Here is a 72,089-nt window from a genome sequence, read left to right as displayed (position 1 = left end):
AGAGGATTAGCATGATCCATAAAAGAAAGAGAAACCTAATTCTCCCATTATATAAAAGTTATTTGACTTCAGAACTGAACCTGGATATCTTTATGGAGAAATTCAGGTGCCATTATCCAAGAAGACTTGAGTTCTAGTTTCATGAATTGGCTTTACGGTACACTGCACTTTCATGTTAAGATCGATACTTTTATGTTTCTGAATCTGAATTTGTTGAATGATTGAATATTTGTTATACTGAACAATCACGTCTTATTTTTTCTTATTTCATAAAAAGTAAATAAAAAAGGCTTCTGACGGAGACTGAGGACATGAGCTTCTGAAGGCTGGCAAAACTGCCCCTCTTCTCTTGCAGTCAGTCTGCCCCATACCCTGTGTTGATGTTCTAGCTATGGGACTATGATTGGATCAGAAGCACTGAGTAGCTGAGTCCCCACTCATTGGATTACTAGCATGAGCATCAGCAGTACTCAAACTTCAACGCAGCCCCCGACAGATGAGCTAGCTCAATGTTAAAGAGCACCATTTAACTTGAGCTAGAGAGCTGTGTTTGAGAATGGGAGTCAGGTTAGGGGCAACGCTCAGGTTATACCTTGATTTAACACTGCAGTGAAGACAAGCTCTCAGAAGCAGCCAAGGAATAAATGGCCATGAAGACTGAGCTACGCTCTCATAAAATGTTTACTTGCAGTTATTTAGCCACTAGATGTCTGTGTACTGTACACAATTCCCTGGTAAACAAGAAACAAAGCCTGTGGAAACTGTTCGTCTGTTGTTGTAGATCAGGGGTCGGCAACCTTTCAGAAGTGGTGTGCCGAGTCTTCATTTATTCACTCTAATTTAAGGTTTCACATGCCAGTAATACATTTTAACGTTTTTAGAAGGTCACTTTCTATAAGTCTATAATATATAACTAAACTATTGATGTATGTAAAGTAAATAAGGTTTTTGAAATGTTTAGGAAGCTTCATTGAAAATTAAATTAAAATGCAGAGCCCCCCGGACCGGTGGCCAGGACCCGGGCAGTGTGAGTGCCACTGAAAATCAGCTTGTGTGCCGCCTTCGGCACATGTGCCATAGGTTGCCTACCCCTGTTGTAGATGTTTTCTTTAATTTAATAAAGACCTCCTTCTTAAGGAGGACTATGATTCCATGCAGGCATAATACATCCCTAGAAGTCTTCTTGCCTGATCAATAGCATGATGGTTATGGCACTCACTTGGGATGTGGGAGAATAGCAGACCACGGTCTTCAACCTGGGTTTCCCACATCCCGGATGAGTGCCCCTACCACTGGGCTGCTCCGGGGTGTCTGTTATGCTCACATTTTGACCAGAAATTCCATCCTAGACCATGAAAAAAATTTCCTGATTAAAGTTTGGTCTAAACTAGTATGTTCCCGTGAAAAATTTCAGTTTCAACAAATAGACATTTTCCAATGAAATACTGATTTGTCAAACATTCCTGACCAGCACTACCCAAAACTCCAAGAGGAACCCAGGTTGAATCAGCAAGATCTCCTCATTTGGCTTCCATTGAAGGGCAGCTCCTCTCCCTCCAAAGTGAACCATAATGTAAACTCCACTATTAGGCACATGCTATTTCAAGCCAGACTGGAAGCAAGAAGCATCAGAAGTCCTGCATTAAAAAGCATATTACAATGAGATTTGTATCTAATCAGCAAAATGGGATTGGAAAACACCCAACCTGTCAAGGTGTTCATCCAATGTGAACCTCGCCTCCAAACTTTGAGGTTCTCCCACCACTATTTATAAACCCCCTGATAACTGGAAGTGTTCACAATGAGGCTAATACTAAACATGTGAAGATGTAAATAATGATAGAAAGTTTCCAATGCGGAGAAGGCACATTATTGATAGACGGAACGAGTAAGGAGTTTACAGTTATGTAATAAGTTACCTCAAATCCACCCAGAATAGATGCAGGGGGTGTCTGAATATGGATTACATTGATTAGTGCTGGATGTACAGTGGTGTTTCACTGACACCAACCTCTGTCAGAATGCATTCTTGACAGTATCATAGAATCATAGAATATCAGGGTTGGAAGCGATCTCAGGAGGTCATCTAGTCCAACCCCCTGCTCAAAGCAGGACCAATCCCAACTAAATCATCCCAGCCAGGGCTTTGTCAAGCCGGGCCTTAAAAACCTCTAAGGATGGAGATTCCACCACCTCCCTAGGTAACCCATTCCAGTGCTTCACCACCCTCCTAGTGAAATAGTGTTTCCTAATATCCAACCTAGACCTCCCCCACTGCAACTTGAGACCATTGCTTCTTGTTCTGTCATCTGCCACCACTGAGAACAGCCTAGCTCCATCCTCTTTGGAACCCCAATTCAGATAGTTGAAGGCTGCTATCAAATCCCCCCTCACTCTTCTCTTCTGCAGACTAAATAAGCCCACTTCCCACAGCCTCTCCTCATAAGTCATGTGCCCCAACCGCCTAATCATTTTTGTTGTGCTCCGCTTGACTCTCTCCAATTTGTCCACATCCTTTCTATAGCGGGGGGCCCAAAACTGGATGCAAGACTCCAGATGTGGCCTCACCAGTGCCGAATAGAGGGGAATAATCACTTCCCTCGATCTCCTGGCAGTGCTCCTACTAATGCAGCCCAATATGCCATTAGCCTTCTTTTTGCAACAAGGGCACACTGTTGACTCCTATCCAGTTTCTTGTCCACTGTAATCCCCAGGTCCTTTTCTGCAGAACTGCCGCTTAGCCAGTCGGTCCCCAGCCTGTAGCGGTGCATGGGATTCTTCTGTCCTAAGTGAAGGATTCTGTACTTGTTCTTGTTGAACCTCATCAGATTTATTTTGGCCCAATCCTCCAATTTGGCTAGGTCACTCTCGACCCTATCCCTGCCCTCCAACGTATCTACCTCTCCTCCCATCTTAGTGTCATCCGTGAACTTGCTGAGGGTGCAATCCATCCCATCATCCAGATCATTAATGAAGATGTTGAACAAAATCAGCCCCAGGACTGACCCCTGGGGCACTCCGCTTGATACCGGCTGCCAACTAGACATTGAGCCGTTGATCACTACCTGTTGAGCCCGATGATCTAGTCAGCTTTCTATCCACCTTATAGTCCATTCATCCAATCCATACTTTTTTAACTTGCTGGCAAGAATACTATGGGAGATGCTTTGCTAAAGTCAAGATATATCACATCCACCGCTTTCCTGATATCCGCAGAGCCAGTTATCTCATCATAGAAGGCAATTAGGTTAGTCAGGCATGACTTGCCCTTGGTGAATCCATGTTGACTGTTCCTGATCACCTTCCTCTCCTCCAAGTGCTTCAAAATGGATTCCTTGAGGACCTGCTCCATGATTCTTCCAGGGACTGAGGTAAGGCTATAGTTCCCCGGATTCTCCTTCTTCCCTTTTTTAAAGATGGACACTCTTTATTTGCCTTTTTCCAATCATCCGGGACCTCCACTGATTGCCATGAATTTTCAAAGATAATGGCTAATGGCTCTGCAATCACATCAGCCAACTCCCTCAGCACCCCTGGATGCATTGCATCCGGCCCCATGGACTTGTGCATGTCCAGCTTTTCTAAATAGTCCTTAACCTGTTCTTTCCTCACTGAGGGCTGCTCACCTCCTCCCTGTACTGTGCTGCCCAGTGCAGCAGTCTGGGAGCTGACCTTGTCTGTGAAGACCGAGGCAAAAAAAGCACTGAGTACTTCAGCTTTTTCCACATCATCTGTCACTAGGCTGTCTCCCCCATTCAGTAAGGGTCCCACTCTTTCCCTGACCTTCTTGTTGCTAACATACCTGAAGAAACTCTTCTTGTTACCCTTCACATCCTTTGCTATCTGCAATTCCAATTGTGCTTTGGCCTTCCTGATTACACCCCTGCATGCTCGAGCAATATTTTTATACTCCTCCCTAGTCATCTGTCCAAGTTTCCACTTCTTGTAATCTTCCTTTGTGTTTAAGCTCACCGAAGATTTCTCTGTTAAGCCAAGCTGGTCGCCTGCCATATTTGCTATTCTTTCTGCACATAGGGATGATTTGTTCCTGCACCCTCAATAAGGATTCTTTAAAATACAGCCCACTCTCCTGGACTCCTTTCCCCCTCATATTAGCCTCCCAGGGGATCCTGCCTATCAGTTCCTTGAGGGAGTCAAAGTCTGCTTTTCTGAAGTCCAGGGTCCATATTATGCTGCTCTCCTTTCTTCCTTTTGTCAGTATCCTGAACTTGACCATCTCATGGTCTGGATGTGTATCTGTATCTGGACGTGAAACACTCCTAATGAAAGCAAGGAAGTTGAGATCAACACCGCTGACTGCTTAATAATGATATTCAGCTAAATAAATGAAATTCATTTCTCTTGTCACATTTACTAACAGCACTGATGAACAGACATTTAGGGACTTGATCTTCCACAGTTATTTGGAAAGCTCATGTAATGGGCCAGAAAACCATCTATCGTTAAATACGAGATATATGTCAAGATTCCTAATGTTTACTCCTCAGTAACCACCTTACATATTTATGACTTCATGCAGAGGATGCTTCTTTGTTTTCCTCTTCCCTCTTTTAGTAAACATGAATGCCTAGTCTCCTTCAAGCGATTTTCATACCCTTAAAGACATGACCTCCTGTTTGCCTTAAACATATTCTCCTGCTATATTACACACAGAGGGGACTCTTTTAAAAGGCAATTTTATATCTAAACCCATATAAGATGAACAAGATTGGGTCTGTTTTAGGTACACTGACGAGATGGACAGAAATGGCCTGAACATTTTCTTCAAAAGTTGTATTGGAATCAAACCTTTAAGGTTCCAGAAATTCAGTAAGTCATTTTGAAAAACATTTAGTGTTCTTCAGCCTCTGTGTTTCCTGATTTTTGGCAGGGAGAGAAGATAGAAATTCCCATGGTATTGTTGACCTGGTTGAAGACAGAAAGTATTTGGCTGGAAAATCCTAATTTTGGGGAGATAATATGGCACAGCATGATAGTTATTGGATTACCTAACATAGCTCTTGTTGGTTCAAATCCAGCCCAGCCCATTAGTGACTGGGAAGTACTATTAGGCTGTTCAGTGCCCTGTGTGCAGGCGTTTGGGAACCACATTCTCTCCTGGTGGGTAGTAGTGCAAATCCATTGACCCCAATGGAGCTATACCAATTTACACCAGAAAAAGATTTGGTCCTGCAGTTGTGGTTTTCCTCTATGGAAGAATCCTAGAGAACTTAATAGGGATGATGTCAATAGAGTTTTATAAAAAATATATTAAATTCTAGGCACTTCTATGCAATCTTATTAGAGAATGATCTCCTTTTCCATATTGTTGTTTGCAGTGTTGTTGTAGTTGTGTTGGTCGCAAGATATTAGAAAAACAAGGTGGGTGAGAGTGACATTCCCCAGGGTGCAATCTGAACTACTGGACTTCTGTGTCCCATTAGCTCCCCAACTTGGGATGCTTTTTATACAGCTTTGCTGAAGAACAGCAGCCCCTCCAGGCACTGCTCACTCAGAGCCACCAGCAAGCAAAGTTACTCCCAGCGGAATTCAGGAATGCTATGCCCAGCCATCCATGAATTATATACAGGGTGACACCTGCATATCCCTCAGCCCCAGCCTTGCTCCTCAGAAATGTGTGTCTTATACTGTTCAGGACCTTTCTGGACAGTATAAGCTCACAGAGAGTCTGTCCTTCCAACAATGGGTAACGAATATGCACCAGACGTGTTGACCGAAGTAGAGATTCCCAAGCACTTCAACCAAAACACACTGGTTTAGATAAAACAAGTTTATTAACTAAAGAAAGATAGATTTAAATGAATACAAATATAGATGCGCCTGAGTCAGGACTGGTTACAAAAGAAATAAAAGGGTAAAAAGGGAAGCTAATTCCTAAACTTTACCAATGCTAATAGGCTTAAAAGCAAAAGGTTTGTCTCACCATGAGCTGCAAGACATTTCAAAGGGTGCGTCCCTTTCCAGCCTGGGACCACTCCCCCACTTTGTTCAGTTATTTGAGAGTCATTGTCATGAGCAGAGAGATGGAAGGAGGATGGGGTGGCTAGGGATATTTCCCCCCCTTTTTTATGCCCCCAACAAATTTCTTGTTTACAAGCACCCCCCTTGCTCCCCACGGGAGAATGTCTGATTAAGCCAGCAATGGCTTTTTAGCACTTTTCTGACATGCTAGGGTGTCTGTCTCTGAGACATTGGTTTGTAGGCATTACCCAGAACTACACCATGTTTCAGTAACGATCCTATAGCAAAACCTGAGAATTTTACATGCAGTGTTGTCACACACATTTCAAAAAGCGTGCTAAGGTGCTATCAGTAACACCCTGATCACTCCAGGCTGCAGGCCCAGCTGAGGGCACCTTGTGAGCACCTGGGTGACAATCACTGGGTTAACAAGGTAATTGGGGGAGATTATAAGGACAGGAAACAGGAAGCAAAGATAGCTCAGGAGGAAGCTATAGAAGAATTCAGACGGAAGCTCAGAGGGTGAGCCTAGGCCTGGGAGCAAGGACTACAGGGAAGCCTGTCCTTGCTATAAGCCTGTGCTGTCTGCTATTGTGATATAAGAGGGAAATAAATACACACCTTGCTGAAGAATAAACAGCCTAGAGTGTCTTCATGACTGTGGAACCACCTGAACTGGCCAGGCAGTGATGGAAACATCCTGTGACAACAGGATGATAATATTTAGAAGATTATGAGTTTTCAAAGGATACTTCAAGGCATAATTTGTACAAAATATATCATAACCTTACAAAAGTGAGGAACAGGAGGTACAGGGTGTCAAAGTGAGGTAATATCTGTTTGTGAAAGAGACAAGCTTTTGAGCTACACAAAACTTCTTGAAGCTTGTCTCTTTCACCACAGAAGTTGGTCCAGTAAAAGAGATTACCTCACCCACCCTGTCTCTCATAGACTTTAAGGCCAGAAGGGACATCATGATTATCTATTCTAATCTGACCTCCTGCACATCGCAGGCCACAGAATCTCACCCACCCTCTCCCATAATAGACCAATAACCTCTGGCTGAGTTACTGAAGTCCTCAAATCGTGATTTAAAGACTTCAAGTTACAGAAAATCTACCATTTACTCTGGTTTGAGCCACCAAGTTACCTGTGACCCATGATGCAGAGTAACCTCCCCCCTCAGCAAGGTCTCTGCCAATCTGACCTGAGGGAAAATTCCTTCCTGACACCACAAATATGGTCATCAGTGAAACCCTGAGCATGTTGGCAAGACCAACCAGCCAGACACCTGGGAAAGAATTCTCTGTAGTAACTCAGAACCCTCCCTGTCTACTGTCCTATCTTTGGCTATTGGGGATTTTTGCTACTAGCAGTTGCAGATGGGCCACACACCATCATACCATCCCCTCCATAAACTTATCAAGCTCAGTCTACCACCCCCCCAGAGCTCCTCTTGGAAAGCTGCTCCAGAACTTCACTGCTCTGATAATTAGAAACCTTCATCTAATTTCAAGGCTAAAGTTGTTGATAGCCAGTTTATATCCATTTGTTCCTGTGTCAATATTGGTGCTTAACTTAAATAACTCCTCTCCCTCCCTGGTATTTATCTCTCTGATGTATTTATAGAGGGCAATCCTATCTCCCCTTGGCCTTCTTTTGGTTAGGCTAAACTAGCAAAGCTCCTTCTGTCTCCTCTAATAAGGTAGGTTTTCCATTCCTTGGGTCATCCTACTAGCCTGTCTCTGCACCTGTTCCAGTTTGAATTCATCTTTCTTAAACATTGGAAACCAGAATTGCACACAATATTTAAGATGAGGAACTCCACTAGTAACCTCCCTCCAGTCTGACAGTTCACCTCTCAGCATGAACTGTTGTAGCCTGCCCTTTAACGAGTTCCTTATCTACCTTTCAATTAAGAACATAAGAATGGCCATACTGGGTCAGACCAAGGGTTCATCTAGCCCAGTATCTTGCCTTCCAACAGTGGCCAATGCCAGGTGCCCCAGAGGGAATGAACAGCACAGGTAATCAAGTGATCCACCCCCTGTCGCCCATTCCCAGCTTCTGGCAAACAGAGACTAGGGACACCATCCTTGTCCATCCTGGCTAATAGCCACTGAATTTATCTAGTTCTTTTTTGAACCCTGTTATAGTCTTGGCCTTCACAACATCCTCTGGCATATTAATCCCCATCTTCTCTAATTTAACTAATAATTTCCCATGTGGAACTATATCAAATGCCTTACTGAAATCCTGGTACATTAGATCGACTGCATTTCCTTTGTCTAAAAAAAAGACCAGTTATTTTCTCAAAAGAAAGAGATCAGGTTGGTCTGGCATGAGTTACCTTTTATAAAACTATGTTGTATTTTATCCAAATTACTGTTTACCACAATGTCCTTAACTATTTTCTCTTTCAAAATTTGTTCCAAGATCTTGCATACAACTGAGGTCAAACTAACAGGCTTGTAGTTTTCTGGATCACTTTTTTCTCTTTTCTTAAAAATAGGTACTATATTAATAATTCTCCAATCATAGGGTACAATAAAAATCGTTGCTATTGGGCTTGCAAATTCATGTGCCAGTTCCTTTAATATTCTTGGATGAAGATTATACAGCCCCCCGATTTGGTCCCATTAAGCTGATTGCGTTTGGTAATTTCTACTTCCATATCCTCGTTTCCTTAGCCACCCTGCCACTAGCCCAAAGCTCCTCATTACCCTTATTAAAAACTGAGGCAAAGTATTCATTTAGGTGTTGGGCCATGCCTAGATAATCTTTAATGTCTACCCCATCCTCAGTGGTCCTGTTTCTTCTTTCCTAGTTTTCTTTTTATTTATATGTCTAGTACTTTTAATTACTAGTGCTTTTAATTTATTTTGCAAAGTCCAACTCTGCTTGGCTTTTGGCAGTTCTCACTTTCCCCCTACACTTTCTGGCCTTCAAGACGTAGTTTTCCTTGCTGATCCTTTCCATCTTCCATTCTTTGTCAGCTTTCTGCTTTTTCTTAATAACTTGTTTGAGATGCTTGTTCATCCAGTTTGGCCTGCAACCCTTCCCTATAGATTTCCCCCCCTTGCTTGGGATGCAGGCTTCAGATACTTTAAGTCAAAGTTGCAGTACTTACCAATACTAAATCTAAAATGACATCTCCTCTTGTTGGTTTGGTGACCATTTGGTGATGATCAAATAAACATCAGAAAGAGAAAGCCGGAGCATTGCCAATCATTGCTGATAAGAGTCAGCAGAGAGAACTGGGTTCTTTAGTGATGAAGGTTGTAAATCCCAAGAATAGAAGCCAGCTAGAATAAGTGGAGGCTAGGTGCTTAGTCAAAATTGTTCCCTTTCTAGTAGTCAGAGCACTCCAAAAGGATTTCACTGCTTTCTTTCAAGCCTATCCATCTGTCTGGGAATGGAAGGGAGACCAGTGTCACATTTTTGGTTCATCATTTCATCCTGGAGATGGACAAAGGTCAATTTGCCATGCTGATTGTTACTATTTATTCAGCAGCTTCTAATTCAGATGACTATGAAGTGATCTAGACTCCTCTGCAGGACATGAAAAGACGGGATTAAAGACACGTCGGGGTGTATGGGCAATTGAACACACTCCCCAATTGAAATGAAGAGAGGAACACGAACTTCTCCAGCTTGTGCTCTCCAGCAACATAGGAAGATTTCTTCTGGGCATTCTGAGGAGATAACAGACAAAACTAATAGCTGACCTGTATGCTTTGAGATTCTTACCTTGCTGAACCTGATTGAGAACTGCATGTTAAAAGGGAAAAAAAACAAAAACCAAAAGCTAATTGCTAGATGACATTTCACTGGAACATGATGTAATTTTAATATGGGTCTAAACTGTGATGCTGAAGTTATGATAAAACTCTCCAAATGTGGATGTGTTTGAATTTGGGGTTCCAGTTTGGACCATTAAACAGAAAAGCAGTAGCTATTTAGTTCAGAATTTCTAATTTTGTGTTAGTTCTCTGGGTTCAGCTCTTGGGTTCCACTCTGGGTGTGCATGTAGTCAGATGATGTGTTTTAAATGCAACAGTCTCAGGTTGTGTTGCAACCATGTGGTAATAGAATCATGATACACAAGTTATTCCTATCCGTAAGTGACAACGCTAATGGAAGTTAGAAATATTTTATTATAAAGTCAAGGGTCACCTCTCCTCTCAGGCTAAGTGGGATTAAATTACATTTGTTTATCAATATCCAAATATTCACAATGTATTCACCTTATGCATGCACTTATGCAATCCTCCTTTAGGTTTGTTGATTAGGTCGTTAGCTACACAACAGTTATCCACAGAGACATGAGATTTCACATGGAACAGCAGCTCAAATTGCTGCCCATGCCCTCGCATTTAACTTTATACAATCCATTTTCTCCCCTCTTTCTTTCAGGATTCTTTCTCACAATTTCTCTTCAAACAGCTTCAGCTACTTCTTTCCGTTTCTAAGTTCTAAAGCTCCCATCGGGCATGCATCTCGCAAAGACCATTTTCACATTTAAAATCTCCCTTATTCATTTTTTCAGCAATGGTTTGGTACATTGACTTATTCTACTCCCATGAGTGTATTAAAAACAATAGCCACAAATAAAATTGAATTTCAGTTTTTATGGAATTAAAAATGATTCATATCAAAGATATTGAACTAATTTTTGAGTTCACTTCAAATACGTGGTTTGCTGTACTGCAGGAAAACCATATTTAAGTCTGTAGAAATACATGAATAAATCAGTAGGAAGAAAGTGACCAGTAGAGGAAGTGTTTTTGCCCCCATGAGAGAGAAGTCAAGTGTTCAGACAACAGTCTGCAATGCACTGTCAAGAAGAGGGACTGGATCACATAATAGGCCTTTTCCATCTTAGTTTTGTGAACCATCTAAATTTCATCGACTTTCTCTAAGAAAATTATTTTCCCCATTGTACCTTAATGTGAAAAACGCACATGTTCAGAATAATATGTTTAGCGTCACTTTTCTTTTTATTTTATTTTAGAAGCTATCGATGAGTGCAGGGCTGACGAGAGAAAGTAATATGAAGTGCTAATGGATACTGTACAAATGTCTCCAGTTAGCACATCCCGCTTTAGGCTTGCAATACTCCTACTTGGTATCTAAGTGGCTCTCTTCAACCAAACTGTGTGATGGTTTGCTAACAGATGGGAGAAGGACACCAAATTAAAATAATTCATTTGGGATTAGGACTGGTACAAATTTTTTAAATTAAAAATTTTTGTATTGGAAAATGGAGTTTCATCAAAATCAAAGCATTCTCTGGGAAACAGATTTTCAACAAACAAGAACAAAATGTTTTGACCAAAAATGTCAAGAGAGGATTGTAGAAACATAAGAATTGCCATATTGGAATGGACCTGCAGTCCATCTTGCCTAGTATCCCCTCTCAGTCAGTGGCCAGCAGAAAATGATTCAGAGGAATGTGCAAGACCACCACAGTAGACAGATGTCGGATTATGTGCTACTCACCCCATTAGTTGAAGCATGAGGTTTTAATCCTTTCCACCACTCCTTGTTTGCATTAGATATAGCAACTGATATTCTTGTTAACCATATAAATATCCTATTCATTTGTTAATCCTAAATTCTTAGCCTCAGTGACATCCTATGAATGCACAGTCTAATTATGCATTGAGTGAAAAAGTATCTCCTTTTATCCATTTGGAATTCACCACCTTTCAGTTTAATTGAAAGTCTCCTTGTGCTTATGTTGTGACCCAAAGAACAGAAACTGATGATCTAGTTTCTCTGCCATTCATTATTTTATACACTTGTTATCTCTTATTCTTCTTTCTAAGGTAAAGAAATCCCACTCTTTTCCAGTTTCTTTTGTGAGAGTTTTTCCATGCCCCTGGTCATTTTCATTGCTCATCTATGATCCTCTTCTAATTCTGCAGCATGCTTTTTGAGATGAGGTGACCAGTAATCTAGGTTAGAGTGTACCATTCATTTGTACAATGGCATTATAACGTTTTCCATATTATACTCCATCCATTCCTTATTCATTGTTACATCTTTTGCCTTCTGGCAGCATTGAGCAGAAGTATTGTAATGAATAAATAAAGCTTTTTTTAGTCTAGATTTCTAATCAGCAGGAAGTTATATTAAGGAGAGTACACAATAAAAAAAGAATGACTTCTATCTCAAGGTTCATATTGCCTTGAAGACACACAGAGACACCTTTCTATAGAAACATTCTTATTAGCTCAGAGTCAGATTATGCCACTCATTCATGTTTTGAGTAGTGTGCACATTCACTAACCATGAGTTAATTATGCTCGGCATGAGAAGTGATTGCAGAGGTAGAAGGATGACTTCAAAAACTGGAGTAATAGAAATGGGATGAAATTTAATAGTGCAAAGTCATGCACCTAAAGGACTATAACAACAATAATTGTTGCTATAAACTGGGAACATGTCACTTGGAAGCAACAGAGGAGGAGGAAGACCTGGGTGTATTGGCTGATCATAGGATGACTATCAGCTGCCAACATGATGCGGCTGTGAAAAAGGCTAATGGGATCCTACTATGTATCAGGTGAGGTACTTCCAGTAGAGAGATTGGAAAGTGTTATTTCTATTATACAAGGCACTTGTGAGACCTCATCTGGAATATGGTCTGCAAGTCTGATCTCCCATGTTTAACAAAGGTTAATTCAAACTGGAACAGAGAAGGTCTAGTACAGGGGTAGGCAACCTATGGCACATGTGCTGGAGATGGGATACTAGAGCAGGAGGGCGCTGAGTTACTATAGAGAATTCTTTCCCAGGTGTTTTGCTGGTGGGTTTTGCCCACATGCTCAGGATCTAACTGATCGCCATAGCTGGGGTCAGGAAGGAGTTTCCTCCCCAGTTCAGATTAGAAGAGACTCTGGGATTTTTTCACCTTCCTTTGAAGCACGGGGCACAAGCCACTTACTGGTTTGAACTACTAGGGTAAATGGTGGATTCTCTGTAACTTGAAGACTTTAAATCAAGATTTGAGGACTTCAGTAAATCAGCCAAAGGTTAGGGATCTATTACAGGTGAGGTGGTAGGTGAGGTTCTGTGGCCTGCAATGTGCAGGAGGTCAAACTAAATTATCCTGATGGTTCCTTCTGGCCTTAAAGTCTATGAGCATGTGATAGGATTGCAGAACCTGGCTCTTGCTGGTTAGCTTTCAAGGATGAACTGGCTTTCAGTCAAATGGAAGATGCTATTTTATCACAGTTCAGTTTCAAGTTTGTTCTCTCCTCCCTGACCAAGAATTTTATCTTTCCCTTGATCTCATCAATATCATGAAATGTCCATGGCATGGAGTGAGGGCAAACTACATTAAACTGCATTTGCTGCTTACCGGCCCACCCCTATTTAATGTCTTTATTTTTTAATTCAATTCATTTGCATTGATCCTAATTTTTTTGACCTCTATATTTTTTATATTTGCAAATATGATAATTCTCTGTTTTCTTTGTCCTCATGTAAATAATTGTGTGTCCATGACTGCTGCCTACATAGCCACAGTTCTGGTTTGGGTGGTATGGAGGTACAGCATTCCCCATTCAGGAGGCCTCTGGCTTATTTTGGGTACAATGTCTGTTGGAACTCCAGGGCATGCAAGAAGAGCGTGGCAGTTGTGTGACCCTTTAAGGGTGAACAGTATCTACCGTCTTCTCTATCCAGCCATTAGAGCGGTCTGTGTGGATGAAAGTTGGGTCATGGCCTCACTTTTTTCTTCTCCCCTTTGGAGAGGCTATCTCCAATAGGGACACTAGACCTGATATGCTGTTATGCCCTAGGGTTTTGGATCAAGCCTGTAGAATGGAAGCACAAAGTGCGCTCAGTGCTGACAGACGGAGTACAAGATAAGGGCTCTTTCTGTCCTGTTCCCCATTGAGAATCATCTCATGGGCAAGGAACAGCCAGGCATAAAATGATCAATAATTCCAAAATCACAGTCTCTGCACAGTTGGAGGCTGTAACCATGAACAATCCCATTGCATTACGTTTTCTTTTTAGTTTCTTAAATTCAGCTGTTCTGCAGTGACTGTGATGTGGCACATGACTGTTACATATCAGGGCATCATTTTCTATAGGGTACAATTAGCAAATAGAAGACATTATATTAATGTCTTATTCCTTTGACTGGAAGGTACTTTTACTACCCAATGAACCAAGGTCAACTCAGATTTCAAATTTCTACTACTCACAAGTGCCAAAATGCAGAAAAGTGTAAAATCTCTGTTGATTATTCACTCAGTAATAAAAGGAATGTGAATCAAGTACTCTGGACTAAATTCTGCCTTAACCTATGTATGCAGGATTCACATTCAATGAGAATGCCCAGAGTCCACCTAAAGAAGAATTTTGGCCCTTAAATTGTAAATATTCATTCACCTTTCTATTCATAGGTGAAAAGCAGGTGTTATTCTGTTCCCACAAAGGAGTATAACCGCTTTGGCCTAAAATCCCTCCTGCAGCACATGGCAGTTTGGTACCAATAGTATCTTCTAAGAGTGTTTAATTCATACAAGAACCCATTGTCTTCACATCAGTCAGACCCCTACAAAGTTACAAGAAATAAATAAGACCCAGTTTAATTTGTAAAGTTAATCTATTGGTTGAGTTAGACTTTGGTTTGGTTAATCAGTTTGAAACTGAATCAGATTGAGCTGAGCCCCAAAGTTTAAGAAGTCCTAGTCTACACACATTTTCGGTACCAGTATAACTATTTCAGTTAGAGAATGTAATTGTCTACAAAAATAGTTAGATCAGTACAGCACCCAGCAAGGACACAGTTATACTGATATTATGCTGCTTTATCCCCAAAATTTATGGGAATAAACTATACTGGTACATGCACCTTCATACCAGTACAACTGCATACCTACAAAGAGGGAGCTGGCTAACTATCCCAGGATACAACGTGTGTTTAGACAAGGTGCAGAGCAACTCCCATGAGGACAAGAGCATCTTCGTCTCATTTAGGGCCTGAACCTATACCTATTCAAGTCAATGGCAAAGCTCCCATTGACTTCAGTGCCACAGGATCAGATTCATGGGCCCAAATTCAGCTAAGCACAGAAATTTAACTGTAAGCATATGAGTTGTTCAATGGGGCTAAAATTATGCACACACTTAAGCAGTGCTCCCCTGAATTAGGGTGACAGACCTCTGTAGCAGCTGAAGCTTTTAAACTCCTGCCAAAATGCTAATTCAGAGAGGAGGTTCCTCCACCAAGAACATCCTCTGTTCAGTCCAGTAAAGTTAGAACTTATGGTAGCAACTGTCTAGTAGAACATGACCACTGTGATAGAATGCAGAGCAGTGATTTCTCTAGTAACAGAACCACAGACCTTTCAGGGACCGAGAGTGAAAACCAGCCTCATTGACGTCTGCGGTGAAGCTCCCGTAGATGTCAAGAGGGCTGGGATTTCACCCTTAGATCATAAATAAATAACACCTGAACTGCACCCAATGTGACGCATAGAGTAAATAAATTATATTCTTTGAGACGTTTGACCCCAATGGATGGAAGAATCTGCACTCCTCAGGCTGCATAGGACAGAGATGTATGCACTTGCAAAAGTTTAGAATAGGGCTTTTGAGTGCATTGTAACTAGCACAAGTTGGGTTATGGAGGATACAGCTTTTGCTTACAAGTACTATACTTCCCAGCAGTCATTAACCAAGGCCCAGTATGTAAAGTGCCAAATAGAGCCGAATGAAAAATGAATTTTTTGGTTCAGTGGCCAAACAGAAACATCTGGAAAAAAATCCATTCGGGTTGACACAAAATGAAATTATTTTTGGATTTATTGGTATGCTTTCAGGTTTTTTTAATCCTTTTTTTGTTTTAAGGAGTGTTTTGAAAGAGGTAATGGGGTAGCTTTGCTGATATTTATGGTGAGAGCCTCGCATGCATGAGAGGCAGCATGAAAGAAAGCATAAACAGGCACTTGTTTGTAAATTTAACAAGTGGGTGACAGAAGTTGGCATCACTGGCTGATCAAAAGCAGGTGTCAGCATCTTACTAGTGAATGAGAGATAATAGACAGGTTGTAGATAAGTCCTGAGGGGCCAAGTGAAGACAAGTAGCTTATGCAATGGAGAAGGGGGAGAGAGTTGAGGGATTCTTCAGTGAATGAACTACAGGTCTGTCTCATCTTACGCGGGGGTTCCATTCCGCGGTTAGCGCGTAAAGCAAAAACCGCGTATAGTCAAAATTACATTGAGTGTAATGGCGGGCGGAATCGCCCGCACTACAGGAACAGTATTTAATTGTTATTTTTCTCTTTTTTGTTTTGTTTTTGCCGACCGCGTAAGATGCGACAGACCTGTATTCACCCCCCAAAAAACAATCACCCAACTCTAGTGTAGAGGGAGAAGGCAGCCAAGGACAGAGTCCTGTCGTGTGTCCCCCTCCCCCCACTCCTGCCCCCCACTTACCCCATCTCTACAGCGTGGGGGTGGGGGTTGGGAACACACGACAGGGCTCAGGACGGAGGGAGTGTGCTGGCAGCAGGGGCTGTCTCAACTTGCTGATCTACTTAAAAAGGCAATTACTTAGAGTGGGGTCAGCCTACTTAAAGGGGCAATGTGCATCTCTCTCTCACACATGGTGTGTGTCTCTGTTTCTGTCTGCCATGCTGTCTCCCCTCCCTCCATTTGTCCTGCCTTGTAGAGTGTGAGGCTACATTAACAACAATGTGTTTACCCTTGAGTGCTCAGCCAAGTGCTAGTTCATCATTTAGCACTAAGACATTCCCTGGGAAATATCCCACCCTCTTCCACCTCTGACTTCACCATCTCAACCAAGCTTCACAATCGTCATTGCTGTGTACAGTATTAAATTGTTTGTTTAAAACTTATACTGTATATATATATATACACACACACACACACATAAAAATATAGTCTTTTGTCTGGTGAAAAAAAAATTTCCCTGGAACCTAACCCCCCCATTTACATTAATTCTTATGCAGAAATTGGATTCGCTTAACATTGCTTCGCTTAAAGTCGCATTTTTCAGGAACATAACTACAGCATTAAGTGAGGAGTTACTGTACCTAGGTGCTCACATGCTTCTATTATTCTGCCAATAGAACTTCCCAAACAATTATGAATTTATTCTCATTATATCTTTCTGACATGGAGTATTATTGTTTCTATTTTACAAAATAAGAAACAGCTCCAAAAAGAGGAGGCTAAAGTTAAACTCCTACATCCATATTTAATAATCTAAATGAATAGCCTAATTTTCAAAAGTAATATCAAGGTTAATGGGAGCTGTTGAGTTCTCAGCACTTGTGAGGAAACAAACAAACAGACAAACCATTCAACCCTAGGTGCATCAATATAGATTTAGAAGCTAAATTTTAGGCTTCTATTTTTGAAAACCTTAGCCAGAAAGTAAGTGACTTGCCCTATGGTCACACAGAAAAGTCTGTAGCAGAGCCAGTCTAGCTCCTTAACTAAAAAAATCATCTTTCTTCGTACATATAGATGCAAGTCACACAGGATCAAATTGTGTCTTTTAAGCTATGGCACATCAGGAGGCTATGGCACATGCAGAAGGAATTCCCTTGGAGGAATTCTGACTTGGAAAGTGTCCTTCATGGGGCTCATAGGGAACTGTGATTCAACTGGTGTTCCTTGTACACCCTCCCACCAGCATGCCTGTGAGCTATAGACTCCATGTGGTGGAGTGCCAAGGATATCACTGCCCTTCATCCCAGCCCTTTCCAAGCAGTTAGCACTGCTGAGAGCACTAGAAGGGAACACTTCCCATCCCATGCTCCAGGACTGAACCCTGCCCCTAATTTGTAGATAAAGACTCATTGTGCCTTTCAGAGCTTGGGGATCATTGTAGGGATGGTTAAGATCAAGTCCACAGTGTTTCCCATGATATGAACAGGCATTTAAGGGGTATACAGAAAAATACCCTCTTCTGAACAAACAAAAGAAACAAAGCTCATTTTGTGCAAAGTAAAACATGCTACAGTTTTGCTTTGAATTATTTAATTGTTTCCTACAGAAAGGAAAGACATTTTTAATAGAATCGTAGGACTGAAAGGGACCTTGAGAGGTCATCTAGTCCAGTCCCTTGCACTCATGGCAGGACTAAGTATTATCTAGACCATCCCTGACAGGGGTTTGTCTAACCTGCTCTTAAATGGTAGGATAAATGGTAGATGTAACACATTTTACCTGGTGCATTTGTATGAAGAATCTTAGTTGGGTCCAGAGTGGAAAGTGTTTTCTCCCCCTGCCCATCCCTTGCCATTTGAGCAGAAATGGTGTCATTTTGCTTTTGTCCAGACTTTCAAATTCTCAGAAAACAACCTCAAATTTCATTTTTTGAGAAAATTAGGGGCTGCCCAAGCAACAAACACAGAGAGCCAAGTTTTACTCTGAGATGGGACTCCCAGGCAAAGGCATCGAAACCCCATGTGGACACCCAGCAGAGAATTTGGCCCGCAACATTTTGTCTGACTTCTGATCACCACAAGCCAGTTCCTCAGCTGGTGTGGACTGACATGGGCCCATCAACTTTAATGTAGGCATGCTAATTTACACTAGCTGAGTGTCTGACCCCTGTGACTGTTTTGTGGACAGAACACTTTTAACAGAGGGCCCTTGGTTGTAGAACTTGCTTCCACTAGAAATCCAGATGAAACTGAAACTAGATAATTTCAGACCAGGATACAAGAACTTTTAGAGAGCCCTTGCCTAACAGTGAAGCTAGAAAACAACAAATGTCCTGGAAAATAGTCACTGAGGCTTATTTCATTGGGAAAGCAGGTTAACATATAGAGTTTGGGTTTCTTTGGGTGAAATTCACCCTGAAGTGAGAGTTAAGCAGTACACAGACCATCTGCACAAGGGAGAATTTAGCCTTTTGTGATGTACTGGAGCCTAAAAATTCAGTCTCTTGCAGGAATGGAGTTTCTTTTGTACAGGAAATCAATTGTATTTAATGGAATTCACCTGCAGGGCAGGTGATAGGTACATCAGAAATGCCTATATAGACAGACAGATTTAAAGCTGTCATAGAAACTTGAGCTGGGAGACACCTTTTGGCTCATTTATCTACCATCTCGCCTTGCTGGTGCAGGATTGTTCCCTACAGTATATACTCCAGGGCTGCAAGTATATAATCTTCCTGTATCCCGAAGTCATTTATATACGTTAGTGCTAATTTCCAGTCCTGCCTTAAAGGGAGTGAAAACTGAAACTTAAGGTCTGCGGCAGCAGCAGCTTTCAAACAGTGCTCGTCCACAGCCAGGGCCAACGAGGGGGGGGAAGCCGGTACAAATTACTGGGGCCCGGTGGTCCGGAAGGGGGCCCGGGGCCTGGCTTCCCCCCCTCTCGTCGGCCCTGTTTAGTTGGTCCGCCCTTGCTGGGGGGCCCGAAAAATTTTTTTCACCGGGGCCCGAACCCCCTCTCAGCGGCCCTGCCCACAGCTGACTTTGAACTTTTACTTGTTATTAAAAAAAGCAAAATTAGGACTTTTTAAATATTGCTTCAGCTAAGCTTTAAAACCTATAACTGTGCACTGGGACAAAAAAAGGGCCCTTTAATAAAAAAAGAAAAAAAAAGAAAGGGCCACCCACTAATAAAAAGTAACAGCTAAAAGTCTCTGATGCAATAACTTCCTTTAAACACCACAGCCAGAGATTAGTGCTTCATGGGAATTTGGGCATGGTTACTTTGGAAATACAACCCTACCTTACGCTTCCCCAGAGCCTTTGAGGAAGCTTGTGGCAACAGAGGATGGAAAGAAGCAGGGTTACAAGCGAAACAGCATAGTAAATAAAACACAGAATGAGAGCAGGTGAGCCAGTACGACCATCATTATCTTGGCCAACACAACTGGCAGCTGTGCAGGGCAGAGCTTGCACTAGAGACCTGTAGAGATCAAACTAGCGGGCTACCTCTCATAGCTAGGGACTGTTACCAGGGCCGGCTTTGGCTTTTTGGCCGCCCCAAGCAAAAAAATAAATAAATAAACCGCGGCAGCCAGAACGGCAAAGCAAAAAAACCACAAACCTGCGGCGCGGCCGGAGCCAGGGTGCAGGGGGACTCCCTGCGCTGCAGACGTGCCCCCGCTTGCGGGGGGAGGGGGCGGGAGCGGGGGGGGAGAGAAAGAGAAGGGGGGCGGCCAGGGCTTCAGCAGGGCACTGCCACGCGGCCCCTCCCGCCGTGCCCCCTGCCGGGAGGGCTCCGCACCGCTCCGGTCGGCTGGGAGGGAAGGACGCGGGCTGCCCTGCTGGACTTGCTGCAGGGCGCTCCCGTCCTCCACGTCGCTGCCCCCTACAGGGCGGCCGGAGTGGAACAACAAAAAAAAAGCGTCCGTGCCGCCCTAGGATTGGGCGGAATGCCGCCTCCTACAAGCCGCCGCCCCAAGCACCAGCTTGCTCAGCTGGTGCCTGGAGCCGGCCCTGACTGTTACAGATTCTCAGCTCCTGGTCAGGGACTGGATTGGGGAGGCATGACACACTGACCAGTGGACTGCATAAGGAGCTGCTGATTGGGATGGGATCACTATAAAGCTTGTTAACTCCATTTTACAAAGACTGTTTGCAAGCCTAACCAGGCAAAGCATTCTAAGGCTACATTAAAAAACAAACAAACTGCAAAACATAGCATGGTATTTTCCTAGTTGCAATGAGACCAGATGACCCCCATTGGTGTTACATCCCCATTTAATCTCAGTCCAAGCACAAATGAAACAGTCATGGGGTGACTTCGTTTGGCCACAGGACAGAACTAAAACACACCACAGGGCAGTTTTCTTCTGCTAATTTAAGCATCCACCAGCCAAGCCAGGGCAACTTCCTTTGGCAAAAGGTCCAGTCAGAGTAAACAAATAAAAACAGACCATGCCATGTTTCCAGTCTCTGGAGACCAGCATAGTCCTCCCCAGGACAAGAGCGGCCAATAACTTTCCCCAGTCAGGGTATTCAAACTGAGAAGTAGCCACTGGGCAGCCTCCTTTCCTTTCTACAGGGAACTCACTTTTTAACTTTGTCCTCCATTTCCCAGCACTGGCTGCTGCTCTCTTCTCATGGTTTCCCTCCATCAGGCAGCATCCTAATAAGCCACAGCTGCCATCTTTTCCCTCCAATTGTGATTACTCAGGCAGTCTTGCAGCCCAGTGAAAGAATAGAACCATTTCCTAGCCCACACAGGGATAGAGTCACGTACAGCTATACAGGGGTCAGGGTGATAAATATGTATCATCTCTAGCGAACTCCATCCAAGGAGCTCAAAATATTTTTAAAACAACACATTTATTCTTGCAATTATGAAAAGGGTAGATACAATCCATCTGTATTAGGTACTTACATGTCCTCCTGTACCATAGTGTCTGAGGGCCTCACAATCTTTAATGTACTTATCCCCACAACACCCCTGTGAGGTAGGGCAGCACTATTATCCCCATATTACAGCTGGAGAACTGTGTCACAGAGAGGCTAAGGGCCATTTTACAGCTGGGGAACTGTGGCACAGAGACTAAGGGCCAGATTTTCAAAGGCATTTAGGTACCTAAAGATACAGAGAGGTGTGTACTGGGATTTTAAAAAGCACCTAAACAGGTTAGCTGCCTCACTCCTATTGATTTTAAACCTGTTTAGATGCTTTTGAAAAAAATCCCTTTGGACATCTCTCTGTATCCTTGCACACCTTTGAAAATCTGCCCCGGTAACTTGCCTAACCGCTAACCCATCCTACCTCTTGTACACATACACCCTCACTATATTGTTTAATAGGCGCTTTTTTTTTTTTGCCATAGAGGATATACTTGGCTAACCACTCTTAGGCTGTGTCTACACAACACACCACAGTTGGCAGCATGAAGGGAATGTGTAGCTACACACAGCAGTGAAAAGCAAGTGGTGTCCACACTGGAAAGGAAAATGGGCAATGGGCAACAATTGCTCTAACTAATAGCTGAGCATCAGGGAACTTGGGGAAAAAAACTATACAGCCAGTGGAAACATGCTGGTAGACCATACAGAAGAGGTGAGCTTGCAGCCCTTGGTTTGTACTTTGAACCTTAATATTAATGGTGGTTCAAATGATTACAACTGCCGTGGTCTTGGGAATGTGTTGCTGGGGGATACACTTAAAAAAGAAAGCACAGAAAGACAGAATGCAAATGAAATGAAGGCTAATATAAAAAGAAAAACAAAGGCAGTGGAACATAGGCCTGGCTTGACATGAGTCATTAAACATGGGGGAGGCCTAATTTCTTGGAAGACAGGAATAGGGAGGTAAATAAGCTCAAAACAGAATGTCTGTGCTAACTCAGATAGGTAAATGGTCAGCGAGCTCAGAGACAGAATGTCTGAACTGGCTAAAATAAGTGGAGAGAACACGCAGGGAGACATTTACAAAGAACAGGATAACAATGGACAAGATAAGTTGGGAATGTAAAGATAAGGCAAAAAGTAGGTCGAACATGGACAGTGTGTGGACAGCGCCTGCTGTACAGGGTTTGGTTCCTATAAAGTAACCAACGCAATCCCAAAATGTGTGATGCAATGTATAGTAAATGCAATGAGCTGTGTAAATGGATATAACGGATGAGGGTTGCTGCGTAACTTTGGATCTGTGATGTGCCCTGCATCCACCCCCTTTGTTTGAGTCTGATCAACTCAGCGTAGCACTGCTGAATGCCAAATAAAGATATCGAAGTGACGAAGTCTGGAGTCAAACTGAGTTCTTGTGAAGCCAAGTGGAAAGAGGTCTCAGAGGGAATCCTAACAGCAGACATGTTTGTTCTCGGACCACATTTTGTTCACAGTCGACTTGCACCACACAGCAAGTGTCTGTCTCTGAGTCATGGACCAAGAGGTCTAGAGCTTGCTTGATAAATGTATGAGGAGGGCCATCCCGCACAGGGCATAAAATCAAGTACTAATTCCAAGAAAACCCTCCTGGTGATGAAATTACATTTTTGCACATAAGCAAAAGGCTGTTGCACTGCAAATGCAATGAGTGTGAGTCCTGCTACTTCTGGCTGAGGTGATACCAAAGCTGCAAATTTTAGATCAGATTTTGAACTCCCATAAGATCAGATGGGGAGTTGGATAAACGATTATAACTGAACTCATTATACAAACAAAGCTCTCACTGGACAGTCACTTGAAATGGAATTGTACTCTCCATGTTGCATTATGAGGTGGGTTTCATTGTAGCCAAATTATCTGGTGCTAAGACACACTCCAAATGAACCAAGGACTTTTTTTTTTTTTAAGAGTTTGACTTCACTGACACTATTCAGAACAAGCTCACTAATAAGGGAGATCTCGGTTAAGAGCCCATCAGTTTTGGTAAAGCACTCACTCTAAACTCAGTAAAAAAAGAGCAGGTTGTTTCATCAACTTCTTACTGTACAGTTCACCTTGCTGTTCTTTACTAGTCAAGTGCATACTTCTGATTCTTCAGAAAAAATAGTAGACTGATTAAAAAGTATCTTTTGTATTTTATAAGCCACTATGCAGAAACCCCCCAAAACATTTCAATTTTTTTTATGAAAACATTTTTTAAAAATTTAATATAATTTTTTTTCATGTGAATTTTTTATTCCTATTAGGTTTTAACAAAATATCTTTTACTAATGATGGGCCAAATGCTGCCCCACTCTCTGCTGTAGGCCATGAATACACTAGAACCACTGCTGTCCCACTGCAAGAGAGGGCAATCAAAGGATTCTTCCCCGCTTTGCAAAGTGTCTCTTTGCAGCAGCATGAACAAAGTGGTGATGGAGCAGGGGAAGGGCCAGTGGATCCAACAGGCTCAAACCTTCTACATAGGGGCATGCCAGAGAGCTAGTGAAGACTACAGCCCTTGGACCTGTAGTATCAGCATCAGACTGCTCCCTGCCAAGCTCCTGGATTCTTTCCCACAGACTCCGTTTGGGTCCTCTGCACAAAGGCTGTTTATTTTGGAGGAAGCAAAATTTGGTCTAGTGGAATTGCACCTCAAATGCTAATCAAAGAGACTGACGCAATAGAAGCCACTGGGCTAAATGTGAAGAATAATGCTATCAAAATATAGATGTTTCAATTACTGTAGCAACTGGAGGCCCCCAACCAAAATCCAGGTCCCATTGTGGCAAGTGCTGTACAAACATACAGGAAGAGACATTCTCTGCCCTGATGAGTTCATAATCTAAACAGACAAGACAGAAGGTGGGATGGGAATCAGGCACAGAGGTGAAGTGACTGGCCAAAGGTCACACACAGCTGGTCAGTGCCAGGGCTGGAAATAGAATGCAGTCTCCTGACTCCTAGCCTAATGGCCTTCCCATTGGACCACATTACCTCTGAACCACCCTGCCCCCTTCTCAAAATAGAAGTAAATAAAACAATAGAGGGAGTGCAAGGACATGGTGATAATGGGAGCGGTAAATATTGGCCCAACACAGCAAAGGTGCCATCACCTCAACCTAAGTGATGGGATGTGGCATCTGAGTGTTTTAAAAAACAAAACGTTAAACACTCACGACATTTGTCAACCATGACTCTGTTTGAATATTGCATTCCTGTCCGACACTGTCTGTCGCAGAGTGGCTGTTATATGACCCTGTTTGTGCTTGCCAGTGAGTCTACATGATGCTGTATTCTGAACCTGGTAATCATATGGCAGAAAGGGGCACGACATATGGAAGCTCTATGGCTTCAGCATTGAGTTCTTTCCCCCCCCATTTTCTGAATCCTCCTACAACCTTTTTGCTGATATTACCATCAGTTGTCTCCTACTAGGGAACCCTCCGTGAGTTCTCCCAGCATGCGCACTCAATAGTGTTTATGCATGGCTTCTCCCATGTCAGAGCAAAAAAGCAATTAATCTGTTAAAATACAGTCAGCTGAGAAGCAGGTTGGCTATTTTGAGTTTAGTGGATTTTTTCTTTATGCCACACAAGTCAGAACAGGAGTCATGGTTTAATTCTTTCTGGATTACAGTCCAATCAGGACTTGTTTAAACTGCTCCCATGTGGAACCGTAATCCACAAACAAAGAAAAATAGGAGTTAAGCTTACATTTCAAGGGCAAAAAAACCCTACTTTGAAAACTGGACAAACAGAACAGATTTGACTTTTTCCATTCTGTAAAGAAGCCTGCAATATACGGAGTAATGTACAACCTAGAGGAAATCTGTTCAAATTATATTATGAATACGATGCTAATAGAAAATTCACTTTCCATGCCTGCATAGAAATAAACCAGCTGCTTTCGCTAGGAATGGATGTTATTTCATCTTGATTCAGAAACGCCTGCTATTTCCCTCATGGCAGAATTTCAAATATTTAAAAAAAACAAAACAAAAAACCTTTTCCATTTTCTAAAAAGTCAAGATTAAGAGAGCAGCACATCCTCTATTGTTTCTTCTGAAGATTATCCATCCCAGGTTATTATGAATTCATTTATATACAAGTGACTATTCAATACCAGTTTGGACACCTGATGATATTTAATATAACATAAGACATTTGTGTTTTGCGCAAATAGAGAAACCATCTCCATGTGGGCTTGACAAATACCAATCAGCAGGACAGGCAGAAATAAACATATGCTACTCTGTTTGGCAATGTGTCCTTTTTCACTGTTCCTCTTCCAATACTGTGGATAGTAATTCTAAAAGTCACAGGAATCTATAGACTTAAAAAAATTCTCTCTAGCTGTGTCTCATCATAGTTCATATTTCACCATTCAAAGACTCTTCCAGTAGTGTGCACTTCAGTGGCTACTAGATTCAGTAACTGGATAGAAAATTGAATGATGAATTTGACTTTGCTCAGAGAGAACTTATGCAATCTGTTCAAATTTTTTTGTGTCTACTGAACAAGACCAAATATAACAAGCTGTGTAGATGACTGTCTATATGCTGTGCGCATAGCCTAACTGTAGTGTGAAAGAACATCTGAATAAAAGGCTCAGAAATTGGAAACTGAAGAGTGTTTAGTTTAGCTACTCTGTGTAGTAGATTCAAATGGTGGAGTCCTTGTACTAGTGAAGTCCATGGAGTTTTGCCATGGACTTCAATAGGGTTATGATTTCACCCAGAGATTTTAAGACCAGAAGGGACCATTATGATCACCCAGTGTAACCTCCTGCATCATGCAGGCCATAGATTTCATCTGGTAATTCCTTCATCAAATCCATAACTTCTGGTTAAGCTAGAGCATCTGTGATGGGGAAGCTGCCCCACACTGGCAGAAAAGGGGTTAAAAGCAGCCCTACGGAGGCTGTGCCAGAGGCAGCCAATTAGAAAGGTGCTGAGAGGAGCAGCCAATCATGGCCCAGCAGGCTCATATAAGAAGGGCTACAGGGCAGAGCACAGCTGACTGGAGCTTGAAGGGAGAAGACCAGGCTTCTAGCAGGAGGAAGGAACCCCAGTACCTGGGAAAATTCAGTGTTGCAAGCAGGGACTGGGGAAGCTAGAGAGAGCTCCTGGTGGGCTGATAGGGCCTGTAGGCTAAAGCCCTGAGGTAAGAGCAGAAAAGGGTTCTAGAGCCACATGGTTAGTGGCCCTGGGACAAAGGACTGTAATTGCCACTGAAGTAGTGGCTGGGTGGAGATTGCAGGTCCCCCAGAATGGGCAATCGGAGGGCAGTGTTACTGAAGAGGACCCTGCAATACTGGGAGTGGTGGGTCCTGGAATGAAAGTGATGGTGGTGAGGTACCACCAGAGGAAGGCACCCTGGTGAGTAGAACTAATTCCTATGATAGTCGTCAGGAGGCACTAGAGTGGTGAGTCCCACCCCATCACAGCATCTTTTTGAAAAACATCCAATTTTCATTTAAAGACTTCAAGCGATGGAGAATCCATCATGTCCCTAGATAAGTTGTTCCAGTAACTAATTATTCTCAAATGTTTTAAATTTGCACTTTATTTCTAATCTGAATTTATCTACCTTCAGCATCCAACCACTGAATCATGTTATGCCTTTGCCTGGTAGAGTGAAGAGTGTTCTACTATCAAAAATCTCTCCAGACATAGACCATGATTAAGTCTCCTCTTAATAATCTTCTCTTGGACAAATGAAATAGACTGAGCTTCTCTAGCCTCCCACTGTAAAATATGTTGTTGCACACCTACGGGCCTGATTCTCATTTACACAGAACTCCTTTGTATAGCTCTGAAAACATAAATGAATAAGAATAGATATCAGCCCCATTTCTGTTTGTTTAGTCTATTTATAATACTGATGCAAACCTACTGTACAGATTCCCATTGGCCTATGGGAAGCACTTGTTTTATCATTTTATTCAGGAACTCAGTAGAATTCAATGGAATTCATTCCCCAGGGAAAGGAGTCTCCAGCAGTAGATGCACAATATTAAGGCTCCAGAAATGTAGCATCATGTAAGGAATCCGGGCCTTCAGGAGAGCCAGTCTCTGGGCAAACTATGGAGCACAGCTGGCCTGTCGTAGGCTACCTGATTGGCTAGGCTGCCTGAGTCATTGGAAGACACAGCAGACAGGCTCTTAAGACCAGCAGAAGCAGTTCAGTAGGAATGCTTGGGGATTTAAATGTTCAATTACTAAAACAAAGGGAATGATCTTCACTAGAAAAGTTTACAGAACAGTGTAATTGTTGGAGAACAGGCACATGTAGTTAGCAGCTTGATGTTTCTGGGTGAATTGTTTGTTAATTAACTTGGAAGGGCCCTATACAAAGTATTAAAATATAAAGGTAGGATTGATCTGCTTAAAAGTATTGCAAGATCATCTAGGGGAGCAGTTAAGAAACTGCTGATGATGCTATATAGAGCATTAATAAATTCAGTCATAGATTACGGGCGTCAAGCCATTTGTTCTGCATCTGGATTGGATCTCAAAAAATTAGATTCAATTCAAGCTCAAGCACTACAAATTACAGGTGGTGCATTTCTTACAACACCTGTGTGTGTAATGCAGCTAGCTATTGGAGAACTGCCTACTAATTTAAGAATGAAAATGTTAGACCTGGCATTTTGGGCTAAATTTGAGGGAAATAGTGCAGATAAGAGTACTAGACAAATATATGAGGAATGTTGGGAATTAAATGGACTAAATGTAGCCTGACACAATAAACTCCCTCATGCTATTAGGGTTAAAATGTGAGTAAAGGAGTTAAGTAAAAAAGGGAGGACTGGAAGAGATTAAAATCTCTAGTTATGGGACAGTAAATTATACCTGGAAAATCATCTCTCTGGCTCTGGATTTAGAATTTTATAATAAAACAAAGAGAAAGAAAGTCATCCTATATGATGGATAAAGTTTGAGTTAATCTGTGGTAAATGGAGTCACCACTGCCAACTACATACTGACAGTTCTAAAAATGAAAAATCAGGTAGTGTAGGGACAGCCTTTTGCATCCCTAAGACGGGAGTTAAAAAATCTAAAAGAATATCTAATTTTGTAGCCACCAGGACAGCTGAATTGGTGGGACTAATGTTAGTACTAAACTGGATAAAGGATGTATGGCCTACTGTAGCTGTTATCTTTTTGGATTAGCTATCAGGATTATCGGCAGTCAGAAAGTGGAAGCAATCTAAGAAATGACATTGTTTTTGACAACAGAGTTAGTGTGCTCAGGAGTGAACATAATACTAGCATGGATTCTAGCACATGTTGGGATATTTGTTAATGAAATAGCAGATAAGAATGCAAAAAATGCTTTAAAAATGAAGAAACTGATATAAAAATTCCTTTGAGTGGGCAGGAATTAAAAAGTTTAGTTAAAAAAAGGATTAAAAAAGGAATGGCAAGAAATGTGAACCAAGGAAAAAAAAGAAAGTAGATTCAGTGATGCACACCTCAAAATAGAGGAGAATGTGATACTCCAAGGTTCTGTGAGGATCAATGAAGTGCTCATATTTAGAATGTTAACTGGCCATTGATTATAATAACTTGTATTTATTGAGTAGACACACAGATGGGTTGTGTAACCCATGAGAGGTTAAAGAAAAAGTTGATCACCTGCCATGGGAGTGTTTCCAGGAAAGAGAGGCTCTTTATGAAGAGCTCAGTTGCTTTAAAAAGCAACAGAGGGTCCTGTGGCACCTTTAAGACTAACAGAAGTATTGGGAGCATAAGCTTTCGTGGGTAAGAACCTCACTTCTTCAGATGCAAGTAATGGAAATCTCCAGAGGCAGGTATAAATCAGTAGGGAGATAACGAGGTTAGTTCAATCAGGGAGGGTGAGGTGCTCTGCTAGCAGTTGAGGTGTGAACACCAAGGGAGGAGAAACTGCTTCTGTAGTTGGATAGCCATTCACAGTCTTTGTTTAATCCTGATCTGATGGTGTCAAATTTGCAAATGAACTGGAGCTCAGCAGTTTCTCTTTGGAGTCTGGTCCTGAAGTTTTTTTGCTGTAAGATGGCTACCTTTACATCTGCTATTGTGTGGCCAGGGAGGTTGAAGTGTTCTCCTACAGGTTTTTGTATATTGCCATTCCTGATATCTGACTTGTGTCCATTTATCCTCTTGCGTAGTGACTGTCCAGTTTGGCCAATGTACATAGCAGAGGGGCATTGCTGGCATATGATGGCATATATAACATTGGTGGACGTGCAGGTGAATGAGCCGGTGATGTTGTAGCTGATCTGGTTAGGTCCTGTGATGGTGTTGCTGGTGTAGATATGTGGGCAGAGTTGGCATTTCCACCATGATTTCAACAGCTTCCACCCCACCATCAACCTCAGCCTGGACCAATCTACACGGGAGGTCCACTTCCTAGACACCACCGTACAAGTAAGCGATGGCCACGTTAACACCACCCTATACCGAAAACCCACCGACCGCTACGCCTACCTTCATGCCTCCAGCTTCCACCCCAGACACACCACACGATCCATCGTCTACAGCCAAGCACTGAGGTACAATCGCATCTGCTCCAACCCCTCAGACAGAGACCAACACCTACAAGATCTTCACCAAGCATTCTCAAAACTACGATACCCACACAAGGAAATAAAGAAACAAATCAACAGAGCCAGACGTGTACCCAGAAGCCTCCTGCTACAAGACAGGCCCCAAAAAGAAACCAACAGAACTCCACTGGCCATCACCTACAGTCCTCAGCTTAAACCTCTCCAACGCATCATCAGTGATCTACAACCCATCCTGGACAATGATCCCTCACTTTCACAGACCTTGGGAGGCAGGCCAGTCCTCCCCCACAGTCAACCTGCCAACCTTAAGCATATTCTCACCAGCAACCACGCACCGCACCATAACAACTCTAACTCAGGAACCAACCCATGCAACAAACCACGATGCCAACTCTGCCCACATATCTACACCAGCAACACCCAGGCCTGCACCTGCCTTGGACCCAGCCTTGCCTCGCTCTAGGTAACCGGGTCCTGATCCTCGTCTCTGATTCCTGACTTCTGACCCTTGGTTCTAGCACCTGGCTCTGGCTCAGATTCCTGACTTTGCCTCTGACCCTGGGCTCTGGTTCTGATCCTTGGCTCCAATGTCTGACTCCTGCACTAACCACTGGGCAGGACTGCCCATGTCCTGGTCACTCACACATTGTAATTGGTTGCACATACACGTTAGCAATTCTAAGTAGCATGTCGTTGGACTCTTCCTGTACTGCATCATAGAAGATTAGGGTTGGAAGAGACCTCAAGTCACACAGTTGCCAACTTTCACCATAAGCCAAAAACCAAGCTAATCCCATTTCAAAACAAGGCCAAAACAAGCCAATTCCTAAGAACCCCAACACTCTATGTGACTAGATTCCCCCCTGGCGTGCAGTCTGAGACTGTGGTGAGCCCGCTGTGTATCCGACTCTCTCTGTTGCTTGCTTCTTGCCCCCCCTTGTTCCTGCTTGCCAGGAGCCGATCAAAAAAAGAAGCAACAAGCTACAAGCCAAACAAGCTACAAACCAAAAACTAGCCAACAAGCAATTCACAAGGCAATTAAGCCAAAAACAAGCCCAATTTCTGTGCTTTTTTTCCACAGGTTTGGCATGTCTGCCTTAGGAGGTCAGCTAGTCCAACCCCCTGCTCAAAGCAGGACCAACCCCAACTAAATCATCCCAGCCAGGGCTTTGTCAAGCCTGACCTTAAAATCCTCTAAGGAAGGAGATTCCACCACCTCCCTAGGGAACCCATTCCAGTGCTTCACCACCCTTCTAGTGAAATAGTTTTTCCTAATATCCAACCTAGACCTCCCCACTGCAACTTGAGACCATTGCTCCTTGTTCTGTCATCTGCCACCACTGAGAACAGCCTAACTCCATCCTCTTTGGACCCCCCCCTCCCTTCAGGTAGTTGAAGGCTGCTATCAAATCCCCCATCACTCTTCTCTTCTGCAGACTAAACAAGCCAAGTTCCCTCAGCTTCTCCTCATAAACCATGTGCCCCAGCCCCCTAATCATTTTCGTTGCCCTTCATTGGACTCTCTCCAATTTGTCCACATACTTTCTGTAGTGTGGGGGGGAGAGGCAAAACTGGACTCTTTAAAGAGGCATCTCAATGGAGAAAAAACACCAGAAATACTGAAAGCATTTACTGTAACTGAGAATCAAGATGTGTTCAGATTAAAGACAAGCCTTGCTTCTTATGCAAACGACCGAACTCCCAGTTTCTAAATCTTGCAGTTTGCTTGGTACCAGGCTAATTGAATGTTCTTCAGGGAACTCATGATGACACAAGGTTTCAAGGAAATAATAGAACTAAGAAGTATTACTTTGAACTGAAACTGCAGAGGAGCAAAAGGCAACTGTGTAAGAACTTGGCCAAGTCATTACTAAATCACTTGGTATCTCTGGTATTCCTTCAACGTTAACATTAATTACGGTCAGCTATTGTGGTAGGAATATGGATACAATACGTAAATTTTTGGGATTGTGAAAGTAATTTAGCCTTAATTAATGTTCTCTTATAAGACATGTTATTGAAACCTTTTTCTCTTAAACATGAAATTTGAGATCTTATATTAAACTACATAACTTGTAAAGTCTGTTTTTTGTTGAGTATTTTTTCTGTGCTTTGATATTAATTCCATACATTATTTTCAAATGTATTTTATACTGTTTTTTTCAAACAAAACAATGAACAAGAGGAGGCTTACAGAAACATTAATACATCTGTCTGTAGGGATCATTTCAATATTTATTCAAAAACTAACATTTTTATACAATCAACTCTAAATCTTAGCTGTCAAGCAGGAGACAAACAAGAGATAGTTTGAAATGTAACAGACCTTTTTATAATCTCATGCCTTGTAACAAAGAAGATGTAAATCTGAACTGTACGGATTTACTACATGATTTTTACAGACAGACACACATTATAATTATAGGTATCCCTATATTTAGGTTGCCTAACACTTTCCATTACAAAAGTGAGATTTTTGTGACCTTTCTTTTGAGAAGCTCTAAAGGGGGAAAGTCCTCAGGCTAGAGAAATACCTTTTCTTTGTTCCCTTAAATCCTGATCAGTTTTGGCAGAGATAAAGTTTTGAAAAATCACCATTTCCCTTTTCTTGCTTGTGTTCCTGGGGAAAGATTTGGTAGCATGCCAAATACAGAACCGAACAGTAATATTCTAAAGGGTTGGGCCCACACCGCTGCTAAAGCAGCAGTAGCACACACTGCACTGGGCAGGGCCGGCTCCAGGGTTTTTGCCGCCTCAAGCGGCGGGGAAAAAAAAAAAAAAAAAAAGTCGTGATCGCGATCGGCGGCAGCTCCACCGTGCCGCTTTCTTCTTTGGCGGCAATTCGATGGCAGGTCCTTCCCTTCGAGAGGGAGTGAGGGACCCGCCGCCAAATTGCCGCCGAAGAGCCTGACGTGCCGCCCCTTCCCCTGGGCTGCCCCAGGCACCTGCTTGCTGAGCTGGTGCCTGGAGCCGGCCCTGGCACTGGGAGTCCCAAGAGCTGATAGCCTCTCCAGAAGAGGTGGGTAGAGAACTGCACTGTGCTCCTTGTGACTCCACCCCAAGCCCAGTGGCAAATTGCCCTCTTTGGGGCCCCATATACGGAAAGAGCTCCCCTCACCTTCTGTGGGGTGGGGGAAGGAGGCGAATGGGAACAGGTTTTCCCCTCACAACTCTGCTTTGGACCTAGTGTAACCCATACACCTCCTGTGTGTGGTGTTCTGTCCCATCTAGTGACACCAAGACCACTTAGAGAGAGAAAGAGTCTGCTCTACAGCCTTAGCTAACAGCCAGTTGGCTTTTAGCTCATGCAGTAGAGGCTCATGCACTAAGCTTCAGAGATCTCGCCCGCTGACAACTGGGGTCTGTCGGCATTACAATGGCACTTGCCCTAGTGACCCATTCCCTGGAGAACAATCTTCTGCTGCTCCAAGCTGTTGTACTAAATCCTGTAGCTCAAATGATAAAAGTCTGTTCTTCAGGGTTCAAACCCTTATGATATGTAACAGTAGTTTACAGTAATATATTTTTCTTGTTGCCAGATTTACAACTGCTCAAGCAACCTTGATTATGCCCCCTTGTGTATGCATGCATTATGATACAGCTTTTAGTTACAGGATCACATGCTAGGTTTTTCTACACATTTGGTTCACAAATTGGATACCCAAGGGGGCAGTTGAATGGGAAACTATAATTAGGGCATTTTCTAATTTCTGGGTGCTTGTAACCGATATTGTGTTTGCATACATATCAGACGACAAACTTGTTACACATGCTAAGCAAAGTGAATTGCTCCAAAGTTAGGAAATGCCAGAATTAAGGTTGATTGCAGCAACTTAGTTCTACCCACGTGTTTGTGTGCACTATGAATGTCCTTAGTTTAGTATGCAATCATCTATTATTTTCCCCATAGAACTGCTTCAAGAGGGTCAGAGATTTAATCACTGATGCCCAACTCACACTGAATAGTAGCTTATTCCATGAAGACTCTGGAGTTACTATATGCACTAAGAAAGGGGCAGTGCATAGTTACGGTGCCCCCAGAGCAGACTGAGAACAGTGCTGTAACTCAGAGAAACAAACCATTTGGTCCCTGATACCCTTAGAGCAAGAGGCAATGTCTATACGTACAGTGCTGCAGCGGCACAGCTGTACCCATGCAGCACATCTGGTGAAAACGCTCTATGCTGACGGGAGAGAGTTCACCTGCTAATAAAACCATCTCCGCGAGCAGCAGAAACTATGCCTGTGGGAGAAACTCTCCTGCCGACATAGCGCTGTGCACACATAAGCGAGTGCTTATGTCAGTGTAACTTATGTCGCTCAGGGAGTGGAATATTCACACCCCTGAGTGACCTACGTTTTGCCGACATAGGCTGTAGTGTAAACATAGCCTTAGACAGAAGTAAGATGCACCAGTCCTTTACCCTGCGCAGATTATACTTTCTCCCTGCTCTCTGGCTCAGCTGTGTCTGCCATCATGTTGGGGTGACTGAGGAGTTGAAGTCAACCTTTGGCCACCGATACACCTGTGTGGAAGCAGAAATCACTGCCCTATGGAGGCTGCTCTCCCACCCAGGGCCAGTCTTGCTTAGTCAGGCTTTTTTCTTCTTCTGCTTGGCCATGCTGAGGGGGCAATGAAAACATTTTCTGCCCAGGCTGGCAAAACACCTAGGGCTGGCCCTCTTCCCACCCATTCACTGACTTGTGATAAAGATAGCTCAGGCAGGAGAATAAGGGGGTACATTACACACTTTTACTCCTCTGGAGGGTGCATGCCACGAGTCATGATTTGGCCCACTATGAGTAAGTGGTTTAGAATCTCGTCCAGTTTAAGCACCCAAAATGTACAAGATACAAAGTGAAGGCAGCAGTGGTTTAGAATATTACTGTAGAACACTAATATGATTTAATAAGGGCTTCTCAAATTTGCTTCCCTCTGCAGAGGCTTGTTTCCAATGTCTTTCCCCACGAGGCTGAGCCTGAACTATATCCTGGAGTAATCTAGAAATCTGACATGAAACAAAGGGGGCGTTATTTTGAAAATTAACATTTAACTTTAATTGTTCTTTCCAACATTAGTTTGGAAACGATTCCTCTGTGGAAATGGAAGGAGGGTAGAAAAGGTCATGTTCAAATGTAGGTTTGAAAAAAAAGAAACTCAGCTTCAGTTTACCACCTTGCCTCTGTCTTAAAGAAAGCAAATGACTACAAGCCCGTTTTGCATTAGAATCATACAAGGAAGGTTATAATGGCCTCTGCTGCACCACTGAAAAGAGAAATAACCAATTTACTCTTGTATGGTTCAGGGGAAAATAGCCTTGAGAAAAAGTTATTGATGTAGTGTATTTATGTAGGGTTATAAGACAGATTATGCCATCAGCAAATAAGGTCAAAGTAGCAGAATGTATAACTGGTAAAAAGAACAGGAGTACTTGTGGCACCTTAGAGACTAACAAATTTATTTCAGCATAAACTTTCGTGGGCTACAGCTCACTTCTTCAGATGCATAGAGTGAAACACACAGACAGAAGATATTTATACATACAGTGAACATGAAAAGGTGGAAGTACGCATACCAATTGTAAGAGGCCAATCAATTGAGATGAGCTATCAGTAGCAGCAGAAGAAAAAACTTTGAAGTGATAATCGAGATGACCCATAGGAGGTGTGAGGAGAACTTAACATGGGGGAAAAAAAATTCAATTAGTGTAATGACCCAACCATTCCCAGTCTCTGTTTAGACCTAAGTTAATTGTGTCTAATTTGCATATTAATTCGAGTTCAGCAGTCTCTCTTTGGAGTCTGTTTTTGAAGTTTTTTTGTTGCAAAACTGATACCTTCAAGTCTGTCACTGAGTGATTAGAGAGGTTGAAGTGTTCTCCCATTGGTTTTTGAATGTTATGATTCCTGATGTCAGATTTGTGTCCATTTATTCTTTTGCGTAGAGACTGTCCAGTTTGGCCAATGTACATGGCAGAGGGGCATTGCTAGCACATGATGGCATATATCACGTTGGTAGATGTGCAGGTGAACGAGCCCCTGATGGTGTGGCTGATGTGGTTAGGTCCTATGATGGTGTCACTTGAATAGATATGTGGACAGAGCTGGCATCGGGCTTTGTTGCAAGGATAGGTTCCTGGGTTAGTATTTTTGTTGTATGGTGTGCGGTTGCTGGTGAGTATTTGCTTAAGGTTGGGAGGCTGTCTGTAAGCGAGGACTGGTCTGTCTCCCAAGATCTGTGAGAGAGAGGGATCATCTTTCAGGATAGGTTGTAGATCTTTGATGATGCGCTGGAGAGGTTTCAGTTGGGGGCTGAAGGCGGCGGCTAGAGGCATTCTGTTATTTTCTTTGTTGGGCCTGTCCTGTAGTAGTAATATCTTCTGTCTGTGTGTTTCACTCTATGCATCTGAAGAAGTGAGCTGTAGCCCATGAAAGCTTATACTGAAATAAATTTGTTAGTCTCTAAGGTGCCACAAGTACTCCTGTTCTTTTTGCGGATACAGACTAACACGGCTGCTACTTTGAAACCTGGTAAACAGAGGTTGCTTAAAAAGGACAAGGGTTGCTTTAACTGCATATGAACCTTGAAGTAAGCTGAGATGAAAAAACAAAAGGCTTCAGTGTGGAATGTAACTCTTTTGAAGACCTCAAAGCTATAAATTATATTTTCTTTTATATGAATATTACAACGGTTTTGGTAAAGGTAAAATTGAATGCCCAAGGAAATACATATGTTAACTCCTTTTTCCTCCCAATGAATTCACATCTGATTATTTCTAGTTAGACTGAAGGCCTCACCTAAAGTGATTGCAGCCAAAGGGTACACCCCTGCTGACTTCAAAAGGTTTGGGGTCAGGTCCTAATTGCAGAAGAAAATGTTGCAATTTAATAATCTGCTCCTACTCCTTACTCATGTAGTGCAACTGAAGTGAATGGCCTTGTCTACATTAGGAAAAGCATCTTTTGTTGACAAAGGGAGCAGCTGGACCAATCAATCAAATACATTTTACTAGATCACATATGACATATGTCTTTTGCACCTACCAAAACAAAACGTACACAATCTAAAACACCAACATCCATATAACACATTAAAATGTCAATCAGAACATAATAAACACTCTCATCTTCAGCACAATGCTAAAAGGGCAAAAATTGCCACCGATTTGATTACTAGTGGGTATTGAGAAAATGCTAAAAACATTATTGTTTGAGATGATGATAAAGATTTTTTTTTTATATACAAAAGAGCATGCTCGCAGAAGCTGGAAAATTTTACATTCCTAAAGATAATGAAGTAGATCTTCCAACTCTCCCGATCTACTTGGGCAAAAACAAAGTTGTGAAGGAACTTTTCCACATCTACCTTTCAGGACAGCAGCTTCTATGATTTGGAATCTAACTGTGTATATGCCTTACATAATTGAGGACAAAGGGAGAAGCTGGACAGGTGCTGAACACACCGTTTAACCACAAGAGTTTACAAGGACAAACTGTTCAGTTCAGAACAGCGTAGAACTGCATGTTCTGGAATGGTGCTAAACATGGGTAGTCCTTGGCTACTTGTGCAGTTAAACAGTGTTCTTCATTGGTTCTGCTCCACCCACGGCTGATACACATGTTTAGCAGCTGATACTTTTCCTAGTGTATGTGCCTTGGCCTGCAACATCCTGGACAAACCTTACTGCATTAAGTTAAACCCCTTACTGAATAAAGTTTAAGTATCTTAGGAGTTTGTTGTATTAAAAATGCAAAATATATGTATTTATAGTGAGACTGAATGTAATTTCTCTGGGAGGGGAGCAAAGGGCATGAGCTGTATGGGCTCTGCAGCATCAGACAGTATTTCATACCCAAACCGTATAAAGGAGTGACTCTCAGATTCCTGTGGGGGGGCTTCTTCTGAGCTATCAGCTGTTATGAATTTGTGATGACAGAAAATCCCGTCTAAGGTTTGAAGGACTGTTTACCTGCCAGGACCCTTGTTGGAGTTGATTACCTTATTAGCATGCATGTAGGTTCTTTTATTGTTTTAATACGTTATCTCTAATGCTTTCACCTTAAGAACAAATTTGCTTGCTTAGAAAGGGCTGTGTGATAACTGATAACTATGGACAATTACACTGTTTATAGTAGTCTGACTTGCTGGGGAATTCACAACAGCCTGGGAAAAAACCCAGTCAGGAGGGAGGGAGTCACGGGTCTTTACCCAAGAAAGGTAACAGCTAAAGACCCTGGAGCAGGCCCCCTCATTGGGTCATGGGGGGGAGGGGATACAGGTGCAGTTGTAGACAATGCTTATGAGACTAGTCACGGGAGTATGGATCACTCATAGAAGTAAGTTTGGTGTATCCACCTCTGTATAGGCTCTGAGCTAGCAGATCTACATTCCAATTCAAACTCCTAAAGAAAAAAAAGTCTGCATCTTTATATTAGTTTTGTGAAGAATCTTAAACACACAAACAAAAGCAAAACAAAACAAAACAAAAAACCCCAAATGAAAGTTGCCTTGTCATTCATTTTGATTAAACATTTTGTTGTAACATTTTTGAACATTTCTAAATCACAATTTTTGGCAACTTTTTGTTTTGTGAAAAATGTTGCTGTTTCAGTTCAGGATTTGTGGTGAAACCAAATGTTGAAATATTGGAATTTCCCACAGGACAATTTTCCCCCCCAGCTCCAATATTTATGTACGTTACAGGGGCCTTAGGCAGCTCAGCTACGGTTTGTAAAGCATTTTGAGAACTTTGGGTGAAAGTAGGGTGACCAGATAGAAAGTGTGAAAGTCGGGACAGGGGGTGGGGGGTAATTGGCGCCTATATAAGAAAAAAGCCCTGAATATCGGGACTGTCCCTATAAAATTGGGACGTCTGGTCACCCTAGGTGAAAGGAACTTTAAAAAAATCACAGTATTTTTATTAGGCCTTTCACTAAAATACAATGAGCCTGGTTCTCCCTTTCAACCAAGCAGCCTTGAATTCGCTTTAACTTATCCTTGGCTGCAACAGCCCCCAGGAGCCGTTTTGCTATTGAGAATAGCTGGAGCATCGACTATCCTGGCAATGCCCACTCCCTCCCCTGTCTTGCTCCCAGAACACCCAATACACTTGAGACATAAGAACTATTCTGGTAGCTCTCTGCTGCCAAACGTTCAGGTATTCCATGAAGGCCATTTCCAACTGTTGACTAGCCCTTTTAGGCCACCAGAATGGAATAAAGAGGCTATATCATGATGGAGAATATGGCCCTCTGAATGAAAGAAAAGGCATTTTAGGTAGGAGATGGAATAGAGTCACTTAAGCTGTCTGTGAGGAACACAGTTCAGTGTGTGTTGTGACATGCTATTATTACTGCTTTTTCTCTTCTACAGTCCAGAGAGTGCCATGGAGACGCAGCCTAGCAATGTCAGGAAGAGTCCATAATCACTGCATAGCAACTGTACTGCATAAAATACCCTTCTGTCAAAGGATATTTCTACACAGACTATAAAACCATGGAATGGGAAATGTAATATTAAGCGAGCTCCATTTGACTTGTTTGCAGATATCTATAATAAAAACACTAACATTTTCTGCCTGGAATGCTTTGTATTGATCTTGGGTTCAGGTTACCTGAAAATGGTACAACTTTTCACATCTCTGCTAAAGCTACAGGAGATGTTACCAGGGCCTCCTGTTTCTCTCTCTCTCTCTCTAAAGAAGAAAGGAATATTCCCATTTGGGCCTTGATACAAAAGTGAACATTTCCAAGTTGCTATCTAGATTAGGTACTTGTATGGGCCCTATAGCAACAGTATCTGACCACCTCACAATTTTTAATGTATTTATCCTCACAACAGGCTCATGCGCTAAGGAAGTGTCATTAGTGTAGGCCTGGCTTGACATGAGTAATTGGACATGGGTGAGGCATCATTTCTTGGGAGACCGGATTAGGACGGTAAATGGATCAGCAGGCTGGAAACAAAATGTCTGCAGTAGCTAAGATAAGGGGGAACACCCAGGGAACCGTTTACAATGGACAAGATAACAATGGATAAGATAAGTCAGGACTGTAAAGATGAGTAAGTCGTGCATGCATAGACAGCGCTTGCTGTACAGGAATTGGTTCCTATAAAGGAACCACACCAGTCCCAAAACGTGATGCAATGTATAGTGAATGTAATGTGTAAATATCTATATAGGGAGGGGCTTTCTGTGTAACTTTGGATGTGTGGTACGCCCTATACCCACCCCTTACACTTTAGTCTGATCAACTCAGCATAGCTTTGCTGAATGCTCAATAAAGTAACCTGAGTGGAAGACTGGAGTCAAACTGAGTTCTTGGGGAACCAAGTAGAAGAGGTCCTGGGGTAACCCCAACAATTATCACCATTTTGCAGATGGGGAACTGAGGCACAGAGGTTGCATTTGTCAAGGCCAGAGAGAAGGATGTTGCAATTATTGCAATGCGAGATGAAGAAAGCCTAGATGAGAATTTTAGCTGCTGGGATGGAGGCTGCAGTTCAGAGACATTATGCAAAGAGAATCAGCAAGATTTAGACATGGCCTGGATGTGATGATCAAGAGAGAGGTTCGAGTTGAAGATGACGGACAGGTTATGCAGGGCTGGCTCCAGGGTTTTTGCCGCCCCAAGCGGCGGGAAAAAAAGAAGAAGCCATGATCGCAATCAACGGCAGCGCCACCGCGCCGCTTTCTTCTTTGGTGGCAATTCGGCGGCAGGTTCTTCCCTCCGAGAGGGACCCGCCGCCGAATTGCCGCGGAAGAGCCCGAAGTGCCACCCCTTCCCCTTGGCCGCCCCAAGCACCTGCTTGCTGGGCTGGTGCCTGGAGCCGGCCCTGAGGTTATGAGCCTGAGTAAAAAGCAGCGGGGGGGAGGGAGGGGAGGGGTGTCTTTTCCAGCATTAGAGAGACCTGAACCCAGGCTGGTGCCCTAACCAGTGGACCATACTTCCCCTCCCCTAAGTTGCTCTTCCTCTTCATCATGAACATCTGTCATGGCACATGGCAGTCTCCGATGTTATATTAGTCTTGATGAGATACTTGTGACTTCCCCCCCCCCTTTTTTTTTACGTTCAAAGTAGTATTCTGGCCTCAGCACACAGATTTAATAGCAGAGAAATCACTGACATGCAAAGGATCTGAGCTCAACTTCCCAGCTCAGTTCCTTGCTACAAGACCAAGAGGATCACAGGGGAGTGCTTTTATGTTCCCGCTCTGAGAAGAGAGACTTCCTTGATAACCAGTGTGATGCTGTGTGATTAAATATGACCATTTATATCATTGATATTATCACTGTTGTACAATGTCATGTAAGATGTCAATGGAAAAGATACATTCTATCAAATATGATTATCCTCATTAAATCCATGTATCATCTTTGTATCTTAAGTTATGAATATTGGCCCTAGACTTCTATCTTATACATATGCTGTATTCCTGGCTAATGTCCACAGGATAAGATTGACATCGAGGCTTGACAGCTATGTGTTGATGGCCCATTAAGGACATTTCATTCTAACAATGAGCAATAGAAGAAACTCATCCGACCGAGTAAGCCTTCCTGTGGATGCCTCAGAAAGAATATGGGCAACGGCTGCCTCTGTGAGTCATCAAAGAATGCAAGGGCATGTGATATGCACACGTGACCCTGGACTCCATCTTGGGCCAGTAATTTTCCAGGCACCAGGGCTGCAAGCTTTGTTTGAGACAGTAAATTTCCAGGCACACAGCAGAGGATATAAAAGACCACTGAGATCTCCATTTTTGCCTCTTTCCTGCCCTAATTCTCTGGACTGTGGATTTACAACTAAAAGGAGCATTTTGAACGCTGGATGGAGGACCTTCCAATCTTTTGGAAGTTAACAGAGAGACTTTTGCAAGCCAGAAGTTTATTCCATCACTGCTATGATCCTGACGTATGAACACTGAAAAATCACTTGTATGTATATGATCTATTAACAATTTATAACTCTCTTCTTTGTATTATTAAACTTTTAGTTTTAGTGTCTAAATGATTGGCATCAGCATGATTACAGGGTAAAATCTGAGTTCTATATAGACCTGGCTAAGTAGCTGATTCTTTGGGATTAGAAGGACCCTGTATTTGATTAAATTGGTTTTCAATAACCACTCACCATAAAGTCTTGTGTCTGGGTGGTGAGCCAATGGTGGAATATCTAAGGAGACTATTTTTGACTTCTTATTATCCAGTGTGGTGAGACAGAAGTTACTTTTGTTACTGGCTTGATATAATCTAAAGCAGTGGCTCTCAACCTTTCAGACTACTGTACCACTTTCAGGAGTCTGATTTGTCTTATGTACCCCCAAGTTTCACCTCACTTAAACTACTTGCTTACAAAATCAGACATAAAAAGACAAAAGTGTCACAGCACAATATTACTGAAAAATTGCTTACTTTCTCATTTTTACTATCCAATAAATCAATTGGAATAAAAATATTTTACTTACATCTCAGTGTATAGTGTATATAGAGTAATATAAACAAGTCACTGTATGAAATTTCAGTTTGTACTGAATTCGCAAGTGCTTTTTTTTTTTGTCGCCTGTTGTAAAACTAGGCAAATATCTAGATGAGTTGATATACCCCCTGGAAGATCTCTGTGTACCCCAGGGGTTACATGACCCCTGGCTGAGCACCACTGATCTAATGACAAAATAACCAACAGTTTGGGGTGAGTTTGCCCTATTTCTCAGCGGTCTGCCCTGAATTTGGCATCCTCAGCTGTGACCCACTGAGGCTTGGTGACCACTAGGGCTGGTCTACACCCAGCCGCTAGTTCGGCGGCTGGGGATCGAAGTTCTGGGTTCGACTTATCGCGTCTGGTCTGGACGCGATAAGTCGAACCAGGAAGTGCTCGCCGTCGACTGCGGTACTCCAGCTCAGCGAGAGGAGTACCGCGGAGTCGACGGGGAGCCTGCCTGCCACGTGTGGACCGCGTCTGAACCGCGGTAAGTTCGAACTAAGGTATGTCGAATTCAGCTACGTTATTAACGTAGCTGAATTTGCGTACCTTAGTTCGACTTGGGGGGTTAGTGTAGACCAAGCCATAGTAAGTGACTCCTTCTGACAGGTGCTTACACTAGGGTTCCAGTACAGGCTCTTTCCAGCCAGAGGGATGTTTGCTGAAAAGGGAACCCCAGTAAGTATGTATAAGGGGGGTAGGAGAGGAATCTGACTTTGAAACTACATCTAACTTCACAGTTGGTGCCGTAATGAGCTGAGCCAAAACTCAGGATCTGAACAGACACTGCACTTCAAATTTTGGTAAAGGTCCACTCTCGATCTAAACTTTGCAGCTGAGCCCCATCTCTCTTTGTGACAAATGAGATTATTAATTCTCAGATTCAGGTCCCAGCAGAGAGTAAGCCTGCTGACATCCACAGTTATGTCAGTGTGAAACTGCTGGAAGGGTGGGCAGGGGGATCTTGTTCAAATCAGTGGCCCCATCTTTTAGGAGATTTCAGGCTAACAATTCTGCAAAGCACAGGGTTGGTGGTGAGTCATGCCACCAGGGTATAGGGTATCATCACTTCATTACATAGTGTCATCATGATGCAACACAGCATTGTTATGCCATGATGTCATGTCACAATGTGTGAATGTAGCACTGTCCATTAGTGCAGGTCAGTGACACTTGCAAATGAAGTTAGGAAAGCAGGTGGTTCCGTTACAATTTCATATCCTACCCACCCAGTGCCAGACTTGACAAGTTTAGTTATGGGTGGAACCCAGTACTACAATGTGAGGCACTGGCTACTGTATATGTTACTGGATGCAATTAGATCTGCTCAACTGTGTGGCATAGGTTTTATACTGCTAAGAGAACTGAGACTCCCCTTCAGTTCAAGTGGAAGGATCTTGTACTTTTGGAAAAAGAGGATGTGAGTTTAATGTAGCAGAGAAATGCATAACAATAAGCAATTGCTGGAAATTAAAACCAGATGAATTCAAGTTAGAAAGAAAGCACACATTTTTAACCGTGAGGGTGTGATTAACCACTGGAATAAACTACCAAGGGAAGTGGTGAATTTTTCATCTCTTAGAGTCTTTGAATTATGGCTGGATGTCTTTCTGGAAGAAATATTGTAATGAAAAACAAGTTATTGGGCTCAATACAAAGGTAGCGGGGGAAATTCTATTGACTGTGTTATACAGGAGGTTAGACTCGATGATTTAATGATTCCCTTCTGGTCTTAAAAATCTTTGACTCTATTAGTTCTATCCCTGCTGCTGCTGTAAAGTTTCAATTAGCCATGGTGTGCAGCACAGTGACAATCATCAAGCCCAAGATGAACACTGATCAGCTGCCATAGAAATCAGTCCCATTTTAATGCAAAACAACAAATTTAGAATAAAGTGAAATGATACAGCAGGTGGCTCCAAAATCAACCCAAAACTGTGAGAACAATGGAGTGAGAAAAGGAAAGCTGAGATCCTGGCTTCATATGTTGCCCAAGAAGCAAAACAGCCTCTCAGAGATCTTTCTCCCTGGAGTGATGAGTTTCAATTTGCACCAAGCTTCTAGAAATGATTCAGTAAAATAGCGGCTGCACAATACTTCCAACTCCTGTGAGACTGAGCTAGGTCCCAGTGTAACCCCCCGGACTGGTGAAGAGAGAAAGTGATAATTAAAAGAGAATGTGGGAAAGCAACGGACGTCTTGTTGAAATGTGACCTAATGTTTGGGGGGAGGAGGGGATAGGTGCATTAATGGAGAGCATATAAAATAATAACAATAATGGTAATAATGATCTCTTCATTTCATCAGAAGGTGCACTTAAAAGGAGCACTATCATCCATAATTAAACAGAATGCTTTACTTCTAATGCCACTTTCCAGTATTAATTAGTGCAGATCTAAAAACCTACTCCTTGAAGAAGCCCTTTAAATGATGCAACCAGCCATTGTGATTCAAGACCTTTCATTTTCATGCTATAATTTTTAAAGTGTTTACACTGTGTTCAGTGGCTTGTGTTGCCAGAAAGAGTCAGAGCATCAGCTCATAGCTGTGCAATTTGCCCATAGAATTTAAGCAGGGGACAGTCATTCTGAATTTTAAAAATAATAATAATGAGCTGTCAGAATTAAAAGAGACCTTAAGAGATTCTTTGATCAGATCAACATTAAAAGCAGAATAGAAAAAAACACAGAGCCAATAAATATTTTAATTATAGAATCATAGGACTCGAAGGGACCTCGAGAGGTCATCTAATTCAGTCTCCTGCATTCATGGCAGGACTAAGTATTATCTAGGCCATCCCTGACAGGTCTTTGTATAACCTGCTCTTAAAAATCTCCAGTGATGGAGATTCCACAACCTCCCTAGGCAATTTATACCAGTGCTTAACTACCTGACAGTTAGGAAGTTTTTTCTAATGCCCTACCTAAACTGCCCTTGCTGCAATTTAAGCCCATTGCTTCTTGTGCTATCCTGAGAGGTTGAGAGGAACAATTTTTCTCCCTCCTCCTTGTAACCACATTTTATGTACCTGAAAACTGTTATCATGTCCCCTCTCAGTCTTCTCTTCTCCAGCCTAAACAAATCCAATTTTTTCAATCTTCCCTCATAGGTCATGTTTTCTAGACCTTTAATCATTTTTGTTGCTCTTCGTTGGACTTTCTCCAATTTGTCCACATCTTTCCTGAAATGTGGCACCCAGAACTGGACACAATAATCCAGTTGAGGCCTAATCAATGCAGAGTAGAGCAGAAGAATTACTTCTCATGTCTTGTTTACAACACTCCTGCTAATACATCCCAGAATGATGTTTGGTTTCTTTGCAGCAGTGTTACACTGTTGACTCGTATTTAGCTTGTGATTCACTATGACCACAAGATCCCTTTCCAGAGTCCTCCTTTCTAGGCAGTTATTTCCCATTTTGTATGTGTGTAACTGCTTGTTCCTTCTTAAGTGGAGTACTTTGCATTTGTCCTTATTGAATTTCATCCTGTTTACTTCAGACTATTTCTTCAGTTTATCCAGATCATTTTGAATTTTAATCCTATCCTCCGAAGCACTTGCAACCCCTCCTAGCTTGGTTTCATCCACAAACTTTATAAATGTACTCTCTATGCCATTATCGAAATAATTGATGAAGATATTGAACAAAACCGGACCCAGAACCGATCCCTGAGGGACCCCACTTGTTATGCCCATCCAGCTTAACTGTGAACCTCTGATAACTACTCTCTGGGAACGATTTGCCAACAAAGTTATGCACCTTATAGTAACTCCATCTAGGTTGTATTTCCCTTGTTTGTTTATGAGACGGTCATGTGAGACAGTATCAAAAGCCTTACTAAAGTCAAGATATACCACATCTACCACTTCCCCCCCATCCACAGGGCTTGTTGCCCTGTGAAAGAAACCTTTTAGGTTGTTTTGACACAATTTGATCTTGACAGATCTGTGCTATCTGTTACTTATCACCTTATTATCTTCTAGGTATTTGCAAACTGATTGCTTAATTATATGCTCCATTATCTTTCTGAGTACTGAAGTTAAGATGACGGGTCTGTAATTTCCCAGGTTGTCCTTATTTCCCTTTTTATAGATTAGCACTATATTTGCCCTTTTCCAGTCCTCATAGAAGACAGGAGAGATTCTAGACTTTTCAAAGATAATCGGCAATGGCTCAGATATCTCCTCAGTCAGCTCCTTGAGTATTCTATGATTTATTTCATCAGGTCCAGGTGACTTGAAGATATCTAACTCATCTAGGTAATTTTTAAATTGTTCTTTCCCTATTTTAGCCTCTGATCCTACCTCATTTTCACTGGCATTCACTGTTAGACGTAATGTGGAAGAGTTTTTGCTATACTGGAAGGAAATCTGGTCTGTTGATGTACAACATAACTAGACAGTGGAATGGATTAAAACTTGAGAGAAAAATTTAAAAACCACACAATAGAGGAATATGCAGTATCATCAAAGAAAGAAATAGATGAGGTACTGAGAGGAATGAAAAATTGGAAAGCACCCAGACCAGGTGGGCTGCATGAATTCTGTCTGAAACACCTAATATCTCTCCATGATTGCTTACTTGAATAACTTAATAAATGTCTAAAAAATGGATGTTCAAGGTGTATGGTGACAAGGAGAATAATCCTCATAATAAAGAAGGGACAGAGTGATCCTATGAATTATAGACTGATGACGTGTTTACCAACTATGTGGAAACTTCTGATGGCAATTCTGGCAAAGATGATCTGGAAAGTGCTAGTTCTCAATGGATTACTGCCTCCTGAGCAAAAAGGCTGCACAGAAAACATGATAAGGATAAAAGGCCATCTCAGTCTGAGCAGGAGGATTATAGAAGATGCAAAACAAAAAAGAAAAAATTAGATATGGTGTGGATAGATTGCCGAAAAGCATATGACAGCATCTCACATTTTGTGGCTCAGAGAGACACTGAAAATGCACAAGGTTCATCCAAAGATCTATCTGCAGCAATCTATATTTAACTGGAACATTTCACTATTGCTGGAAGGGACTCATTGATGAGGTCCAAATTAAAAGAGGAATCTTTCAAGGGGTTTCCTTACCAACAGTAGTGTTTATAGTAGCAATGTTGCCACTGAGACAATGCTCTGTGAGATAAACTGTGGTTATCATATCAGCAAAGAACAGCAACCAGTTAACCATTGGTTATACATGGATGACCTGAAACTATATGGTTGGTCACAAGAGATATAGAGATTGATATGTGTAGAAAAGTTTGATGAAGATATAAAGTTATGGGTTGGCTTAGCTACATGTGTGTCAGTGTCTGTAAAGAGGAGAAACCTGGTACAAACAGATGGAATACAAGTTAACAAAGGTATTATCCAAGATCTCTATCAGCATGGCCCCTACAAATACCTTGGAGTTAGGGAACTGTCAGAGTTACAACATAAGGAAGTCAAAGAAGAAGTGAGGAAAGAATATTAAGAAATTACTTTAAGCACAAAAATCAACTCGAAGAATGTGATCTGAGCCATTAACATGTGGGTGATACCAGTACACTGCCAAAGTGCTCAAGTGGAATCAGGAAGAGAAGAAACAAGCCGTCATCCAAACGAGAAAGTTCCTGGAGATAGATAGAGTAATGAATATCAATAAAAATGTGGACAGAATGTACATCCAAAGATGCTATGGAGGAAAAGGTCTTCTATCCATGCAGGAAGCAACTGACAATGAAGAAAATAACATCAAAATATATTAGGAGTAAGCCAGCATGAAAAATTATCTGATCAAGGTAACAAGTGATGGTGATGTGCATCCGAACCGAACAAAGCATAAAGGAAAGGAAATCATCCAAGGAAGACTTCAAAGATTTACATAGAAATCAGTGCATAGACACTGGTGCAGAGATCAGACTCATTACTGATTGAAGATTAACAAACTCATGGCTTGTAGTAGGATATCTCAAAAGACAGACTCATTATGGGTGCACAAGAGCAGTCCTTAAGTCCTATGTTCAAAACAAAAATTGACCGACAGAACTGCTCCCCGAACTACAGAATGTGTTCCAAAAAGGAAAAGATGGTAGAACATGTGTTGTGTGTCTGCAGGGGCCTGACTGGGAGAGAACATATGAACAGACACAATGCGGTTGCCAAGTATCTGCATTGGAGCCTCTTTGGCCAGTACAGGTTTAAACACACCATGTAATATGACAGACACCGAATTGAAAGGACTCTAGAGAATGAAGAAGCTAAGATTTTATGGAATCTGACAATTATTACAGGCAAAATGGTGCAGGCAAACAGGACATAGTAGTTATAGGAAAAAAAGACAAAGATCATGTTAATTGATATTGCCATACCATCAGACAAACATAACAAAGAAATAAGAAAAGGAATGAGCGAAGTATGAAGGACTCTGCCACAAAGTGGATCAATTATTTCACTAGGAGGGTGGTGAAGCACTGGAATGGGTTACCTAGGGAGGTGGTGGAATCTCCATCCTTAAAGGTTTTTAAGGTCCAGCTCAACAAAGCCCTGGCTGGGATGATTTAGTTGGGGTTGGTCCTGCTTTGAGCAGGGGGTTGGACTAGATGACCTCCTGAGGTCTCTTCCAACCCTAATATTAAATGATTCTATGATTCTAATTATGTAAAACTAGGACAAAAATGATCCCCGTGATTTATTGGATCATCTGGTGTGATCCTTAAGGGTATGAATGAGCAGCTCAAAGCATCAACAGTGCAAGACAGTGTGATCACTGACCGCCAGAAGACAACGCTCTTAAGTATTGAGAGAACTTAAAGGAAAGTCAAGAACAAGTACAGGAGTTCTGCGGAAGGTTTAACAAAATTCCTAACAACCCTAACCTACAGAATAGATCTGTGGACAGTATTTATTGGTGACTCATGGGGATAAATTTTAGACAGTCGCTATCCCCTTTTATCTTGTATGTTGAAGGCTATTTGTTTAAAAAAATCATCATAATGTAATACTGATAGATAATAATAATAAATACAAACTGTATTACACTGGAGGGAAAAAGCCCCAGTAATTACACAAATTAGTCTGCTGAATAGGACAGAAATGGAAGAAAACTATAGGACCCAATGAGAATGGCAGGGAGATTTAGGGAAGCAGAATGCAATAAACTAAGATGCAACCCAGCCAGGATAGCTCTGCCAGGATAACACCTCAATCTTGCAACCTTTACTCACACAAACAGTTCTGTTAATTTCACAACTTGGACCAGCAGTTTTATGTATTCCTCATACACAGTTTTATCCCTTCATCCTCCATCTGTCCCTTAGTTTAAAACTAAAGCACACACATTATTTCACAATAAAGTACTATAAGGTTATCGACTCTATTGTTTAGCTAGAATGGAAGTAGCAACACAGATAATAGTAAGTCTGGTGGCTGAAATCTTGTATTTCCCCAAAGACCGTTTTCAGATGCTCCCTCCCTTATTTCGGAGTCTTTCTAAACTCTCTAGGAAGGGTAAGAGACTTCCTAGCTTGAGAGTCTGTTTTGTTCCACAACATCACTAGCAGCCTAGGCTTAAGTCCAGATGGCTGGCACTTATCATTGTTGTTTCTCATTAATTGTCCACTATACTTTGCCAAGTGCCAGGAAGTCCCCAACAGAGGAACCATGCTGAAGAGTTTTTATCTCCTCACCTGACAATATTTTTCTCCCAATGCCATTCTTGGCAGGTCTTCACTAGCTCTTCCAATTTAGGCAGGAAGCGTTCTGCCATAGCAAGACAGCACTCACTGTTACTGAATTTTCCAGTCATTCTTTTTTCCTTTCTCTCACTCTCTTAATGATATGGTGAAATGGCACCTTGCACTTATAGAACTGGATTGTCTGGTTGTATCCTGCCTCTGCACATCTCTGACAGCATATGGGGGAAGGAAACTGGCCAGATTTCACCAGCTGAAAATTCCCCTTGCATGGGGGAGTCCTCAGTTGGCAACAGCCAATGAAGCCTGCTAATATACCATCAATCCTGGCTGGCTCTAGAGTAAGAGGAATGCTAGGACTTGACCAGAATGCTACTGGCTGCTGGCTATTCCAAACTGGCATAATTTAAAACAATCCGCTGTCTCCTATTATATGTATATGTACCTCAGAGACAGCTGGCTCCTCTGACGCACCCCATTTCCTTGTCCTGCTGTGTACCCAGTGGGATCTGGGCCATAAAGCTCTAGGGCAGTGGTGGGCAACCTGCGGTTCCTGGCCAATGGGAGCTGCGGGAAGCAGCAGTTGGCTGGGAATGGCGAACCGCGGCCACTGGGAGCTGCGGGGGGCCGTGCCTGCGGACTGTCAATGTCAGCAAAATGTCTCATGGCTCACAATTAGATTACCCGAATGGGCCGCAGGTTGCCCACCACTGTCCTAGAGCGTTATGGCCCAGGTCCCACTGGATACATAGCAGGTCAAGGAAATGTGGTGCGTCAGAGGAGCCAGCTGTCTCTGAGATACATAATGATAACACAAGGTGGTAAGGCACCTTGGTTAAAACTGAACAACAACATATATTCAGAACTCATTCTACTAAACTCAGCTGATTTATTACCCAAATCTACTGATATCGATATGAAGAGTTTAACTTTTATATGAACAAAAAATCTCTTCTCAGACGCTGAGCCATCAGCATGCTAGTGTGCATTTTCCGTGCTTAGCTAAATCTGCACATGCTTACCTGGCAGCTCCCACAACTTAGCATGGACAGTGAACGTGCAGTGAGCACTGCTGGGAATGTTTATTCTGAACATCGCTGCAGTTTTGTGCCAGAGAACATAGAAAGCCTTGTTTTTTCCTCTCTCCCCCACCCCCAAACTCAATCTCAGCATTGAACTCATGGATTAACTTTAATTTAGAATGAGATTTTCTAATGTTATAAACTGAAACTATATGGGTTTTGTGTTTGTAATAAGCACACAATAACTTTCTTGGTACATTGTCTAATTCAGGGCCTGATCTTGTGAACACTTGCAAGTAAGAGTAGTGCTTACTTCCACAAGTAAATTCACTAAAGTTTAAAACAGTGTCTTAATACTGCAGGTAGTTCCCTAAAGTTTGCAGGATCAGACACACTACAAGTTTCACAAGGCACAGAACTTGGCTGCTTCTATTTGTCTGTAAAGGGCCATGCACGCCTATAGTGCTAAAAATAAATAATGGCTTTGGGCAAATAAATTCAATATTTAACTGGATACTAATTTTAGATATCCAATATCATAGTCCTAACCAGCATCAGACTGCTGCTTCAGGGAAAATTAACATTAATATGCTACCTCTCACTGCGAAGCCATTTATACAATTCATTAAAATGGTGACAGTCCTTTAAAAATCCATTTGAAGACATTCTTATTTATCAAATAACCATTTCGGTTACATAAGGTATTCTAACTAAGCTCTGTAGTTTTCTTTCAAGTCTTTAAAATATCATGATCACCAACCTCATTCTGATTTTTCACATAGCTTGATTAGCTGTCCATTATTTTCCAGCGCTGTTGCATCTGGACCAAAATTTATGTTAAATTAGTCACCCCCAACCACAACCCTCTCCCTGTCACACACGCATACTTTGGGTGCTCTGATATAATGGGACTTTTCACACAACACACAGTCAACCTGTGGAACTCCTTGCCAGAAGATGTTGTGAAGGCAAAGACTATAACAGGGTTCAAAAAAGAATTAGCTAAGTTCATGGAGGATGGGTCTATCAATGGCTATTAGCCAGGATGGGCAGGGATGATGTCCCTAGCCTCTGCTGGCCAGAAGCTGGGAATGGGCAGCAGGAGTTGGATCACTGTTCTATTCATTTCCTCTGGGGCACCTGGCATTGGCCACTGTTGGAAGAGAGGCTACTGGGCTAGATGGACCTTTGGTCTGACCCAGTATGGCTGTTCTTTTGACTACCCAGAAAAAGTGAATTAACCTGGGGGGAAACCCATAGGAATTAACCTTTTAATGATCAGAATTCAACAGTGGAGTAGCATTAGTACTACTTTGTATATTTACATAACACATCCCATCTCAAAGGATTCAAAATGATTTCATTGACTAAAGCATGACTGAAACAAAGTACAGGCACATCCAGTCTGGAGGGTGACAATCAAAGTCCAGACACTCCGAAGGGAGAACAGAAAGTTTAAACCCCCAAAATGTGCAATTAAACCAACTGATTGCATATTGTGTTATACTATAAAAGTATGTCGAGAACGTCTTTTATGAAAGCTTTTGAACTTGATGGTCATTATGAGATATATGTATAAAGTATGTGGTTATGAATCTATGTATTTATATATATAGAAAACTGCTTAAAATGTGTGGTGGAACTGTAGCTACCCTCATAGCAGGGAGGGGTACTTCTCAAGCCATGTATTTACACAAAACCAGGCTCAAGTAATGTTGCATTGGAAACCCAGGAAAAGACAATCATGGGCCAGTAAGAATTAATGGGAAGACACTGAGACAACTGGGGATTTTCCCACTTTGAATATCTATCTAAAAAACACCTGGCAAACCATAGATGACTTATGCCTCCTGATACTGGGGTGGGAGGGGGAGCACAATATAAAGGAGAGGATACGTGACTGCCTCATGTGTCGCCTTTGGGAGGAACTTCCAGCCCCACCTCCCTGGGCCAGGGCGGCCAATCCTGCTGGCTCCTGGGGAAGGCTGGGGGCACAGGAGCGGGAATAGGGTGACCAGACAGCAAGTGTGAAAAATTGGGACAGCGGGTGGGGGGTAATAGGAGCCTATATAAGAAAAAGACCCAAAAATCATGACTATCCCTATAAAATTGGGACATGTGGTCACCCTAAGTGGGAAGCACGTGCCTCTGGGCCTGCCTGCAGCCAGCCCTGGCGCCGGCTGAGCAGAGGCCAGGGAACCTGCTCCCAGCACCTTCCCCAGCGACCCCCCACCACCCTGCGCCCAGCCCAGGGACTGCCATGCTCTCTCTGCCCCACCAGAATTATCTGTGGGGAGGGGGGGCTCTGTCTTTCTCCCACTCTGCCTCCCCTCCCCTGGCACATTAGGCCCCTGTCCCTGGCAGCCAGGCCCAGACAGGGAGTGGGACGGAGCTGCTTCTCGCCCGGCTGAATGTGGCTGCCTAGGGTGACCATATTTCCCAAAGGGCAAACGTGACACTGTGCGGGACTGGCCTGAGCTCTGCCCCCCAACCCCGCATGGGGCTGGCCTGAGCTGCTTGCCCCTCGTCCCGCACGTTCCTCCGCACTGCACCCCACTTTTTTTTTGACAAAAGTGGACATTTGTCCCATTTGCTCTTGCCACCTGATCAAGTCGGCAAGAACAAATGCTACAAATGCCCACTTTTGCCAAAAAGGGGACGGCCAAGACAGGACTTACAAAAGGGACTGTCCTGGCCAAAATGGGACGCATGGTCGCCCTATGGCTGCTCAGGGTCGCTGCTCTGTGCAACGCGGCAGCTGCCTGAGAGAACCCAGCTCGGGAGGCAGCGGCTTGTGCTCCCTGCCCGGGCCTGGCTGCTGGGGACAGGTGCTGAGTGAGCCAGAAACCTGGTGGAGCAGAGAGGGGACTCCAGCTCGCTTGGCCCCTGTCCCTGGCAGCCAGGCCAAGGCGGGGAGTGGAAGCCGCCACCTCCCCAGCCTGGCTCTTGCAGGCAGCTGCTGGGCTGCACGGAGCAGCCAACCAGAGAGACTAGTGTGAGATGTGGCTGGTCCCACCCCTTCCTCCCCTGCCCGGGCCCAGCTGCCAGGGACAGGGCCGAATGTGCCGGGAGGCAGGTGCAGCGGGAAAAGGACAGATCCCCTCTCCCACCCCCGCCCCCGGCAGGCCAAGCAGAAATCGGGGGGTGGCACTTGCCCCCTTATGCTCTCCCCCTTCATGTCACTTATGTTGCACACTCTTTTAAAATGGAAGGGGTTTGAAGAGATATCTGTGTAAATACCGAGGGACAGCTTTTAGGTGAGAAGCTATCTGTGAATGCTGAATCCTGCCCCCCTCCCCATAGCTAGGGGGGCTAGAAACTGTTCAAAGGCTACCGGTAACTTGTACTAGAAAAGGGATTCTCTCTCAAGTGGAAGTGTAAAGCCTGACGTTTCATCTTTATGCTGATTTTTCATGTAATTTTTATGTGTTTGCTTTCCTTTACTCGTTCATCTTTGAATCTTTCTAGAAAATAAACTTTTTGTTTGTTTTTATTCTGAGTAGGTCTCTATTGTGCCAACTGTGTGGAGCATGTATCCTAAAGTGAACTGATAACTGAGAGGCTGGTTTCACGCCTTCAGGGGTGATGAACAAGTGGGGAATAGTCTGAGTGTTTGGTGCTTAAGAACTCGGGGAGGACAGATTTGGGGAGACTTGGGACTGCAAGGGCTGTTTGTATCACTCTGCAAGGAATAACTAGGCTAGTGGAAGCCAGGTGAGACCTTATGCTTATGGGCTGGCTACTGATGTCAGGGATCTGTACCATAACCACATGGTACTCTGGCACCCCAAAGTTACAGGGCAAGGGTGACAGAACCCTTTACTGATCTGAGCAGACCCCAAGACGTCACAGAGGGCAACAACTGAGTGGCTCACAAAAGCTGCACAGCAGGATAGGGAGAGGAAATTTTGGCAAAGGACACTGGAATCTACACTCTTGTAAGGTGCCAGGCATTTTTAAGGTTCATACAGCAAGTCCTTTGTTTTTAATGTCTCTTCCAAATAAGCCACACATAATAAACCATGAGGTACTCACTTTATCTATATCTTAAGGACAAAGAGTTGATCTGAACCTGAGGAGTCTAACAATGCCAAACTTGGTACTTAGATCATTAAGATACCCTCCAATTTCTATGGCAATGGAAAGATAGGTTACGTAGTAGACAATGTAATCAGAGGCCTGGTCTACACTACCCGCCTGAATCGGCGGGTAGAAATCGACCTCTCGGGGATCGATTTATCGCGTCCCGTCAGGACGCGACAATCTATCCCCGAATCGACGCTCTTACTCCACCAGCGAAGGTCGGAGTAAGCGCCGTCGACGGGAAGCCGCGGAGGTCGATTTTGCCACCGTCCTCACAGCGGGGTAAGTCGGCTGCGATACGTCGAATTCAGCTACGCTATTCGCGTAGCTGAATTTGCGTATCTTAAATCGACCCCCCCCCCTGTAGTGTAGATGTAGCCAGAGATTGGAGAAGTGTTGAACTTACCCAAACCATCTTCACCTACCCAGCTTCACCAAACTCCGACAAGTTCAAACTGAGCTGGCACATGATTGGAGAACAGCTACATCTGTGTAGGGGCTTTGCAACATGAATGGAATCCCATCACCAGCCAGGAAGGCTACCTGTTTCAGGATTATTCCAGGTCAGACTAACACAAAGGAAGTGTCTGCTTTCAAGGAAAAGAGAATATACTAAAATCACACACATTCATTCCAGCACATAGAAATACAGGAATTTCCATGCTGGCTCTCTGGTAGTAGTGAGTACCTGCTGCTGCAGAGGGAGATGGAAGAAACCCTGCAATAGGCAGTTAAAGAATAACCTTCCTCCAGGGTCCCAATACTTCGTTTTGCCTAATTCCCAGAAGCATGAGGGTGCATATCCCTTCTAAAACTCATGTGTATTTTCTTTACAATATTTACTGTTAGTTTTGAATATTCTCACTATCCATAAAAATGTCGAATTGTTTTCTGAACGATGCTAAGCTTATGGCCTCAATGACAACTTGTGGCAATGCATTCCACAGGCTAATTTTGCATTGTGTGAAAAAGCATTTCCTTTTATCAGATTTAAATCTAGTCTCATTGAATACTCCTTTATTTTTGTATTATGAGAGAGAGCGGGTTGAAATTCCCAATTTACTGTCCCTAGCCATTTGTTATTTCGTGTATACAGTCCCCATTGTACCACTCCAAACTTATATACTAGCCAGGGTCTGTGTTTACTGTATTAGCTATCTCATCCATCCAAGCCAGGCAGTTAATGAATACTATTATTTACAGCAAGCCTTTACAATCCCAAACCGAATTAGCTAGGTAAAAGCTTCCATGCATCACAACAAATAATGAGAAATTATGCCTTCAAACAACAAAACATGGGATCACAAAGTATGTTTATGTGGCTGTAGCTATTTTCAGAGAAAAAGGATATGGAGAAACATGCGTGTGGTTTGAGTCATGCAGTCCAGATCTGGAATTCACTAGAATGTCTGTTATGCTTATTTGGGCAATAATGATAAATTGCACTTTCAAAAAACTGCCAAAACAACTTCTATGGAAACTAGACAATGGAAGAAAAAAGACATCAGCATCAAGATGAAACAATTTTGTTGTGGGAGCCTCAAAGCTAGAAGACTTGTAAACACAAGCAGAGGCGAGGAAAGCACATGAAAGGGAAAATGAAACACCAGATGAGAGAGATCGGCTTGCAAAGCCGTCGTATGTATGGTATGTTCCATACAAGTAACAACGAGGCTCAGAGACAGTCATGTCATAAGCTGCAATTGACAGGCACATAGCAACACCTGGCCAAACAGCGGAATCCCATAATGAGAAATAAGAGCAAGTTTTAAAAGGCAGCCTGGTAAGGTAGTGAAAGCAGGAGGAATGACTCAGCAAAAATACACACACATTCACAGTCAGCAGGGTGTTTTTCTTTAAGGAAGAGACACCATAGAAAGAAAGGATGGCCCAATCTTTAAGGTGCTATCCTAAGACTCAGGAGACCCTGGTTCAGTTCACTGCTCTGCCACTAACCAACTCACTTAGTCTCTCTGTCTTAGCTCCCCATCTATAAAATAGGGCAATAGCCATTCCCTACCTGTTGTGAGGATCTATACATTGAAGATTTTAAGGCACCTTGTCCCTGCTATGCAGTGGAGATTATATAACTACCTACAATAGGCGGTATAAGAAGAAAAAAGTTGGCTAGCTCAGTTTAGGAATTAGCCCAGTCCTGTGCCCCTAACATGGAGCCTGATCTTCACCACCAATCATTTAAAACTCTCCCTCCACAAGGGTACAAATCTGGAACAAACTGTCAATTTCCTGGGAACCAGAGGGTGCCCTTGCACTGTGTCACAGGTACCACCGTTCAGCTACTCCCCACCCCCACTCCTTATACCCTACAGTCATTCTTTCCCCTCACACATACACCTCTACAGACGTTCCTCTTTGATGGATCTTTTCTCCCTCTCTGCATAAACCAAAGGTGGAAAGGGGATGGGGCACCTTCTCCATGGCCCCTTTCGCGGGGAACATGTGTTCTTTTCCTTATCCCCCGGCACGATGTGGAAGAGAGCTGAGATTTCCCCCTCCATGTTACCTGCTAAGGAGGGCTCAGGGAGGTTGTTGAGAATGCAGCACTCAGGGAAGCTGCTCCAAGAATCTGTCTCTTCAGTGGTTCCCAACCAGGGGACTAGGGCCCTAGGGTTGCCAGGCATCCGGTTTTCGACTGGAACGCCCAGTCAAAAAGGGACCCTGGCAGCTGCGGTCAGCACTGCTGACCGGGCTGTTAAAAGTCCGGCTGGTGGCGTAGCGGGGGCCCGGGGCTAAGACAGGCTCCCTGTTTGCCCTAGCTCCGAGCAGCTCCCGGAAGCAGTCACTGGGTCCCCGTGGCCCGTAGGTGCTGGGGTGGTCAGGGAGGCTCCGCGCACTGCCTGCGTCCTGAGTGCCGGCTCGGCAGCTCCCATTGGCCAGGAACCGCAACCAGTGGGAGCTGCGGGGGAGGTGCCTGCAGACACAAGGGCAGCCCGTGGAGCCTCACTGGCTGCTCATGCACCTAGGGGCTGCAGGGACCTGACGTCCGCTTCCAGGAGATGCGGTAAGCACCACCGGGACCCCGCACCCAGAACTCCAACCCCCCGTTCCAGTCCGGAGTCCCCTCTGAGAACCAAACTCTCTCCCTGAGCCCGCATCCCCCAAACATCCCACCCCAGCCCTGAGCTCCCTCCTGTACACCACACCCCTCATCTGCAGCCCCAACCCAGAGCCCTTACCCCCAGCCAGAGCCTACACCCCCTCTTGCACTCCAAACCCCTCAGCAGCAGCCCAGAGACCCCTCCTGTACCCCAAATCCCTCATACCCGGCCCCACTCCAGAGCCCGTACCCTCAGTCGGTGCCCTCACCCCACTGCACCCCTACCCACTGCCCCAGCCTGGAGTCCCCCCCTGCACTCTGAACTCCTCAGTTCTGGCCCCACCTGGAGCCCACACCCCCAGCCCAGAGGCCATACCCCCTCGCTCACCAACCCCCTGCCCCAGCCCAGAGCCCTCTGCAACACCCCAAACCCCTCATCCACAGCCTCACCCCAGAAGCCACCTCCCCCAGCCAGAGCCCTCACCCGCCTCCTACACCTCAACACTAGGGTTACCATATTTAAACACTGAAAAAAGAGGACACTCCACGGGGCCCCTGGCCCCGCCCCAACTCCACCCCTTCCCCGCCCCCATTCCAAGCCCTTCCCCAAAGTCCCCGCCCCAACTCTGCCCCCTCCCCTTAGCACCCCCCTCCTCTCTCCCGCCCCCCGGGCTCCGGCTGCTGCTGCGCTGGGGAAGTTGCTTCGGCCCCGGCGCGCGGTGGAGAGCAGCGGGAGCCGGGAAAGTTGGAGCCTGGGGAGGAGGCGGCTGCGTGCTCGGATGCCGCCCGCCGCCTCTGTGCCCCGGCAGATCGCGGGAGTTGTAAGTTTTGCTGCAGCCACTCGCACTCGGGGTCCCCTTATCATGCCTCCCTATTTTCCCGGACATGTTCAGCTTTTTGGAAATTCCTCCCGGATGGGGATTTGAGGACCAAAAAACCGGACATGTCCGGGAAAACCGGACGTACGGTAACCCTACTCAACACCCTGCTCCAGCCCGGTGAAAGTGAGTGAGGGTGGGGGAGAGAGAGCGACGGAGGGAGGGGAGATGGAGCGAGTGGGGGGCGAGGCCTCAGAGAAGGGGCAGAGCAGGGGGCGGGGCAGGGGTGTTCGGTTTTGTGCAATTAGAAAGTTGGCAACCCTATGGGGCCCTATGGGGTGCCAAAAGCAGGTTTCAGAGGGTCCGACAAGCAGGGCCAGCATTAGCCTTGCTGGGGCCTAGGGCAGAAGGCCAAAGCTGTGCTGCATGGTGCTGAAGCTTGGAGCCCCGAGCCCTACCACCAGAGGTTGAAACTGAAGCCTGAGAAGCTTAGCTTTGTGGGGCCCCCGGTGGCATGGGATCCCAGGTCATTGCCTTGCTTGCTACCCCCTAATGCTGGCCTTGGCTTTTATATGCAGAAAAACAGTTGTGGCACAGGTGGGCAGTGGAGTTTTTATAGCATGTTGGGGGGGCCTCAGAAAGAAAAAGGTTGAGAACCTCTGTGCGAGACATTGAGAGCCCATGTGGATGGCTATAAATGGGTCCAACCAGGGAAGAGATAAGAGGCCTGCAATATAACAACAATGGGGCTAGCTGCACACTATTACCCAGTGCATCTTAGAAAAACAGTTAAGGAGATGGGAATTTTTTTCATGCTTAGCATATTGAAAGGAAAACAGATGATGATAATAGAGAGGTTTGTTTTAAATGTGAGCACACCAAGAGGACTAGAAACCACAAAGCCAACAGGATTATCTGCTAGGTTACACCGTGCATTTGGAAAAGCAGAAACAAACATTTTCTTGTAAATTAGCCAGCAATTGGTGCCCATAACAGCCTCATTAATTTAATGGAAACATAGTATAGATGCTGCCAAAAGATGTTAATTAAGCATTTTAGTCAAGGATTACAAAGTTCAAACAAAATACATACAAAGCTTTACATGTACACAAAACGTCATGGAAATTGGAGTTAATTTACTATAGGTCTTGGTTCTTCTTCTAAAAAAAAAAAGCTGAAATATTCTAGTCAAATGCAGCCAGTTTATAGCCAATAAAGATAATTACGTGGTGAGAATTTAGTCATCCATATTACAGTGAGAGTTAAACAGACACAGAATATTTAATAAAGAAAACCCAGTAAGGTTTCAACTCACAACTTCCTAAACCTAAGGCAGACAATTTATCTCTTGGGATAGGCATTCTGCTTACACACTATGGGAATCAGAATGTAAGTATTGCAAGTGTTAAATTAGCTAAGAAACGTAAAGGGGACAAAGTGTCTATACGTAAAACTCAGTTTTGAAAAGCCACAAGTGTTTCAAACAAAGCATTCACCAGTTTGTGCCACCAACATCTCTGGCAATATCTGATTTAATTTGATATTTTAATTCTTCAGCAACAATTAAAAAAACAGTGCAAAGGAGAAAATGAACTTTTTCTCACATTTCCAGCTTCAAATAATTTCTCCATATGATGCTAAGGTGAACAGAACCATTCAATTATGCATACAGGAAAAAAGTCCTAAATACACTTGTTCTTGTCATGAGTAAAACCCATCAAGACAGGAAGTTTGGTGCTGCTCTTTTATTCTAACATGGCCTAAGTTGCGATGGTACTTCTATTCTGTAATGTCAAATACTGTACAGAATAATTAACTGTGTGCATTTTTAATAAGGTAGGATACTACATAAGAACTGCCATACTGGGTCTGACCAAAGGTCCATCTAGCCCAGTATCCTGTCTTCCGACAGTGGCCAATGCCAGGTGAACCAGAGAGAAAGAACAGAACAGGTAATCATCAAGTGATCCATTCCCCTGTTGCTCGTTCCCAGCTTCTGGCAAACAGAGGTTAGGGACACCATCTCTGCCCATCCTGGCTAATAGCCATTGATGGACCTATCCTCCATGAATTTATCTAGTACTTTTTTGAACCCTGTTAGAGTCTTGGCCTTCACAACATCCTCTGGCAAAGAGTTCCACAGTTTGACTATGCATTGTGTGAAGAAATACTTCCTCTTTGTTTTAAACCTGCTGCCTATTAATTTCATTTGTTGACCCCTAGTTCTTATGTTATGAGAAGGAATAAACAATACTTCCTAATTTACTTTCTTCACATCAGTGATGATTTTATAGACCTCAATCATATCCCCCCTTAGTCGTCTTTTTCCAAGCTGAAAAGTCCCAGTCTTATTAATCTCTCCTCATACGGAAGCCGTTCCATACCCCTAATAATTTTTGTTGCCCTTTTCTGAACCTTTTCCAATTCCAATATATCTTTTTTGAGATGGGGCGATCACATCTGCATGCAGTATTCAAGATGTGGGCGTGCCATGGATTTATATAGAGGCAAGATGATATTTTCTGTCTTATTATCTATCCCTTTCCTAATGATTCCCAACATTCTGTTCGCTTTTTTGACTGCCACTGCACATTGAGTGGATGTTTTCAGAGAACTATCCACAATGACTACAAGATCTCTTTCTTGAGTGGTAACAGCTAATTTAGACCCCATCATTTTATATGTATATTTGGGATTATGTTTTCCAATGTGCATTACTTTGCATTTATCAACACTGAATTTCATCTGGCATTTTGTTGCCCAGTCACCCAGTTTTGAGAGATTCTTTTGTAGCTCTTTACAGTCTGCTTTGGACTTAACTGTCTTGAGTAGTTTTGTATCACCTGCAAATTTTGCCATTTCACTGTTTACCCCCTTTTCCAGATCATTTCTGAATATGTTGAATAGGACTGGACCCAGTACAGACCCCTGGGGGATACCATAATTTAGCTCTCTCCATTCTGAAAACTGACCATTTATTCCTACCCTTTGTTTCCTATCTTTCAACCAGTTACCAATCCATGAGAGGACCTTCCCTCTTATCCCATGACAGCTTACTTTGCTTAAGAGTCTTTGGTGAGGAACCTTCTCAAAGGCTTTCTGAAAATCCTAGTACACTATATGCACTGGATCCCCTTTGTCCATATGCTTGTTTTCCCCTTCAAAGAATTCTAGTAGATTGGTGAGGCATGATTTCCCTTTACAAAAACCATGGTGACTCTTTTTCTAATCAAGCTTTGAGGCACTATACCTTTTAGAAAGCCATTTACTTTTATATTATGGCTACCCATGATAGGACTTAGAAGCACTGAGAGTTTCAAGGCTTGACAAATTTTATATTATTATTACTATAGCCTAGAAGTTACTGTTTATATAGCACTGTGTATATACATGGCACTATAAAACAGGAAATCTGTGCCAGCGAGTTGGTACCTGCCCTGCAGAACTTTCTGTTTAAAATCATCCTGTTAACTCTCAAAGTGAAATCAAGTCTGGAATCTTCTGATAAGTTTTTGTTACTTCTGGGTTCCAGTAATAAACACCAGAAGTGCTAGAAATCTCAGGAAAAAGCCCCTTTCCTGAAAGACTTCCAGATCCATGTTTCAAGGCTGGGTTCCCAGCTGGGGTAATCTGTAGTTCCACTGAAGTCAATTTATACCAGGTGAGGAACACTTATATATGGTATATATATATAGCCACATTTTGTTTTTCTGAGAATGTAATTTTGACACTAATATAATAATCATTTACATATGTCTTCCATCTGAGGATTTCAAAGTGCTTACAAACCTTCATTAATCACCTTAATACACTCAAAACCACCACCAAGGACACTCCACCAGAGAAGTAGATTGCATCACGGAATGGGCCACCCTAATACCATGAGAGAACTTGTTTCAGTACAGAAATAAAACCTCCTCTACACCTACCATGCCACACTGGAATCCATAAGGGGTATCATCAAACAACTAAAACCCCTCACTTAATGGGGACCCTATCCTGAAATCTTTCCTGAAGCCCCTCTTCCTGCCTTCAAACAACCTTCAGTCTCTCCAAGCTCACCATCAGAAGCAAACTCCCCGCAGCCCAGGACACACCAACTCAAAGCAGTGCCAGACCCTCCCAGAACAACAGATGCAAAACCTGCAGCCATCTCTCCACTGCTATAATGATCAACACCCTCCACAACACAGCTTTCAAGATCCTACACATGCCCATGACAACATGTGGTGTACTCCACCCAGTGCATTAAATGCCCCAATAGCAACTCTGTGGACAAAACCAGACAATCACTATGTTCTCAAATGATAAAAGAGAAAAACACTGCATCACCTGTGGGTGAACACTTTTCACAAAGCGATCGCTCTATATCTGACCTATCTGACCTCATCCTCAAAGGAAACCTGCACAACACTTTCCAAAGACGAGCCTGGGAGCTTAAATTCATAACTTTGCTAGACACTAAAAATCATGGATTGAACAGAGGCGTTGGATTGATGGTTTATTGCAACAATCTATAACCCACTAATAACCACCCACAGCTCCTTTCCCCTTCCTTTCCTCCTTATGATTGGAGGGCTGTTAATAGGCCACTTCACCTTGAATGGTCCCTTGAAATATGTGTTAACTACATATGCTAAACAATCTGCTCCATCTTGTATCTAGTTGTGACACTCTGAACAAGTTTCCCAGACCTGAAGAAGAGCTTTGTTTAAGCTCAAAAGCTTATCTCTCTCACCAACAGAAGTTGGTCCAATAAAAGAGATTACCTCACCCATCTTGTCTGTCCAATGTTCCTAAGAGACAGGTACGTATTAACATACAAGTGGAACCTGAAGCACAAAGAAGTCACACACGGAGCCTGCAGCAGAGCCAAGTAAGGAATTGTGATCTTGTGACACCCAATCCTGCACCTTGAAGACATGACCAAGTTTGCATCTGGTATCTCATTTAGATGATGCTGGTACTAACATAGCCCATCTTGGAGAAATCCCTGGAGCTCCCAGGCCACTTCCTGCAAAGTATGTTTTTTAATTAACACGTAGCTAAGGGAACTTATGCAAATACCTTTTTGGCCATATCTAGAAGGCCTCTGTGTGATGAATTAAGATTTTGCATCCCATTTCAACAGATGGATTACACGGATGGTATGCCAAGACTAAAATGATGATCCTTGAGTTAACTACACCAGGAAGATAGGCTTTCATAATTAATACAATGATATAATTAATTCTTCTCATGCCCCCCTCCCCAATCTCCTATTTCTAGTTTACTGTTTTGAACATGGAAAATAACTTCAGGGGCGGACATGACACTTTTAAGATGACAATACTTAGAATATATGAAGGCATAAAGAGATTACAATAAAACCATTGTGGAGATTTATACTGTATACCTACTGCACCTGGGGATTCTATATATATGCACGGCTGGTGGGTCTGAGTTATATGGGAAATGAAAAGAACAAAAGAGGCATAACACGGCTAAGAGACAATTAATAAGAGATGTAGAATCTGTCTACAACTATATAAAGAGTGTAAATACCAAGGGCCGGTTCTGGCAAAGTGCGGAACGTGCTTAACAGCCCGTTGACTTCAGTGGGAGTTAGCAGCATTTAGTACCTCACATTACGGGGCCTTAAGACTGGGAGAGAGTGTTTAGGGTTGCACAATGGGGAATAGCTGAGTGATGTGATTTTTTTAAAAGTAACTTTCAGGGAAAACGTCCCATGCTGAGAAATCTGTAAAACCGTGACCTTTCACAGAGACATTTCAAACTGCAATGTACAAAGTACTGGAAAATATACTATGGGGAGCAAACCCACAGTGGTAAGGGAGGATGTACTAGATGATCTAGTAACAGGTCTTTTCCTGCTTTGATTTCTGTGTTTCTTATACTGTGCCCATCACCATGGAATTGAGCATTTTCCAGCAATGCAACAGCATGTTTAGAATCTTAGCTTGAAAATTGCAGACAGCCTACGTATTCTGCATCAAAGACAACAAAGTCTTACTTTATATTCTAAGTTGTGTCAGTCTTACAAGGTAGCATAAATAGACATGGACAGCATTTTGTCAAGGTCTGACTAGATGACAAGAGATTTTTAAAGGAGGAGAATAACGACCCACGGCAGATGAGGTCAGCAGGGGAGTTACAGATGCAGGGGGAAGCTTGTAAGAAGGAATGAAGGTGAGACACATCTCAGTCCTGCGTACAATACACCTTTTAACCATTTGGTAACCAGGTCAGGGGACCACTCTTCAGCTTTCCTGCCTCAGTTATTTATATCTATCTATTGTTTTGCCAAGATATGTAAGAGCTGTTATAACTACAGTGTACACAAGGATTTAGTTATATCAGTTTAGACTTCCTCAAACCCATGTACCATTACTTACTGGCACGTACCACCCTACAATTCTGAATTTGACTCTGCCCCATTAAGTACATGCACACTACTTCAACAACAATTCCAGTGCCTTATTTCTACCAGAGCAAGGATCAGCTAATTTGGTTATTATATTTCTCCTGGCTCTATGCAAGACCAGGTTGACCAAACAGTGAACATCTCTAGGACAGTCTCATAAATGAAATGCCTATTTTATTATTCCAATGGCAAAATAAATATGCTTGTCTTAAGTGAAGTAAAGTTTTCAATAAAGGAACTTGATTGTTTTTATTAAGTGGGAGAAACCCCGGTGAGTTGAGAAAGTTGTACACAGTCTGCTGTGTGACAAAATGCCTTAGCTTCACAACATGAGACCAAATACACCCTAGATCTAGCTGGCTAGGTCACTTGGGGAAATGTAAACATCGTTTCATTCCTGTAATTACATTTTTCTTGCTACGTCTGCAGAATGGCAATTGACCACCCACTCTGATGCCCTACTGACAAATCTTTTCCTCAGAGTTATTTGAAGTAAAATGAAACAAACAAAAAACAAACCCCGAAGTATTTAAATTCCATCAAGCACATTACATACCAAATCTTGCTCCAATTGTATTACTGGGAATATTTTATCTTTGATTTCAATGGAAAGAGGATTGGGCCCTAAAAGGTATCAAGATTGTCTATTTCAATTAACAAAGAGGCATTCATTTGTACTAGAAGTCTAAATATAAGATTTTTCTTTTTTGTACACACAATGATTCTGTTCTTCTTTTTAGTTAATAAACTTGAATCAATCTCAAGATGTTGGTTGATTTTAGAAATAGAATTAAAATCTGCTAGTTATTTATGAAGATGCTAAAGAAACCAAGAATTTCAACTAAGTAACTCCCGCCCTCCTCCAATCAGAAAAGGGAATTGAATCCTATCTACAGTTTCCAGGGCGATAGTGTAATTTGACAAGAATCCATGTTGTACCCCTTCTGTTCTAATTTAGAAAACGGAACTGGTGATAATCTCAAAAGTTTCTAGTGCATATAGTGACAGGCTGATTTCAACCCCAGAAAGGCAGGGGCAGCAGCAGATGTTTTTGAAGTAATTACATAATGAACTTTTACATTTACAGTTCAGTCCAGAAGGATCCCATAGCGATTGATAAACTGGGCAAATCTTGACCTGGAGGCTACCTTGGCACCCAAACCCGTACAGTTCTGCTGTGCAAAATGTGGGGATGGAGAGGTCAGATTCTGGGGAGCAAAGCAAAGTGCTTCTACAAGAAGCTAACTTGGCTATTATAGCCACACCCTGAGTAAACTCTTAACCTCTAAAACACAACCCAGCAGCTGTTCAGCAACTCGTAGGGATACTACACAATAGTATAGGGCAGAAAGTTATTACTTGCAGTATTGTTGTAGCCGTGTTGGTCCCAGGATATTAGAGAGACAAGGTGGTTGAGGTAATATCTTTTATTGGACTTTTTGCTTTTTTTTTTTTTTATTATTGGACAGGTCTGACCCAGAACTCAGTGAGAGCTTGAAAGCTTGTCTCTTTTACCAAGAAAGTTCGTCCAATAAAAGATATCGCCTCACCCACCCTTCTCTCTAGAAAATTATTACTTAAGTGCTAACACCTTACAATAAATATACTTTACTATTATAAATAACTATTATTATTGTTGTTTATCTGTGTTGTGGTAGCACCTAGGAGACACAGTTCTGGACCAGGACCCCATTGTGCAAGGCACTCTTCCAAACCAGAAGAAATAGATGACCCCTGTGATGTCCTGTCCCTTTAAATGCTCAGCAGGCTCTGTACTCTCCCCCTCACTTTTGTGTTAGCTTTAATTTTGCAGCCAGAACAATAAAGCTACCTCAGCAGAGAAGCTGTGTGTCCATCAGTTCCCTCTGCATCTGTCTATCTCCTTCTCTGCTGGTTCCAGAAATATAACCACCCCAGCCCACAAAAGTTTACAATCTAAGTAAAACACCCCCCTTCTCCCCAAAGCACAGCCCAAACCATTAGGTTTGTGGAGGTATCTCTGTGTGGTTGAGAGGGGATGGAAATGACCCCCTCCCATCTGGCGTATGCTATGGGGTTGCAGTGCAGCTATTTGTCTGGAATAGCAGGCTCCACAGCCATTACACAGGGGCTCTGAAACGCACTGGATCCAGCGTATTACCAAACCCATTGGTGCATCAGGTTATAATTATTTGAGGCTGGTGTGGAGATTCCCTCTGCAACGTACATGGTGGGGGCAAAGACTTCCCAGTCCAACTGATTTGCCTGGACCACCACTATCATGGAACTGAAGTGGTGCAGAAGGTGTTGCACTGGATAGCTGCACCAGGGGGGTACTTCTTGTAGAACACCTTTCTCCCTAAAGGAACCCAAATATCTTTACAGATTCATGCCACCCACCACTGAAAAGCATCGGGGGTGGGGTGGGGTGGAAGGGGATGTGCAATTACACGATGGCTCCCGATGTTGCATAGGAGATCCAGCAAATATATGAAGGCCAGCCTGTCCTAACTGATCACAATAAGAGCACTCACGTTAGACTGTAACATTAGAATTGTCTCTGAGGAAGTGGCCGAATGTGGCCACACTGTGAAAAGTGTCTCAGTTACAATTCCTCCCCTGCTCACTCTGAGGGAGCAGGAAGTTATTACATCTCTTTTCATGGAGCAACTAACTCCCCCTTGTGTTCCAGCCTAACCACTCTGGTCAATAAGTGTGGGCGATCATAGGGCTCTTCCAATGTATCTCACCTCTCAACCCCTCGCCGCACACTCGATTGCAGTAGGACATATCATGCAAGTAGTTCCTGCACTTCCCCTCACAGCCAGTCACGGTCTGAGCTAAGCTAAGGAATTGTGCTAGTGTTGGGGGTGGAGGGAAGTGGCTTAGTCCCTAGAACATCTTAGTAAGGGATGTGACCATCCATCCCAGAGCTAGCTGAGCAGGGTGTCAGAATGGGGGCTTACTGTTCTGTAAATATAGTGTTAAAAAAAATCTTACTCACAGATGTCTCTTTAAATATTAAAATACAAAAAGGAATGCAGGAATGCACTTTGCAGGCTACCTTTTCCAGCAGCTGATAAGTAGGTTGGATTTTAGTAACTAGAGATCCACGACTGTGTATTAGCAGTTAAAAAAAAATAGTGGAAAAGACAGGGTACCTAATGAAGACAGTAGAGATAATAATCCTTCCTCCTCTCCCCCACCCCCAGTAATCTGCCTTGTCATTAGATTGCAAGGTCTTTGTGGCAGTGACTATCTCCTACAATGTGTTTCAAACCTGGCTAGCCCGTTGGGGCCCTGATCCTGGTTGGGGCCTTTACGCACTTCTGTAACACAACTAACTAATAACCAACTGCGTTCTAGAGGCAAGGAGGACACTTACTGGAGTGGCAGAGAGACAGACTCACTCCACACTCTCACACAGAACCATGGTTTCCTTAGGTGTAATACATTATTTAAGGTATCTGATTGCCTTAAATCATATTGTGTTTCCCTTTTGTACCTAGGATAATAAAACAGATTCACCAGACCTCTAATCAGGATGCCGAATGTTTGACACCTCTTATATTTTTTATGCATTACATCTATTGTAATCTACTTCCTATTAAAATTTGCTTAAGGAAACCAGAAGTGACTGCTACGGTTGATTTGCTTTGCGTAAAGGTATTTTCTGATACTTTCTAAAGGGAACATTTACCTCTTGCTGGGTGGCAAGCAAAATTGAAGGGTTGGTAATGGTCATGAGATAAGATCAAGGCTAGAGACTCGACACATATAAAATGTCTTGGAGGGACAAAACAGTCTGAAAACAACAGGTCATGCCATTGATTATTTGATAGGAAATGGGACAATAAAATAAGAGCATGATCTTGTAAAATGCTAAGTGCCCACACCTACAATTAGATTAGAGCCAATGAGAGTTTAAGCAACTCAGCAGCTCACCCAAGCTAAGGAACATGAAAATCTTGAGTTAAGCATAATATAGACAAGGAAAAATATCTGAGTGGGATACACCACCTTGGACATGACTGTATCAGACTTCTCTCTAGAGGAGAAAGACAGTGTTTAAGCTTACCATTCTGCAAGTAATTTAATGAATAATATTAAAAAAAAGTTAAACCCTTTGTACTATTTATGGCAGAGAGCCAACTCTTAACTGAAAAGGAAATATACAACAATTGTAATACACAAGAGGCTGCTTTTATATATTTGTTTAACACACTGCCCAAAGCAGCTCTCAGAAACAAACAAAAAGAACATTGTGACAAGGTGCTATCAGCAGCACCCTGATCACGGGCATGGCTGCAGCCTGGAGAGGGTTGCAGGTCCAGCTGAGGGCAGTTACAAACTTTCTGAGCCTGTGAGCACCTGGGTGACAATCATTGGGTTAACAAGGTATTTGGTTTCAGAGTGGTAGCCGGGTTAGTCTGTATCAGCAAAAAGAACGAGGAGTACTTGTGGCACCTTAGCCTATCCTTATGTTCATCCTTTTAACAAGACTATGATGGATTTTGTACAAAGTATGTCTTGTGAGGTATCATTTGAAAACTCATAATTTGCTGATCATCACTGTCCTGGTAAAATATGTGTGGCAACACTGTATATAAAGTTATAAGATTCTGCTGTATAATATTAGTGAGATATGTTCCAAGTTTAGAAAAGTAGGCACAAACCAGTTCCTCAAAGGCAAACTGAGACCTCAGCCAGGTATCAACAAAATCAAATGGACTATCAGCTGGTTAAGTGGCCATTCTTTGGAATGAAAAAGGGTGTGAGCAAGAAATCTGCATTTTTGGCAAAATAGAAAAAAAGCAGCGGGAGGTTCTTGTCCCCACAAATGCTCTGTCTCCTGAATCTCAGCTGGAGATGATTTTCAAAGAAAAAGGGAACTATTAGAAAGGGGAAGGGAGGCCCCCAAATATTGCTCCCTTTCTCTCTGCTCATGGCATCAATGACACCTGAAGGACAAGGAAACTGGGGGAGGGGTCCTGGTTGAAAGGAATCCAACCAGTCAGACTGCTTAGCATGTGGTGAGAGAAACCTTTGCTTTGAATTCATTTCTCTTCTTAAGTTGGATATTAATTACATTTTACCTTTTATTTTCTTGTAACGAATTCTGACTTTTATGCCTCATTACTTGTAACCACTTAACTCTATCGTTCTGTAGTTAATAAATTCATTTTATCCAAACCAGTGTGTTTAGACTGAAGCGTTTGGGAAACTCCATTTGAGATAACAAGATTTGTGCACATCATTTTCTATTAATGAAATGATGGACTTTATATGTGCTTGTGTTGTCCAGGATGGTGCTGGGCAGTTCAAAACGCAAATTTCTGGGGTAAGGTCTGGGAGCAGGAGTTTGCTGGTGTTGCCCTCCAATGTAATTCATGAGTGGCTGGCTATAGCAATCATACAGTGTAGCTGGGAGTGATTTACATGCTGGAGGCTGTGTGTGAGCAGACCAGGAGTGGTTGCTCTCACAGCGTAGCAGTGTAAGAGTCACCCTACATTGGAGAATTGTGGGGGGACAGCTGTCCATCTGTCCAGAGTGTATCCTGGGTAATGTCACAACTGGGTAGTGATGGAGGGACCTGTGACAAACACCCTTAACTATTTCTAGAGCTTCCCCCCTTCCTTTGTGGAGGAGAGTATTCTAATTCTGCACTATGGGCCTGATCATGGGTGCATTTACAATAATGGGAGTCTGTCCATTGACTTCATTGGGATTTGGATCAGGGCCTATATTAGAGCTCAATCGTATGCTCACTGAAGTCCATGGCAAAGTTCCCATAAACTTTAATGATGTTGGATCAAAGCCTTAGTGACCGCAGCCTAATACAGTCTACTTTGTCAAACTAACACCTGCATTTATTTTTAAGGCAGATGCATCACACAGTTTAAGTCCCAGCAAAGCTCTCCCTTGTTGAGGCAGAGAGGTATCATTCTGGTTTGCAGTGCTGGGCACCCCGAGAAAGCCTCACAGGTTCTTGTCCTGAAAAGTGCCCTGAACAGATGAAACCCTGCTCCTGTTTCCAGATTCACTGAAGTCAGTGGGACACCAGGCTTGTGGGATCAGGGCCTAAGATAGAATCTATCAATTTCCTGTCTTCTGACCATGCAATTGAAACAGAACTATCAATAACTAGAATGGACAATGGCTAATAACATTCTATACAGTCTCCTTCTATAGTCAGTGAGGTACTATATATTGGCCAGGTTTCAACCTCATTAAAGTAGACAAAATAAAGGACAAATCACATTCTCTCTGTAACGAACCTATAATTTCCTTTGTAAGTAATTTGAACGGTCCCACAAACTAAATGAGACAATTTCAAATTCAGTTTGTATAAAAAAACAAACAAAAAAAACCCCAACCCCTTCACTACATCTCTGCATCACTAGTTGGCTGCTGCACTATATCTTCCCTTTGGATTTAGATAGGCAGTCCACCTCATGTATTCTGAAGTGTTTTCTCCTTTTTTGGCAAATTTCCAGAGCACAGCAAAGGAAATGCCTTGGCAGGAGGAGGGGGGGAAAAAATCACCTCATCTGTAGTAAGCATTTTGCTCTCAGACAGGACAGAGCTAAAAAAGGGAATGTTTTGTAGAATAAAATACAAGAACCAGAAGATGAGAAAAAACGACAGCGAGAGCTGGTTTTCT

Source organism: Emys orbicularis, chromosome 1 (genome assembly GCF_028017835.1).
Source record: "Emys orbicularis isolate rEmyOrb1 chromosome 1, rEmyOrb1.hap1, whole genome shotgun sequence".
NCBI lineage: Eukaryota > Metazoa > Chordata > Testudines > Emydidae > Emys > Emys orbicularis.
This window is presented reverse-complemented; position numbering follows the sequence as displayed.